This window comes from Pezoporus wallicus, unplaced genomic scaffold (assembly GCF_028554395.1).
Source record: "Pezoporus wallicus isolate ANWC-B61680 ecotype Strahan unplaced genomic scaffold, APGP_CSIRO_Pwel_v1 contig_227, whole genome shotgun sequence".
Taxonomy (NCBI): Eukaryota; Metazoa; Chordata; class Aves; order Psittaciformes; family Psittacidae; genus Pezoporus; species Pezoporus wallicus.
The window spans coordinates 3,535,372-3,592,061 of record NW_026635704.1 but is presented as its reverse complement, the minus strand read 5'-3'; the positions used below and the strand labels follow the sequence as shown (position 1 = coordinate 3,592,061).

At 38.7% G+C, this 56,690-nt stretch overlaps 1 long non-coding RNA gene across 1 annotated transcript; it reads left to right on the top strand.

Annotated features, from left to right (window-relative positions):
- The first annotated feature begins 14,154 nt into the window (after positions 1–14,154).
- LOC130592850 (uncharacterized) lies at positions 14,155–34,636 on the top strand. The gene is made up of 3 exons (XR_008970683.1): positions 14,155–14,333; positions 16,683–16,917; positions 34,166–34,636. It is a non-coding gene; the product is annotated as an uncharacterized LOC130592850 (long non-coding RNA).
- The last annotated feature ends 22,054 nt before the right edge of the window (positions 34,637–56,690 follow it).

Here is a 56,690-nt window from a genome sequence, read left to right as displayed (position 1 = left end):
GGAATTTCCTTCTCTATGGACTGTGGAATACCAGTTTAGTCATCCAGCAATTGTAATAAATACAGAATTGGAACACCTGATTTTTTCTTTGTTGTTGTTATTAATTACTCCTGATCCACTAAACACATTTCTCACTGGTTCTGTATGCTCGGCTGCAGAATCTCCTCCCTATTAGCTCAGATCTTATGGCACATAAGGTACCTGAGTGCTCCCAGTAAGTCCCAGAGAACTAATACTAGCTTCATGGGAAGACAGCCTGTCCAAGAGAAAACATACATGCTCTTTAGAGCCAAAAACTCCACCTTACTTCTTACTGTGAATGGTCTTTTTACTTCAGAAAGTTTCAGTTCTTTAGGGCATTTTATATCCCTTCTTTTTTCTGTTACAATGACGTACACGTATGTCCCATTACTTGTAATGTGGGAAAGGATCAGCTCCTGACCAAAAAGAGACAAGCTCATATACATAATTTTTTTAAATAAAATTAATGCAAGCTTGATACCAAGGTATTTTTTTCCCAGTTCTTTCCCTTCCCTCAGATTATACAGGCTACCTCTGGGCAAACCATGTATGTCACCACCTAGAAACATCAGTTCTGTGCTGAAGATTTTCAGATCCTTGCAGCTCAGTTATAAAAAATTCTGAATCTTTATACCAAAGTACATATTTATCTGTCCACTGGGGTCTACAGTTATTGTAACTGTATTACTTTGGCCTTTCATCCGCTAGGCCTGAGCAGAGTACCCTTACTAGTCTTGAGCAGCATTCTGCATTATCATTTTCTCCAGAGCAGCCTTAAGATGGCCTTCTTCTAACCCACCTACATCTGTAATTTTCTAGTAAAGCTGAAGTCACGTGAATGTGTGCAAGAATTAGGTGCTCTTCAGGTAACTGCCTGACCTCAATACCTGTCTAACTCATCTCAAAGAGAGCAAATCAGTCTAGGTATGGCTAGGCTTCACCACTTCATAACTACATGGCATTAGCAGTAGATGTATTCTCTAACTGCCTGGGCCTGTGAGAGCTGAATGCCTGCACACTTGCATGAAGTGGCAGTGCTAACAAACCTCCTGGATCTGAAATGAGATGCCTGAGGCTGCATTAGATGGATGATACTAAAAGCAACTGGTGTCACTTTGGGGATCCTCTTGGACAATCTGAAGCAAGAGTAATTTAAAAATGATACGTGGAATAGCAGAGTATCTGAGAAAGGTAGGACTCCTGTCTTTCAGGAGAAAGGTTTGCTCTAGTGTAGCAGATGTTGTAGAGCAGTATCTTAGGTGCTGCCTAGGAGCAAGTGAAACAAAGAGGGCTGGCACATACAATGTGCTTTCCCAGTGTTGTGAGAAAACAGCACCAGTGGAATAGAAAGCTGTGAAACATTGCTGGCTTGTCTCAGAAAGATCAGTTATTTTCTGCCTGCTCATGGAAGGCAGGTCTACCTGGGCACAGACGGGTGGTTTTTTTTTTTGTCATCTTCTGCATATGGGCTGTTAAATTGTAGATGAATTGTACAAGAAATGACAGGAAGTGGTCTTGGAAAAAAATATACTTCCGCTATATCCACTACACCAGACGTTGACACTGTTTTAATGCACATGCATCTGTTTTCAGGCAAGACACAGCACTGAGTTTTGTACAGGAAATGTTAATCTGATTAAAGGATGATGTTGACTTATTTGTCCTTTATTGTGGACCCAAAGCCACATTTAGGAAACGTCGTGATTCAGGCTGTTTGTCTCTTAGAACATGAATGTGTGGGTTAGTTTCTCTGATGTCTTTGCTTTGCATTCCCTCTTCATGTGCACTATTAAATTAAATGTTTTTAAAGAGTTTTAACAAGAACTACTTCTTGCTCTGTAGATCTTGACAGAACTACTGTCCTGCTGCTTCCTCTACAGTGATAGCAAAGCCACATCTGTACTCTGTCCCTATGGGGATACTCATCCTGTCTCCTTGTCTCTGTCTGGGAGGAAAGAGGGGCATTCATTCTTTGCTTTCCTGACTGACCTTGGAACAAAGAGTTCTGAGCTGAAGGAAGTGCAGATGAAACTCATCCACATCTATTACTCACTCCCAATGTGGAACTAATCCTGCCACGGCACTGTTCTTTCAAATTAACAACAAACAGATAAATGCTTATACTTGGAAATACAGTGGTAAGATGAGTAAAGGGGGGTACCAAGAGGCAGGTGTAATATCTGCAACTGAGTTCCAATCATATCAGACTAAAATTCATATCACATTGAATTGATAAAATTTTGTTTATCTAAATTTAGATCCCAAGTTGATCTTCACCATCGCAACATTTTTCCTCACACCTATGATTAAGTGCCGTTAGTCTCTGAGATCTTATAAAGTGTTATTCATTGTGGCCTCGAACAATTGTTTGGAGAGCTATAAGAGTAAATTATCTGGATTTTGATTGCTTAAATTCTGAACTTGAAATCAGAAGAGAGACTTCAAGGTAATTTTCATGTAATTGAAAAGAAAAAGAAAAAGATAAAGTTCACAACAGAAATACACAGCCAACTAAAGTTTTGCACTCTGGTGTATTGAAGTGTGCAATACAAGATTTATTCTCCTGTGTATATAAATCTGTTTCACATGCTCAAATAAATGCAGCTGTGTTTATTCCAGAGAGCAGAGTTCCAGATGCATACATGCAGAACTCCAGATATACATATGAGCACCTTATTACATTACAGTTTTCCATTACATTTTTCTAACACTTAGAATTTTATGCCACAGAGCCCTCTGGAACATGCACCAGTACATTCAGCACTTGCCTAAACAATACAATTTGAAATCCTAAAGGCCACCCAAGTTTGAACGGCTGTGATACCACCTCCATGTTTTGCCTGCAATAAAAGGAGACTTTCAGGCTGTAAGAATTTAAACTACAGGATCAGCACTTGAATAGTAGCATTCTTTCAGCAGTATGATATAACTTTGAATTCTTAGACCTTATAGTAACTTCAAACTATACTAAAAAATAGCAACTCTTGAAAAAAATTATATTTTTGCGAACAGGCAATGGCTGCTTGTAGGCATAATAACGAAGGCATGCGAAAAACACTGCCACTGATAGCTGCAGAGAGGCACTGAACTGAAAATATCTGATTTTTTTTAAAAAATAATAATAATATTTTCTTCTGGAAGTTCTATCACAGTAGGATAGATTTCACAGCCCCCCAGCGTTAAGTAGGAGCTCTCATTAATAAAAATGCAAAAGACCTTAAAAGCATAAAGCAATAAACTTGAAAATATAAACCACGCCATTCACTACATAACCTGCTTTTCAGACACCAGCAGCATTACCATACTCTTTGAGACACAGGCTGTAGCATTAATAACCACAGTACAAACTACAAATACAAAACTGTTTAATAAAACTGTAAAAAAATAGGTATGCTGTTTTCTATAAAGTGCAGACAGGAAGCCTATACCATTTAGATTACAGTTCTAGAGATTTTTCACCTACTTCCTTGCTTAGCAGATTATTTTCCCAATATGAAACATGCAAAGTCCATATACTTAGCAAATTGTGTCATGGAGCAAAACCTGAAGATCAAAGCCAAAAAAAAGAGTGTAAAATAAATAGAATAGGGGGAAGATTTGCTACCATTGTGCAAAATAGCTTATTTATATCAGTGAAAGACAACAGAAAAATATAATGGAAATAAAGTCACCAAAGAAAAAAAAATTAAGAGCCATTTAGACATTTGTTCTTTTAGTTCATCACTTTCTTGTGAACTTGTCAAACAACCTGTGCAAATCATGCTGACACGCTGCAAACAAGTATTTTTCCAGGAATAAAAATATATGTTCTCTTCACAATTCTTTTCTGATTCAGTTAGAATTTAGAAAGCCTGTTCTCTGTAAAGGATCACATGCTGTATTGTAATTGATTTTTAAACTGGATCAATTTGTCAAGTCAAAAGACACATCTTTATTGACAAGTAAGTCAGAGGCAAGTTGGAAATCTTTAAAACATAATTGCTAATTGATCTGATCACAGAAAGAAGGATTTTACTTTCTATAAAATGTCTCCATAATAGTTTAAGAGTTTCATAGTGCAGGCAACCTAGAAGAACAGTATCAAAAACCTTCCACAACATTTCCCTTCTGGCCTGAGAACTTCTGCATAAGGAATGTACATAAAGGGTACTTTTTAGGAGGTTACTGGCACCTGAAAGTGGCCCTTGAGGTACAGATGTAGCCTTGCTACCATGAGAGCTTATAGTTAACAGTTTAAAAATGAGGTGTGGAGGGAGAGAGTCCAGCATTGAACCTTTTCCGGTGCATACACTGAGGCACTGTACTGCATATGTATCCAGCAGAACCCTCATTCAGCTTGTAAAGTCTGATCCCATACCAGGCATACTTCATGGAAACAGTTTAAAAATAAGTTTTCCCAGTGAATAGCAGGTGGGACTACCCTACAAAATATTTTTGGCTTGGGGCACAAAGCTGCCGAAATACTTCACCCAAAAGAACAGTAAAAGAAGTATTGCTTGAAACATTGGTCATAGTCTGGCTGGTGTCTGGGCAGAGCCTGATAACTCTTAGGTTTTATGAAGGAATCTGCCTCTCTGTGTGTGTTTACATTGCCTATGTGACAACCAGCTGACACAGCCAGTTTCTATTCTAGGTGGTCTGGTCTCACAAGTTCAAGTACTTTTTTATCCAGAGACAGACTGAAGGGAATCCACTGTATACATTGAGTTGTAATGTGATTTTCAAGTACCTAATAAATGAAAATACTTTATGTTTGTGGCAACTGAAACTCTAGATCCTTAATTAGCAGATGACTGGATGGCTGACAGAGATCAAAGAATCAGTGATAATGAAGTCAGGAATAAGCAACCTGCACACCCTGGTGGAGTCAATAAAGGAAAGTGAGAGGGAATTTGGCAATTAGATTGATCAGAAAGCACTATAGCACAATACAAATAAAAAAATTAATGCCAGGTCAGCAATGAGGGTGTTTGAAATAGCCTAGATTTACACTAACCCATTTAAGCCCATTTCCCCTGCACATCAACTCAAAATAATACTGACCTCACCATATTTACCCTGGCAAGACTGTTAGGTCTCCAACTAAGGTATACTCAAACACTGGTGTAGCATTTCTACAAAATGAATGAAAAGTAGATAAATGCTCAAATTAGGAATTCTGTTAGTAAATGTTGTCTCTGTTTGCACACAAAATAGGACAAGGGAATTAAAAAGTGTGAAAATGCTTTTCCTAGTGCCCATCTGGGACTTGATCCCAAGTCCAGGGTCTTTGTTGCCTGAGAAGGAGGAAATGGGCAGCATATTCTCTGCATTTAAATTAATCCTTCAGGAAAAAGTGAAATAAAATAGTGACATGTCATACAGGAAATATAAACACTAAATGTAAAGCACATCAGCGTCAGGTGCTATACAGCAACATAAAATGTAATGGCACAGGGTGCTACTTTCTCTGGATTTTTCCTATGATCCACTGTCAAAGAGAAGCTTTTCCAAAAGCTAAATTAGAGCATCCTGATTAGGCTTCTCCTCTTAACCAAACTCTGAAGGTAACTGTAGAGTGAGACCATTCTTGTGAGCATAAGAAACTCATGTGAACTTTCTCTGCTTCCTATTTATAAACAGAATTTCTCATTCTCCTTTTTTGTTTTACCTGACCAAAATGTGCCCAAAAATCCATCCTGAATATATTTTGAAGACCTATTCCAAGAGAACTAAAAGTAACCATTTTTGTGAATGCAACAATGAATGTTAACACTCCAACAATTAAAAAGAAAGTTTGCTGCTCACATCCATTCTATCCCCTTCCTCAGAGGGTAACTTATCCTTTGAACTCAGTCAGCCCTCTGAGCACAAAACAATTAGTATAAGCACAGAAGCCAGGTAACCTCAATGACTGTAATGGTGTGCTAACTCTGTAAGTATTTTTAAACAACTAGCACACCCACAGTGTCCTGCCCCGTGCCTGCAATGTCTGTTACAGTGTAGGAAAAAAATAATCCTGCATAAAATGCAAATTCAGACAGAGCATTCGGCAGACCTTGTGCTTTTCCATTTCAGGGGAGAAGCCAAACACATTCCTTTGACCCTGTGACAAAGTTCATAATAATCCACAACAAGCCCAGGACAAGTGGAGGGTTCTGTTGTGTCACATACTAACATGTTACTTGTAAAGGTAAATGTACATTACCTTGTCAAAGCTAATATAGAAGGGATCCAAATTCCAGTGTTACATCTAATTTACAACATAATGACCTGAATATCTTAATGCCTTTCTCTGTTAAATTTCAGTGTCTCAAGCATTTCTTCTCTTGAACCATCATATAGTAGCTGTCCACTAAAATATGTGAAAAGCCGAAAAGGCTTCCAAACAGGAAAATGCATTCAGAAATCAACACATAAAACTAGTGTGGGTACCTTCTCCAGAAAATAAGTAAACTAGCATTTTCTCTATGTGAGTAAATAATTCTTTGTCGCTTCAAAAAGGTTATGCTTTGGAATAAGAACTCATCAATACACCTCACCAGGACTATATGTGCAATATACATACAGTAGACTGCTGCTGCTACTAGCTATGTAGTCCCTGTCAGAGGACCACAGAATGGTTGAGGTTGGAAGGGACCTCTGGAGATCATATCATACAAACACTTTACTCAAGCATGGACACCCACAGCCATGTCCTGATTGGTATCTTCAAGGTTGGAGATTCCACAACCTCCCTGGACAACCTGTGCCAGTTCTCAGTCTCTTCCACAGTATAAAAAAAGTGTTTCCTAATGTTCAGAGGGAACCTCCTATGTTTCAGCACGTGCCCATTGCCTCTGGTCCCATCAAATGAATGCTTTGTTATTGTATGAATGCTTTGGGTTTCTTGACAAAACTTAGCACTCATTTTATCTCCTATTTAATTTATATGGCAAAACCAGGTATTCTAATGCACTTGTATGTACCATAAATCTCAGAAGTATCATCAGACTCTTATCACTTATACAGCAAACTATCACTTCACCATATGACATCTAAAATTCAGTTGAGTTGACCATCAAAGTTTTGTTTGGTCTACAAGCCTGTACAGCCCTACATCACAGTGGCATTTAATTATTATTAATTAATTAATAGCACTTTTAAAGAAAATATCTTGGTCATGCCTCCTTCTCTAATTTCAAAGCAAAATGTTTTACTTAAAGCTCCTATTACAAGTTATACCTTCTTCCACATAAACTTGCATACAAATTGGTATTTACTGTGAATTAGGTAATGCAGTAGGGCTTTCAGTTTATTTTTCTTTCTTGTTTTCAGCAAACCTCTATAGCATTTATGGCAGGCAGAACTTTTAAGTTGACTTTTTATTTTAAGTAGAAATTGGATGACATCCAGGCTGCAGACTACCATGAAAACAGCAAAGAAAAAGAAAACACAACCAGGAAGAGACAAAGTCAGAAGGTTCTAGTCTCTTCTAGCTGAACAAATTAACTCTGATTAATCTCCCCAGGCACCTGGTACCAACAAGACCACACTGAAGGGAGATGAGGTTCCTGACAATAGATGGTAGGACTACACGCTGTCTGAAAAGGGAGGGCCCTGGGTGTGCAAGTGCCCTGTCACTGGAGTGCTCAAACAGTGCAAACACATTTGCCAAGTGGTAAGTTTTTCCAGTTGCTAAACGGACTTAAACAAGTTTGTTTTGTGTTAATGCTTACTCATAACACTACATAAGGGGAGCTTAGACTTTTATAATGTCATGCTTGGCTAGAGGCATCTTCTCATAGCCTGATTGCCATTAACCTCAGCATTTTTACAGCACTTTCAGTCATGCAATCCCTATTGCAATTAATGGCAGACGGGCTAAGTCATACAAATGTGAGGAAAAAGAGAAGACTCCGTTTAAAAGTCCAAGAAAATGTACCTCAAGGAACAGTAAGAGTAGAAGGAAAACAGCTTAGTGATATGAAAACATAAAAAATGAATACCTGGTGATGAATAGCAGACAACAACATCATGAACTCTGCACAGTGACTTTGATGGGCAACAGGTAAGGGTAGAAAAAGAAAGAAGATACTGAAGATACCTCCCTTTTCATGACCTGTTTAAGAAAAGAAGCAATGTAATAAATACCAAGGAAACAGAGTAGTGCAATTATTAAGCAGATATGAAGGAATGATGAGAAGATATGATTGAAAAGAAAGTGTGATTACATAGGGAGGTATTAAATGGAGAGTCAGTCTCCTCCCTTTGGATGGGAAAAGTATGTTAGATAAAACTCCATCAAATGTATCGCAGGAAGCTCACAAGCTGCCGGAATTATTGACATGAAAATGTTTAGTATATTCACAGTAAATTAGTTAATGATTAAATGGAAAATGCATTCTTGAAAGTCTTACTTAAAAAATACACAAAGAAACTTAAAGATCTCAGGACTGAGTTACTTTATACACCCTGAGCACTATCATGTAAGATGCGGGCTCACTACATACACACAATCACTGAAACAATTAATCTCATACCTATTTAGCTAATGAAAGAGAACAAGTAAGGGAACTTCAAAGTCCAGGCTTAAACTTTCAGTATACCTATCATTTCTTGTATTGTTTGCTTACTCTTGACTTTTCCTAAAACATGGATAATGAAAACACTCCCCTTGGTATGCATTCAAGTTTACTATCTTGTTGCCCATTTTGCCTGGCAGACCTCTCAGCACTGCCATGTTTACTTAGCAAAATATTTTTTTATTGGAAAACCTTATATCAAGGAATGTAAATATTTCTGTCAGTCTTATGATTTTATGCTAGGGGTTTTTGTTGGATTGTGTGGGGTTTTTTTTAAAAACAAAATCAAAATTTAAACCTTTGAGATCAACAAAAATCTTTCAAATCTGTCTCTATCTCAGTGAAATGTGCCTGTGCAGAAGCACAAACCATTTTTAATTGTTTTTAAATCAGGTTCCTTGTTCATTTTCTCTTACAGTGCAATAAAAAAAATATGGATAACTGGAAAACTTAATTACACACTGGCATTGCAAAATAAGATAGTGAAAGTGCTCACAAAAATGATCAGAAGGTAAAACATACATAGAATAAAAAGTCTAGTACTAGAAACTGAAAGTTAAAGACAACAAAATCAAAATTGAATAGTAACAATGCCACATATTTTCACATATCACAGCCAAATATACAGGACCATAGCTTGCAATTTCTTAAATAAAAGAGAGATTAAGTTTCAAGCACAAAAATATTTTGTGGGGGTTTGGAGGGGTACTTTTTTGAGATATCCCTTACTATTTTGTAATGAGAGAAGTTGTATATTGATCTGGTTTTTAGAACAAGAATTCAGAGGGTGGGAAATTTTGGAAATGAAGAATTAGAGTCTCCAGCAAGATATAGTTTTCAAAATCCTTTTGTATCACATATAAAGAATTAATTTATGCTGAGACAATAAGGTAAAAGTCTCCTCCATGTCTGTCAAAATTAAGAGAAAACACTGTGAAAGCTGTAAAGAAAAGTAACAGCATTTTGTTGGAGCTGTTTTAAATCCATCATCCACCTTCCCTGTGGCACATACATCACTAGTACATAGACATCCTACCTTGAATAGTGATATATTCACTATGGGAACCCATTATTAAACATAGGTTGCACATCACTGCCTGAGAGAGCTCTCCTCACCCTTATTAACAATGCAAAATATGGAGACATTATAATATGGTGAATTTTTTTTTATTTCAGTAGTAGCATACCACTTTTTCTGAAAAAAACATGTCAGGAAATAAGCTAGAAATTTATAATCCTCACACAATTTTTACCCAGGGGCAGAAAAATGGCAATATCAACCTTTAGAATCATAAAAGGTTAAAAATGCTAGTAAAAAGGCAATGGCCTGAAATGGCCCCATACTCCATGTTTTTCAGGTAAATAATAAATGAAGCATTTTACAAACCAATTGCCCTGAGTCTTGCTGCAATGGAGTTCATTTTCTTCATAACAGCTAATACAGTGCTGTGTTGGGATTTGTGATTTGGGACTGTGAGTGTTGTTAACACACCAGCATTTTGGCTATTTCTGAACAAGAACTTCTCTGCTCCTCACATCTTCAAAGAGGCTGGGGATGAGAAGCTGGAAGGGGACATAGCTGGGACAGCTGACCCAAACTGATGTCATAATGCTCAGCAACAAAAGGGAGAGGACTGGGATTTAGATAGGTTCGCCACCTTTTGTTCGGGAGCTGGCTGGGCAACAGTCTATACACAGGAATTGGCGGGACATTGTATTACATTGTATCACAAATCTCCTTTACTTATTAAACAATCTCTTCCCCAATGAGGTTTATTGCTTTTACTCTTCCTTTCCTCTTCCCTCATACCACTGGTGGTGGAGAGTGAGCAAGTGGGTCTGTGATTCTTAGCTGCTTATCAGGATTAACTCACAACAATGGTATTGTTTTGTAAAGGAGAAGAGTCCCTTTAAAAAGTTTTTTGCAACATGAGTCAATCTGGTTTGGTGCCAGGATGATTTTACTTTTGAAAGAGTTTATACCAAAAAGTGCCCGTGTGCCATATCCCAGATGACGAGACCTGGCTGACTGCCCATTCACATCTGTTCCGAATATGCACCCTCAGAAAGTAATGAAAATCCTATAACCACTGCCTCAATATTCAATTTTTTTATTTTTTTTTCACAGCAAACAACAAGCCTTTTCATGAAATGAGCAATGATTTTAGATCAGATGTGAGGCTTGTAGAAAGGGAAAAAGGATAACAATCGACAGATGACCTCATATGAGGATTTGTAAACTTCAATATAGTAGATCAAGGCAGAGGGAACAGGTAAAAGGAAAAGAAAACATAAACAAGTATTAAGGCAGTTCAAACTCTGGCTTTCACCTCCAGTTGGATATTTAGTTTCAGAGGGACTAAAAAGCATAAACAGACCTGCCCAGACAGAATGAGTTCTTAGTTATGAAATAAAACTTAGTTTTTCTGGGAGAAAAAAAGATAGAAAGTAATCATAACCCCCCTCTAGAATACCAGACTTTCTTGTGAGGACCAAGTAGAAAACCAAGAATGGAATCACCCAAGTTAGACCTGTTCAGAATTAATTTTTTTCTACACACTGAGTATCTACATCTCCTGTATCTTCAATTTATACTCTTTCTAAAAGGACTGACTTTTGCAAGTGATGAGTACTTTGAATTTAAATTTAAATCTGTTGCTTAATCATGCATTTAGCTGCTAATTTTAGACGTGTGGTTAGAAAATATCAGCCTTGGACCATATGATAAATAGCATCAGGATTTTGCAGTTCTGCTTTGTTCAATGGAAACACCAGAATGCTTTTCAGTTTTTAGGCCTCTAACTTTTAAAATGCACTCTTTTCTGCCCTGAGGTATACTGAAGACAAGGGTATTATCTGCAGTGCATTCCTCACCTTCTCAATTTTTCCTCTCCCATTCTTCACTCCATTTGGAGACACACTCTGCTCCCAGCACCTACCCTCGTTCTCTGTAAAACTTAGGTGTGATCATTCCTGATCCTACACTGCTATAGAACAGCAATAGCTACTAGTATTTTAATTACAGAATTGAGGACCATCACAAACCTTTCATCCACATGCAAGGTCTGCTTTTTATAAGCATGTTATAAACATGTATAAACTTTTCTAGAAAAGTAATAACTTCATTTTAGAGCAAACAAAACAGAAGTTCTAACAAAATAAACAAGCCTAGAGACAAGAATGAGAGAAATAACTGTGCCAGTCACCTCTCAAGTGCTGTGGGAATTTCTCCAAGTCTTAGTTAATGAGAGTTATATAAGATCCTACAGTTTTTCACCTTCATACCTTTGTTAGGAAACTGGAACAGTTGCTCTGAGATGTTGATGTTACAAGAGTTACCCAGACATTTTATTATACCCAACCTAGTTGATTAACAGGGATATCCCACACAAAATCAGACATACAAAGATGCAAAGCTTTACCAGAAGATCTAGACATTTCTACTGATCAAAACCCCCAAAACTTTCACAGACCTGAAGACAAGAGCAAAGGATTTAATTGCGTTTAAGATCAGATCTGTACTTCAGCAAAAATTCAGTGGTACAGCCTTTTAATAGCACAGCAGAAAATTATGTCTATTAAAAAAAAAAAAAACAACAGCAACAAAGCACCACATGATGTCCCAAGACAACCAAAGCTGTGATAAGCTCATCACTTGATCTTTACAATTATATAACACATTATTGAGCAGTTGTTCTCCATATTTTCATGTAAGTATTTCTATAGAGATACAAGTATATAGATGATGTGATAAAGTACTCACTTATGAATAGTGTTTATTCTAGTTTACTTTTTCTAAATCCAGGATTAAGCAAGGTACTTCAGTGGTATTTTGCTTTCTAACCTATAAAAGAAACTGTTCTTCTGAGAATTGTCTTTGTTCCAATGCTCATTTATGAATTTGCTTTATGAGGAATTATTGGACAACAGTCTCTAAGTCATCTTCTATAGGGTCTAGCTCCCCCAAAACAGCTAAGAAAATACTTGGATTTTCTATCATGTGTCTTTAACAAAAAGTGAGTGAAGAATGAGATACACTTGTTTTGGTACCTCAAGTGTTTGCATCTGACAAGACATATTTGCATTCTGACTGATAACTTTCATTCTTTCTAGATTTCAAATCTATTTTTCTATAATAACCAATATCACACTTATTACTTTAAAGTACCTATTTTTCTATTTGGGATTTCTGGAATATTTTCTAAGTAAAGCCCCATCTCAAAGTCCCAACAGTTGCACACTGTAGGAAAAACAGGCAGAGTCATAAAACAAGGTGTGCATTGTGGACTGTACTGATGCATTACCTATGACCATGGCTCATCTGGCTGCTAGGTTAACAGGTCACTGGCACGAAGCCACCAACCTTCAGAGAACAGCCTCTCCCATGGTATTTTGGTATTTCTCCTTCTGGATTTGTCCCAACAGGGAAGTGCTGGAGTGTATGAAAACTGGGAGTGGAGCTGGGAAGCTAACCAAATGATTTCCAACCTCAAATGTTTAGGTTAGGCGCTTTTGTGGTCTTAACCAGCCCACTCATCCCTAAATATTACAGCATCAGGAATGATGATTTAAAATTGCAGGAACGATACAACAGTGCCAGCCACTGTTGAGCGCATTCCATGCTTCTCGCAATCACTTCTGCACCAATGAGCACACTATGTGAATATTTTGGTCATAGTTATAGTAATAACATTTCACTTTTCCCTAGTTCTTTTTAAGCTTATCATTGTAGACTACCTAGTCTATTTGCTGTTCTTGTTCATGTCCTGTTTAGCTCGTTCTTCCTCAGCTACTGCAGGAACAAGCTAAATAGGATCTGCTAAATAGGCAGATGCCAACCCTGGAAAAAAAACCCAACCCTATATTCCAGCAAAAGAACACGGCACTATCCCATGCACAAGTACGGCTCAGGTCTCACTCCAAACAAAAGTAAACTAATGGTTTTGTGCCATATCCTGGGTTTGGATATACAAGATCCATCAGTATAAAAAGACAGTATTCATTCCTGAACAGGAAGGGGAAATCTCGCAGCATTTGTAAAACACATTTACTGCAGAGCTTTTACTGCTAAAATATATATACTTTACTTTAGGGTGGTTTTCAATCATGATGCTGAACAAAACAGTACCAAAAAACCCCACAGTCTGTTAGCTCAAACAGCAAGCTGATTTTTAATATCTATCTCATTGAAGCTGATGAGACTGTTGCTTCATTAATATCAGCAACACTCAACTGTCACCCCTGTCAGAGTGAACCCATAGCCACTGATACCACAAAAGATCACTGGCCTCCATCCTTCCCACCTGTTCAGATTGCCAGGACAGCTCAGGAACGCAATTTTTCTGTCATATTACTTACAGGTCACAGAATAGCATCTTCATTCACCAGTTTATTGTACTTTTTTGTACTGGGCACAGCTGCCCAGGCCCTGGCAGCAGGAGGCTATATGGCCAGCCCCTGTGAGGAGAGGCCAGGCTGTCCTGTGCTAGTTCCAGCCGGCTCCGGCCGGCTCCAGCGGACCCACGGCAGGGCACAGCGGAGCCCCTCAGACAAGATGGTGGCTTCTGGAACATGTATTCAACAAAAGGGCTAAACACTGCCTAGGAGCAATGAATAAGGGGGAAAAATGTGAGAAACAGCCCTGCACACACCAAAGGAGGAGGAAGAGGAGGTGCGCGTGGCACCCAAGCAGAGACTCCTGCAGCCAGGGAGAGACAGTCAGAGATCACCCCTCCATTTCCTGCGGCCTCCACACAGTTCTTTGAAATGGTTAGTGGATATTTTATACATCACGCCATGCCTGTGTGCATCTAATTGCACAGTTAAAAAACAAGAGCACAGTTTTAGCTGTGGGTGAAAGCTCTGGGGTAGGGAAAGTGACCCCATGGAAGGACACCAGCACCAGAGCACAGCTACATGGCTGCTACTGCAAGCATGCCTGCACAGCCCAGCCATATGCCCTGGGGCCCAAAAGGTTTAAAAGTATAATTCCTTTCATTGTATTTTACCATGGATGTTTTAAACTGCATTAAGAGGCATATACAAATGTTTGGAATCATTACACTATCAGACTTTCGATTTGCTGGGTCACTGAGGGAAACCTGAAAGCATTCAATAATGTCTCGATATTTAAGTGCATAATGGTAACGTAGAAGAAATAAATGTTTGTTTTATCAATACAATATAAAGTATGACCGTGAATCATGCAAATCAAATAACAAATCACAAAGCTCAAGCTAGTCTCATCAGCCCAGCAGCTGAACAAGCTTTCAGCCTAGGAGCATGCATCATTTAAATTTTTATCTAACACTGGGAAAAACAGAAAAAGAGACTGTGTTCAGCTAATATGACACTTTCTGTCAGAGGCAATGACAGAAACATCAAACAAATCTAATAAATCAAATAAATCTAACCAAATAAATGCTTAGTGGGAATGAGACTGACATCCACCAAAGACACACATAGCTCCCATGCAGCAGAAGGGCTACTGACTTACAAACATTTAACAGTGCTAAAAAATCTTCCTCCTACAAACTGCTCTGTTTCCACTAAAATTAAAGAGCACTTTGGTGAGACAGCCTCTCATAGCACTGAAACTGCTCCTAGAATTTAAAGGACAGCTGCTGAAGTGGCTTTGTTTACAAGTGTAGATTGAACGCAGCAACTATTTAACCAAGGAAATCGTGGTGATGAGGTAGTTGCTTCCAAGTAAATGCTTCCAAGATCTTTTTTGAAACCTGTTTTTGAAACTTCTGTATTTACATTGTTCACTCTTGCAACAGGATTCTTTTTAACATACACAGCAAAAGTTTCATGTCAGTTGAAATCTTAAAACTGAAGAAAATATTTTATTGATTTACTTTCCCCAAGAAGATTTGAAATACAGTCTTATTCAAATATTCAAACCAGAAATCATTCACAAAAATTCATTTTACCATTTTACCATTTTACCATTGTAACCGAAAACTCTCTTCTCCACCCCCCTCCCCAAATATGCCCATTACCTATACAGCTGTAGACACAAGGCTTAAGAACTGCAAATTGGGTAATTCATGGGGACTAGAGAGAAGCAAAAATATGTAACCTGCTAGCCATGGCTTAAAAGCATTGTGGCTTCAAGATAACGGTTTTGATACAGCTATATGGGTGATTTGCCTTTGTGGAAGTTTTTGAGAGTATAGAAATACAAATGCTAGGTTGCAGAATATTAAACCTTAGTAGATAATAACAAAAACCTTCAAATATTTATCACATCTATTTGATCTGTGAACCACACGGTTCTGCTATTATTTCCTATTAATTTTATATCCTACTTCCTGAATACTACTTCTTGAACCCTTTACAGAAAAATTAATAGTGCTAGATATTCTTATGTCAGTAGTAGTTCAAGTATCTTGTAAAGGAAACAAATCACAGGATAATCAGCCATGAAAATATACTTTAAATGTTATCTCTCTGTAGTATCCCTTGATGACTCAAAATAATCAAATAATCTCTTCTCTGTTTATTTTAATGGAATTTGGTGTGCCTTCCACAATCAGAAGTGAGCAAACATGTTCCTTCCTGCATTGTTTATTCTGCATTAAATATCTTATTCATGCAGCATATAACATCTGAAAGGGCATCCTGCTCTACAGTATTAGCTTCCTCATTGTAGAAAATCAGCAGTCTCTACAATGAAATGTTATACTGTGTTTTATTGAGCACATACAAAATTTCTTAATTCCCATTTTTATATGTTTTCTGCCTAAAATACGTACAAGTAAAACTGAGGGACTGCTGAGGAAGGAGGTCTTCCCAACTCTAAAATAAGATTTTGCTTACAGCAAATATCTATAATGCAACTATCCACTTCTCTGTGTGTCATTTGATCCAACAGGAAATAATGTGTGAGTATACAAAACAGAACTGTATATCAGCAATACTACATAATTTTTAGATGGCAGTCAAGACTAGAGCCTATATACTCTGCAGGGAGGTAAACAGTCTTTGCTAGAGGAATTATACTCCTTTTACTGTGTTATGAAAAACAGTGTTTTAGTACAGAATCTCTGTACATCTGAAGTATCCATTATTAAGGCTAAAATGTATTCCTGACAGATGTCATTTTTCTCTTAGGAAACAATGGGATAAAGGAGACAACAGTAAACTCTACTGTGTTTCAGAGGGATGGCTCCTTCTTAAAGCAGAAGTGTGAGCAGTGGAATAGAGCTAATACTCTATACCTTTAAAAGCTTGGCTAAGAAACCCAAAAAACTTCACAGATGCCAGATTATGCCTCTGCTAAACCACAAGGACTTCCCAGTAGAAAGTATACGCCTGAGAAAAAAAAACATTTAAAGCTTTATGGAAGGTAAGCTACTGTGAGAGTTTCACAATTCTTTGGGGACTCTGCTTTGAAAATAAAACTCATAATGTCAATACAGAAAAGCCTATTGCTTTTAAAACTTATTTGAAAACACTGTAAGTGAAAGAGCTCTTTGTTTTGCTTTCATATGTAACACAGGGATTTTTCAAGTATCTGTTTATGACTTTTACAGTCAACACTGTCTGAGCATGGCTGAAGAGAAGTAAACACAAAGTAATCAATGCACAATATTCCTTGCTTTATTCCCTACTTTTATTTTTACTTTTATATCTCTTTGGGAAAACTGGTCATATTTCACAGTCTAGATGGATAAGATCTATAGCGATTTGTGCTATATAGAAAGCTAAGCATCCTCTGAGAATACAGTTTCTTGCTGGCTAGTCCAGAAACAGTTTTATGCTTCCATATCATAAAAGAAAACTATTTGAAATTTCTGATTTAGTACCAGAAAAGCACAATCCACTTTAAAATATACAAAGTGAACTGTTACAGCCACATTCTTTTACTATGGCCACATTCTCAGTAGTCACTAGTATTACATAAGAGTTATAATTTCAAATTTACTAGACATAGTTTTTTCTGTCTCAGAGATCCTGTCTACTACGGTCTTCTGGATGTAAAGCTTACCCTTGTTAACAGCATGGTTAACTGAAGTAAAAAAATGAACAGAAGCAAAACAAAACAGAAAAAGAGTTTTTGAACAGCATTTTGCAACTAGATTTTTGATGTTTGTGTGTCAGACTACAGAACTTAAATTTTTAACCTAACCCTGTTTAGTATGAAATGCCATTGGTGTTTTTTCCTACTTAGTTTTTGCAAGCAAAGATCCATATTCTGTCTAGTTGGGCATCACAGATGGAGTATTATCATGTCATCCCATATAGAGATTTTTATTTCAGGCTGCCACTTTTCCACAGTCCTAGTAGTCCCCAAGTACTTTTCTGAACCTGTTAAAACATGGAAGAAGTAGGTACACAACTGCAAGAAGTGTCTGTGTCCTCACTCAAATGAAAAAGTGTGCTATAAGATTTTGATATAGTGTTGATTTATCTTCCATAAGACTTTGTTTCCCTTCAGAAGATGAAGGATAACCTCCTCCTTGCTTGCAGATGCTCATCTTTCATGACATTTATCAGAGCATAGATTTTGCCTTCCCAGCAGCAGGAGAGCCAGTCCTTTTTCTGAAAACCTCTGCCAAAGGCTTAACGTATGTTGAGCACTGCCAGCTTTTGAGATCTCTTCTGGAATGCGATCCAAGTTTGATTAGATCTAGAGACAGCTTTGCAACAGCCTCTTACAAAATCCATCCTCACAACTGCATGCCATGCTCACTCACACCTGAGAGAAAGCAAAAAGCCAAGGCCACCAGAGGAGTCATAACAGCTCCCTCACTTTCACATCTGAGCACCCCATGCTTCTTCAGTAAATGAGGCACAGAAAGACAGGAGCAGTTATGGGCAGATAGCCTCCCTCCTTTGCCTCTCTTTTTCTTTAGGAATTAAATAGGTCTTGAGTTCTTCGTTTAACATTCAGCCTGCCTCCAAAATAGGAGCTTCTGGGCAGGTTTATCCCAGCCTAGAATAAGACACAGGATCCCGAAGGGCCATTTCATTCCTCTAAACCCTTGTAGAGCATATTCCAAAAATACAAGAAATTGGACTGAGGTGTGTCTGAGAGCTCACACAACAGGTCAGGGCTGGCTAACTGGAAGGTTGCCAGGGAAAACGTAAATTTAGGATAATTACACTGACTGGAACAACTAGGAAACAATCCTAAAACAAACATAGGGTACAGTTTACCAGAGACATAAAAAACAGACAATGAGGAGGGGGACACTTGCTTCAAGAATTGTGTCTGTTCTTGACTTTATCAGCCCAGAATATGGTCCCCCCTTGGAGAATTGAGTCCCTTCCAGCAGCCGCTGACATCCTGCAAGATGTCCCAGGCTGAGAGGGGGCACACCTGGAAAACTAAGGCTTTTCATTTTTAGGATGTCTGAAGAAATACAGCAACCCCAGTAGGCAAGAGGGCAACCCTGGCAGTAAAATACAGCTCGGAGCTCAGACACATAACATTTGAGAGACAGAAGTCACTGAAAAGACAATAAAGTATAATCTTTCTTTTAAAAAATTTGGGCCCACATCAGAGCTTCTAGGAACTGATTTACAGTTTTGAGTCTTCAGATTGCTGAAGCATACACTGTTGAGTGATTCATTGTTGCACTATTCAGTGCAAGTAAAGGGAAGCTGTTGCATAAATGCTTGCATAACTTACTCTAGATGACAGCTGAAGTCCCAAAATATCTATTGTGGGAGGCAGATAACACAACCATAAAATATTCCAAAGAAACTATGGAAGAAGTGTAGACCTAGAACTCTGCAAATACATATAGTTCTAAATATACGAAATATTTTCAACTATATAAGTGTTTTACTTTTCCATTTCAGTTTTTCTTTGCTTTAAAAATGTTCTTAGTTCTAGAAACTAAAAATACCCTCATTTTCTTTATAGTAGTATTTAGCTTAATATAAAAATGTGAGACTTAACAAACACAGTGATCAATTTGGAGTCCTATTAGCAAATAGCTGACTTATTTGCAACATAACTTGTTAATACCAAGCGACTAAGTGTGACTTAATAGGTGCTAAAAATAGGTGTGAAAAATAAAATTAAGTTACCAAATAAACATTGAGAGAAACCTTAAACATTAAATACAGGAAATATGGGTTTGTTTCTGCATCTCATTTGGGAGGGAAGGAGTTGGGTTTATTCTGTTCTCAATCTCCGCAGACATTTCTTTTGCTACAGTGTCCTGGTACACACGGTTATATACCCCCATAAAGGTGCTAAATTATCTGTTTGAAATTGCTTTACACTTCACCTTCCCCTTTTCCTGTCACCTTCCTATTGCTTACACAGAATCTTCCTACAGAACCTGCTTATGGTGCTTTCTTGCTTTTGTTTCACACAAAGACAATCTGCAGCTTCTTTTGGGCTGGTGAAGGGAGGTGAAGCTAGCATACATACCGGCGTCAGCCTCAAAACAGTCAAAATGCAGATTTCAAACTGCCATTCTGACAGGAGACAAAACAGCACTTTATGACTTCTCTGGTGGCAAAACGAACTCAAGGTCTATGTAGTTTGCTGTACTTCCAGTTTTGCTGATTCAGCCATCTGCAAAGTAGACTCTAACCATATCAATGAGCCCAGTAAAAAGCAAGACTAGGAAAAGTCTGTTCTGTGTAGTTCAGAGTATGTGAAGCATTCAGAAAAACACTTGGATGCAAAGTGAGGCCTTCAACTGGAAAATCCAGTCCTTAGTGTATTATACATTATATCTCTCTTATTATTATAATATCTCAATTATATCTCTAGTCCTCAGATTCATTGATCAGCCAAGGACAACATGTCAATTGTGTCAGACATGTCATTTCATTAAAGAAATTCAGGCAGACAGCAAAGAAAATAGAAACTTATTAAAGCAACATCCACACAGAATGAAATGGTACAAGATATACAAGGCCACCTGGCATATGAATAAACAAGATAAATTTTGACATTATTTGAGCTATGGTAAGCTATACTGTCAGACACAGAAAAGGTAGCTGTTTAATATTAGTAGAGGAAAATCAATAGAAAAAACAGATCTGCTAGTGAAGATGTAGAAGATGAGTGGAACAGCCTACCCAGGGGCTCTACATCTGATAGCTTTACAATAAATTAAATTAATTTATCTTCATGACACCTTTATAAAGAAACATTCTTATTTCACAGATGAGTGACCAAGTCACAGAGGAAACATGTGGCTGAGTCAACTACCAAAATCATATTTCACAGTCCTTCAAAGCTAAATTTAAAAATACATTTTGAATGTATTTCAAAAAGTAGATAATAAGAAAGGTAGGGTTGGGGGGAGGAGGAAAGAGAAAGAATATAAAGTGTCAGTGACCAGAGACATGACTTTCACTGACCTTCCATCTTATTTCAGACTTAACTCATTGACATTTTTAACAATAGTTATAGTGTCTTTATCTACTCTAAAGAGGAATTCTAGTGCATATCTGTAGCAAGTGTCCAGAAGTAGTCCATTTTATTGAGAAAGCAGTCTATGCAAATTGATACATTTCTGTTAAAATCAGTCCTAACTTCTCTCTGTTCTCTTCAAATTACCGTAAAAGCCAGAAATATACTTGTACAATAGACCAGTTCCATAACAGCTCCTGTAAACTTTTGAGCAGGAGTATGTCTATATAAGTAGTGCAGCGTAACAGAAACAGATCTGTAATGTGAGATAGCTGGTGCTGAGTACTCAACACTACTCTATATATATTTCAGGGATTTTACATCAGATAAAACAACTAAGCAATTATTAATAGCTGGAACATGTTACATTCATTTCTGAAACATACCTTCTAGTTTAGCTGCATTCAAAAGCAATCCAGCTGGTTGATTTCAGATCACTCCACAGTGTAACCCATAACATAGTAAAGGGCCAGTCTTCTTGTTTGCCTGAAAAGTACATTTATGCTACAAAAGCCCTAATGTAGACCTCCTTTCTGTCTCACAAATTCATCACTGTGTCGTACACAAAACCATGAGTTCCAGATCTCCTTGTACAATTTGATGACTGGCTGAACAACACAAGCACACGGCTGAGAGCTGGGAACTTGGGAGTTCCGATCTCTGAGGTGTCATTGATTTTCGCTGCCCATGATTCAGATCAGGAGGACATGTTCAACTACAGCATACATGATTATGCAGATTGGCTTGAATACACCATCAGACTTGGTCTTTGCTTGGTGTGCAAATTATGCCTTAGGGAAGAGACTTGCCTTTAAAAAAAGAACAAAACAAAATAAAACAAGACAAAAAACGGCAAACAAAACACCCAAATAACAAAACTTGCCTGGAATGAGGATGCTGCAGGAACAAAAATCACAGTCTCATGACAGACACCTCTGTGGCCTTCCTCAGCTATGAAACATATTCACTGTATTCCAGCCACAGCTACAAATCATTAATTATCTGGGTGAAGGGCTCCTGCAGAGACTGGTTTGGTCCAGTTTGAAGGTAAAGTCAGCTAAGTATTCATTAAAGCTTCCAGGAATGCACTGAGTATCCTTAGCAATTTCCTTCTCATTGTGATGCAGACAATCTCCCATGCAATGCCTCTAAGGAGAAATCACAGTCATCGTTTCAAAGTTAACATCTTGGACTATTAAATATCTAATTTGGTTTATTATTTTAAAGACTTACCTTCTAGTCATTTACACAGGCCTTGCAGAGCACTGGGAGGCATTCCAAATTAGAAATGAAATTAGAATCTAAGCCTGTAAGAGAAATCTCAGTGCATTTCCCGATCAGCAGACATACCCTGTTCCAGTTCTGCTCCCATAGTCGAAAAGATCCAGGAAGGGAAAGGATCTGAGTATACTCTCTGATACTTTCTGTATCTCTGTATTCCAAAACAGCTGACTTCCAATAAGTTGTAGATTCAACAATAAATGGTCTTGACCAAAAATAGTTTGGTGTTCAATTACAAAGAGGTTTTTCCTATATTTAGGGTTCAGTTTTGCTGAATGCCTTGAACAAGATGAATAGGAAAGTGACACAGTTTCCCAGTGATTGATACAAACTTACTCAGGATAGTCAAAAACTGACTGTGATGGACTGCAGAAGCTCTCATTGTACTGAGAGGCTAGAGATAAAAAGGAAGGTGGAATTCAGTGTTGATAATTGCAAAGTATTGCACATGAGAAAAAGTATTTCTAAATAGATAAAGATGAAAGGTTCTAAATTATTACTATGACTCAGGAATAGAAATTTAGGAGTAAACTGAAAACCGCATCACCCTGCTCAGCACTGCTCAAGATCATTTAAGAGACTATTAGAAACGGAAACAGAAAACCTCCTTATGCCACTGAGAAAACAAGTGTATCCACTTCTTGAACACGAGTCACAATTGCTCTAAGGAAGCACATAATGTAAGTAAAATGTAAGTAAAAATAGAGAGAAAGCTTGGTGAATAGGATGTGAATGTGAATAGGAGAATTTTCATACAAAATGATATGAGGGCTCTTCAGCTTTGAAAAAAAAAGATTACTAAGGATTACAGGAAATAGCTCCTTAAAATTTCTACTGTCCCAGAAAATGTTTCTACCCCTGATAGGTGGACAATGATGAATCCTTAACATTCTTCAAAGCTCATTAAGCATGACTGGATAGTATGATTATGAGGCACTAATATTATAGGAAAGACATTTCACTAAACTGAGATCAAGGGATGCTCCAACATAACATGAGCTGAGATAAAATGTGACAAGGCCAACAGACTTGTGTCAGGATCTGATTGGAGAAAAACCCCATTGCTGGACCCTGTTTCAATTTGTGATCCCAAGAGTGAAATTAAAACACAAACGAAGTCAAGTACTGTAACCGGACAGTTTGTTTATTACAAATTGCAAAAAAGACAGTTAGTTATTATAAAAAAGGAAAATTGTTGTAATAAAGGGGATAGCGATATGACAGATTGGAGAAAAGGTAGAAAATGAAGCAAGAATTCAGGGCGCAGAGAGGGAGATAGTCACCACTGTGGATCCAGTGGTGTCCCAGGGATCGTTGTAGTCGTCGGTGGTGGTGGGAGTCCTTCAGGGTTCATAGACTCGTGGTATCAGAGCAGAGTGTCCTCCAGGAGTCCATCGGCGGTGGGTGTCCTCGTGAAAGTGTCCTTCTGGAGTCCCCTTGAAGGTACCCATTTTGGTGATGTTTTACTTCCCCTTTTATCATGAGTTGGGGATAGTACCTATGTTCTTCCTGGAGTACCAGTTTTTCTGGTCTTGTGGCCAGGTGCACATCTGCACACACACAGGTGTCTGCAGCAATTCTTGGGATAATGGACAGCAATTCCTCACACCGGTCCTCCAGGTAATGGATGGAAGACTCTTATCAGCTCTTTCTCATTCATCCCTCAGGCAATGGATGGTGGAGTCCCAATTCAGCTCCTCACTCCTTTCTTCTAAGCAATGGATGGAAGAGTCTTACCTCAACTCCTCCCACCCATCTCTGAGATAATGGGCAGTGGAGTCCTATCTCAACTTCTTGTACCAATCATTGAGACAATGGACAGTGGAGTCTGATTTCAGATCAGTCTCTCACAACTTGCAAGTCCTTCTCACCAGCACATATTTACACAAGCTTATAAAATGTCTTTGTCAGATAAAGAGGTCATTCCAAACTCTGTTTCCCATAACAGAATTGTCTTGTTTGGTGTGTTCTGTTATACCATCAGCTTCAAGGGGAGCAGATTTTTTCCTTCTAACACCCACCATTATCCTGATCGTTGCCAAGTTCTTGAAATTCTGCCTGTTCAGGTTCTGTACTTTAGCAAAGTAACGAGCACATTCACAGAGGTTAGTTTGGATTCAAATGTTAAATCATGGACAGTTCTAAAGGATGCAAAAAAAGTTCTTTCAACAGACAAATGAACATTAAATTTGCTAAAAATAAGAGGACTGAAATCCTAATGTTAAAATAAAAGTAACAAATGTTTTGTATGAAGTCAGGAGATGTTTTCATTATTGGTGTATATTTTATAGATGCAGACATTCGCCATAATTATCTTCACATATTACTTACACTATTTTGACTATCGTTACCTTTATTTCTTCCTAACAAAGAGTCTTTATAAGTTTTCAGAATATAGGAACAGGCCTTTGTACAGGCCAGGTACAGAGTCACAGGCATAAGAGGAAACTGGACGTTACTGAATGTTATCAGAGTAACACCCCTTGTTTCTGGGGCTTTATATGAGTAGAAAAAATCCATTTCAGGCAAGCTGCTGAAAGGACTGGGGCAACATCTTAAGCAATTCAGCTTTTCCCACAGACCATAGTCATTTCAGAGGCAGACCTCATAAAGAATATGTTAATAAAATACTACTTTTTATTTTGTGTTAAATTGAGGAACATTAAATTTGAAGACCAAAAGTATAAGCTTCAGAGTTTATGGTGGAACATGAACTAGTTGGAATAGTCTTTGGCCAAACACTAACTGACCATTCCTAGATATAACACAGAAGGCAGCAAGGTAATTCATTGTCTGGTAATCTTCAGATGTAAATAGAAAAGGAAATCTCACTGAAGAATTTCAAAAACATAAGGTTTGCTTCAGGACAGGATTGATAATTGGACATGGAAAGTGTGCAAAGAGAAAGCACTACAGTGAAAGTTTGGTTCTGGCCAGTTGCATCAGGGAGCATTAGATACATCAGTCCAGGTGAGCCATGACAGCTCCTGTGGGAGGAGGAGTGATCTGTTTCTCACAGAGGACAAGGTTCTGTTAGTCAGCAAGTAGCTTTCTATCCAAAATGACACTGTCAATTGGAAAATTTGAATTTGAAGATCAAAACCAAATTCACTTCTGGTTTTGAGGTTGCAACTGTCTTACTGTTACATACTGCATCAAGGGTAAATAAAGAACTTGGACATGCTGGGCACTCTGCTGGCATGCTGAATTATGTTTGTACTTTGCAAATATGAAATAGTATTTATGTTCCCAGAATACCTCAAACATTGGACAACAAACGATACTTTATGTTTATTAATATCACATTTGTTTTACCTTCCACACAAAGTCCATTTATCCAGTTCCATACCCAAGTAATTCTTTTCATGGATTATGTGCTTAATGCCAGAAACAAGGCTGTTTGTTACACAGTATCTGAAAAACTCCTGTTAGATAATCTACAAAAAACTTGTGACTAGAACTGAGTTAAAGTATAAGTACTCTGATGACAGGCATGGCACAGAATGCAGGTTAATGTGCTTTCCAGAATTGGGACTCAGTGGCAAAATGCAAATTAAATAAGGGGTTTGTTTGATTTTCTGATTTTAAAATATAGCAAAAGTGTTAAAGCTCACCATGGTTGAGTCAAAATGGGGTAGTGAAAATGTTATTAGAAAACTTATTTCTAGTATTCACGGAACATAGTAATTTAAACATAAAAAACTTCAGTGGTTGTGTGGTTTTTTCTGAAAAGCCAGATTATTACATATGGAACATGCAGGCACCATGAAATATTTCTGCTTCTTTATAACATATATACTGTTTGATAGCTTTTTCTGTAAAAGAAGTTCACTTTTTTAATGGCTCTCTTAAAAATATTTTTGTTTAAACAGTGGTATAATGAGTATTGCCTCATTTTTGCTATAGAACAGAAGTCCCAGGTTCAGGGGTCCAAAAATGACAGAACTATGATTCAGTGTGATGTTAAAGTCATAAAGAAATCCAACCTAATGCTGAGAATTTGACCATAAAATATTAACAAATTCAGGGTTAAATTTACCATGACAGGTCCAGTAACTCCACATTAAAAAAAAAAAAAAAAAAAAGGATTTAATTGGCTTTAGTTCGAAGCTGATCCACAACAGAGTCTTAAAAGGTTGCATATGATCTTATAATAACTTATTTAACTTTCCTTTCCCTGGGTTTTTTTGAGATAGGCTTTTTGGACAGCTAATTGTCTTCAGCAATTTGGCAAGCTGAATCATATACTGAATAATTCTGAATAATATACATAAAGCAAGTACAGAGCTGGACATAGCCTATATCTTGAAATATCGCAGAATCACAGAATCCCAAGGGTGGAAGGGACCTCAAAAGATCATCTAGTCCAACCCTCCTGCAAGAGCAGGGTAACCTAGAGTACATCACACAGGAACTTGTCCAGGCGGGCCTTGAGTATCTCCAACGTAGGAGACTCCACAACCCCCCTGTCCCAGTGCTCTGTCACTCTCACAGTAAAGAAATTTTTCCTGATGTTCACATGGAACCTCCTATGCTCCAGTTTACACCCATTGCCCCTTGTCCTACCACTGGACATCACTGAAAAAAACCTAGCTCCATCATCCTGACACTCACCCTTTACATATTTGTAAACATTGATGAGGTCACCCCTCAGTCTCCTCTTCTCCAAGCTAAAGAGTCCCAGCTCCCTCAGCCTCTCCTCATAAGGGAGATGTTCCATTCCCTTAATCATCTCTGTGGCTCTCCGCTGGACTCTTTCAAGCAATTCCCTGTCCTTCCTGAACTATGGGGCCCAGAACTGGACACAATATTCCAGATGCGGCCTCACCAAGGCAGAGCAGAGGGGGAGGAGAACCTCTCTTGACCTACTAACCACACCCTTTCTAATGCACCCTAGGATGCCATTGGCCTTCTTGGCCACAAGGGCACATTGCTGGCTCATGGCCATCCTCCTATCCACCAGGACCCCCAGGTCCCTTTCCCCTTCACTACTGTCCAGCAGGTCAGCCCCCAACCTGTACTGGTACATGGGGTTGTTCTTCCCCAGATGCAAGACTCTACACTTGCCCTTGTTGAATTTCATTGAGTTTCTCCCCTCCCAACTCTCCAGCCTGTCCAGGTCTCTCTGAATGGCAACACAGCCCTCTGGCGTGTCAGCCACTCCTCTCAGTTTAGTATCATCAGCAAACTTGCTGAGGGTACACTCAGTTCCCTCATCCAGGTCATTGATTAAACAGCACTGGTCCCAGCACCGACCCCTGAGGGACTCCACTAGTCACAGATCTCCAGCTAGATTCTGCCCCATTGACCACAACTCTCTGCCTTCTTCCTTCCAACCAGTTCTTGATCCACCTCACTACCTGATCATCAAGCCCACACTTCCTTAGCTTATCTATGAGGATGCTGTGGAAGACAGTATCAAATGCCTTACTGAAACCACATCTACCGCTCTACCATCATCCATCCACCTAGCTACTTGCTCATAGAAGGCTATAACGTTGGTCAAACATGACTTTGCCTTGCTAAAGTCATGTTGGCTGCTCTTAATGACCCCCTCATCCTTGATATGTCTAGAGATGGTGTCAAGAATAAGTCGTTCCATCACCTTTCCAGGGATGGAGGTAAGGCTGACTGGTCTATAATTACCCGGGTCCTCCTTCTTGCCCTTCTGACATTGTACATATGACAAAACAAAGCACCATGATGCACCCACTTCTCGGCTATGGGAAAGTAAGAACACTAAAAACGTGTGACAGGCATGTTGTAATCCACCCTGGGAATCTGAGTTGATATTCCAGTTACAAAGATGGCTCCAGGGCCAGTGTAAATGGAATATGTCATGCATACAGTTAGACAAGCTGAAATTCACAAGTGAGAGCTAGCAAGGCAGTAGGGAAACTGCCTAATAAAACTCATTTCTGAAAGGAACACATACAGCCTATCCATACCTGAAAGGTTTTATTCAGTTCAGTAACTGACAGTTACCGACATACAATGCTCCTGACAAATTTCATCTTCTGCACAAAGACAAAAGTGTTGTCTCCTGGAAGGCTCCTTTTTCACATTCAGGACATTTAAGATCATAGAGGGAGTACAGCTGCTTTTAATAATACTTCAGACACCCAGCAGGTCAGGGGAGAGAACAGCAACACCAAAAGCAATGAAAACTTATGGGGCAAGATAAGGACAGTTTAATAAGAAAAAGAAAGAGACAGGGAGAGAAATATTAGGCAAAGACAATCAATCACTCAAGACCTCCCACAACTAGACCAGTGCTCAGCCAGTCTCAAAACAATGGCTACCTCCCATAAAGCCTCCTCCTCTAAGATTTTATTGTTGAGCATTATGTTATATGGCATAGAACAGCGCTTTAGTCAGTTGGGGTCAGCTGTCCCAGGTATGTCCCCTCTCAACTACTTTCCCATCCCCAGCCTATTCCCTAGAGGAGCAAAGTGGGAAAAAGAAAAAGCCTTGATGCTGCATAATGCTCAGCAATAGTCAGAGCACTGGTGTGTTACCGCAGGTCCAAAACACACCACCATATGTGCTGCTATGAAGAAAATTAACTCCATCTCTCTCAGACCCAGACCAAGCATCTTCCTTTCATCCACTCCAAGAAACCCACTCTCTTCTACCTGAGGAAGTTAACTGTTACTTTTATAGATCAATGACCTGGTCTTACATTTCCTGCCATGAGCACTGGGATATATCACAAATGTGATACTTCAGATTTTAAACTGATGAGAGCACTTGCTCTCCACATTTTTTCTGGCAAGTTTAAAGTAGAAATGTTTTCATTTTTATTATAAGAAAAGGATGCAAGTGTATAAGTGCTTTGCTTCAAAGCATGCTTACAGGTATACTAGAAAATCACCAATATGTCATTTTTCACTTGTCCTGACCCTTTCCCTCAGTAGGCATAACAGTTTTTAAAAATGAAGATGTAATATACTGTACATACCATTACAAGATCAGGATATATTAATGCTGTGCCAGCAACATTCTATGGGAAGGTACTATTGCTCCCTCACAGAAGTAACAAGCCAGCATTTCTTGGAAAAGTTCTCTGTGAATACCACTGAAATGCTTTTTGGAAAGCTCTTCATTTGTTTCTGTTTTCTTAATTTGCATTGACTGTCTCCCTTTTGGGTTCATATACAACTTGCATAATAGCGTATCTATACAGTGTGAGAACAATTGCATCACAGCTCAGCCGTTCCAATAATGTTATCATACCTTTTCGCAACATGAATAGTGTAATATTTCATAGGGCTCATTTAAAAAGGGTATTGCTCAGGAATACCTATTACTTTTGAAGTTTACAGTCTCTCTCCAGTTTACCTTGCAATGGTAAGATGAGCCCTTGGTTCTGATGCAGGAAGGTGTATACACAATAATAATACTGCTATCTTCCTACAGACGATTTTAAGCAGAATGTAGTTTGGTAGTCACTTACAGGTAAACTGTCAGTGTTGAAGTCTTAAGGAGCATTCTGACTGTAAATGTCATAATCAATACAGTTTCCCTTTACTAAATCCCCAGAAGGTGGATGAGTCTATTTTACAGGTAAAGTCACTGCTCCAGTCAGTTTCTTCCTTACTCTCAAAGAAGCAAAGACAATTTAATTTCAGTCCACTAAGCCACCCTACAAAATCCAGGCTAAGAGATCATAATGGTGAAGGAGAAGATGGGTTTCCTCTGCAATCAATTGCATAGTCTCACAACATGTCTCTTTTTTTTATGCCTGGCTTTTCCTCACTTTTGTCTCTATCTTTTCTTCTGTTCTCTATATGATTATGTATATCTCTTATCAGCATGCCTGACATTCAACTCTAATTGTAGAACATGTATCTCATCTTCAAAGAAATGAGAGAGAGCACTAAGCAGGGTAGACAACATGTGACAATGATAACAATATGGAGATAATGCTGTCATATAAGGATTGAATTCAGAATTGCACTATCAATACTGTTAAAGTTAATCCTTCTACATAATGATTTATGCTTGGTTATATAAGCCTGATCCAAATAATTTCAAAACGAATAACTTTTTTACAATGAAACAATGAACAAGATTATTTAGCAAACCTGAATAACAACCCATCCATCCCTGCATAAAGTAGAGTTGATCTTTCTGGCTCTCAATAACACAACATTTTAGATGCATATGAAATGTCAATAGAATGTAACTTCAGAAACATCAAGATTTGAATAAAACAAACCTTTCCATTTCTCTAAACGCCAGGTGACACTTGTCTTAGTCTAAGCTCATAAATGTTTCAGGCCAGGCTTCTGGTTTTATTCTATATCACACAGTACATATCAAAGAACAGCTTCCTACCCTATTTGTGGCCTGGCCTCCTGGGTTCAGTGATGGTGTGAATATGCCAAAGCTTGCTCTGTATATTCTGCAGCTACAGCAAACTTTGTTGATTTCCTTGTGTAACAAGAGGAGAAGGTACATGGGGGATTTGAGTGACAGGTGAAACAGCATCAAAAGGAAGAAGGTTGGAAAGGGGTCTGACAGAACTGCATGGACTAATGTTTGTTCTTGAAGAAATGAACACCAAGAGAGAAACCGAGACGATATTCATGACTGGATGCAGGAGATACTTGATACTCCTAGATTGCTCCCAGAAAATGCCAAAAACAAGAGGTGAGAAACAAGTTCCTAGGAAGCAAAAACAGATCCAAAGGGTGATATGCACTGGCAGAATATGAGCACTAAAAATTTTAACGTGCAAAGTGCTTGGTGCTTTAAAAAATGTCCAGCAGTGTTTGCATCATTCAGAAATTAAGACCATGGTCTGCCTGAGAAAAAACTGGTTATTACCAGAGAAGAAACTGAGTCTAAGTATCTGTAGCGCAATAGCTGATAACCCAATATATCTGCAGTCACAGGCCTGTGAGCCTCATGCTCCATATGGTTGAACAGCTTATACTTCAATAAAGTGCCTGATGCTCTGACCACACCACCCAAGTCTTGGAAGGCAGACACAGGAACTGTGAGAAAGAAGACCTTGTGCCCACTGTAGGAGAGGATCTGGTTCGAGACCATCTTAAGAACCTGAACGTGCACAAGTCCATGGGACCTGATGAAATCCATCCTCAGGTCCTGAAGGAGCTGGCAAATGAAGTTGCTAAGCCACTGTCCATCATACTTGAAAAATCATGGCAGTCAGGTGAAGTTCCTGAAGACTGGAAAAAGGGAAATATAACCCCCATTTTCAAGAAGGGGAAAATGGATGACCCAGGGAATTACAGACCAGTCAGTCTCACCTCTGTGCCTGGCAAAATCTTGTAGTAGATTCTCCTGGAAGGCACGCTAAGGCACATGAAAATGAACAAGATGCCTGGTGACAGCCAGCATGGCTTCACTAAGGGGAAATCCTGCCTGACCAATCTGGTGGCCTTCTACGATGGGGCTACGGAACTGATGGACAGGGGTAGAGCAGTTGATGTCATCTACCTGGACTTTGCAAAGCGTTCGACACTGTCCCACATGACATCCTTGTCTCTAAATTGGAGAGACATCAATTTGATGGATGGACCACTTGGTGGATAAAGAACTGACTGGATGGCTGCACGCAAAGAGTTGTGGTCAATGGCTCAATGTCCAGCTGGAGACCAGTAATGAGTGGTGTCCCTCAGGGATCAGTGTTGGGACCGGTCTTGTTCAACATCTTTGTCACTGACATGGACAGTGGAATTGAGTGTGCCCTCAGCAAGTTTGCCGATGACACCAAGCTGTGCGGTTTGGCTGATACACTGGAGGGAAGGAATGCCATCCAGAGGGACTTTGACACACTTGTGAGGTGGGCTGATGCCAACCTTATGAAGTTTAACCATGAGAAGTGCAAGGTCCTACACCTGGGTCAGAGCAATCCCAGGAACAGCTACAGGTTGGGCAGAGAAGAGATTCAGAGCAGCCCTGCAGAGAAGGACCTGGGGATGTTGGTTGATGAGAAATTTAACATGAGCCAGCTTCAGTGTGCGCTAGCAGCCCAGAAAGCCAACCGTATCCTGGGCTTCATCAAAAAGAGAATGACCAGCAGGTCAAAGGAGGTGATCCTGCCCCTCTGCTCGGCTCTTGTGAGACCTCCCCTGGAGTATTGTGTGCAGTTCTGGTGTCCTCAATGTAAAAAGGACATGGAACTGTTGGAACAAGTCCAGAGGAGGGCCACAAGGATGATCAGGGGACTGGAGCACCTCCTGTATGAAGACAGGCTGAGAAAGTTGGGGCTGTTCAGCCTGGAGAAGAGAAGGCTGCGTGGAGACCTCATAGCAACCTTCCAGTATCTGAAGGGGGGCTATAGGGATGCTGGGGAGGGACTCTTCATTAGGGACTGTAGTGACAGGAGAAGGGGTAATGGGTTAAAACTTAAACAGGGGAAGTTTAGATTGGATATAAGGAAGAAATTTTTTACTGTAAGGGTGGTGAGGCACTGGAATGGGTTGCCCAGGGAGGTTGTGAGTGCTCCATCCGTGGTGGTGTTCAAGGCCAGTTTGGAGAGAGCCTTGGGTGACATGGTTTAGTGTGAGGTGTCCGGGCCCATGGCAGGGGTGTGGGAACTAAATGATCTTAAGGTTCTTTCCAACCCTAACTATTCTATGAGTCTATGATTCTGTTTGTCCTAGCTTGAGGAAACTACGGATTTCACTTGCTTTGGAATTGTGCTGAGCTATTATTCACCTTCATGGGATGATTACACCAACTAACTAGATGTACTGCCTGCAACTGTCTTATCACCAACGCCCTACTAACCTTCAGCCAACTCAGCACAGAACCTTCTTCTGTGTTAACTTTGGAGTGTAAAGAAACTCTTAGGAAATTAATCACATACCTAGTGCTTCTCTGTCCTTGAAAGTTATTGACATTTAAAAAAAGGCTTTAGAGTACTTGTATTCCAGTCAATGTTGTCAAGCTCTAAAACGCTACAGGCTCAAAAATGTAGTCCATAGCATACAGAATAGGAGGAACAGAAAATAAGAAAAACACCTAAGCTGGCCTTGCCTATACCTCTCTCAGCTTTTTTGCATATGCAAACATAAACATCACTGTTCAAGTCACAGCATTTAAACAAGGTACAAGATACATATCCAATGGACAGCAAAACCACCTACAATGTTTTCCACTTGAGAAGAAACAAATGATGCTAAGGTATTTTTTTATTTTTCCTGGGTTACTGCTTATAAGAGAGAAAAATGTCCTTTCTAAGTTCAAGAAAACTGCTTGAGTAAGGGCTATTCCTTTTGTAACATGAATCACATGTAGGATAATCAGCCACTCATATAGTGCCTATGACAGAAACCACTTTCTGGAGGAAAGTGTGCCCTTTTGAAGTTTACTGGCATTAGAAGGTTTGCTCTGTGTGTTGTGTTGTTTTTTTCTCTTGTTTTTTTTTTTTAATTTCTGGTAATTGCTTTAAAAGAACAAAGCTCTTTGTTTAAGGGTAGCTCAGGGAGATCATAATTGCTATAAGGTACAAGGCCATTTCCAAGTATTTCTGAATTGCTTCTCTTCTGCATTAAATATTTAATGTCTAATGTTTGGCCAAACTGTAGAAATTCCCTCTGGAACATGGGTGATGACTTCAGGAACAGAATGAAGACCTGTCAATTCAATTTTCAGTATGATTTTCTTTAGAAAACCACAGCTATTAAAGAGTGGGGTTTTTTTAAGAAAAGTCATAAAAATAATTCCAGGAGTGCATGAATGTGTACTCAGTGAAAAATATCAAGCAATTCATTACATGGCTTTGAATATTACAGATTGAGAGAAAGTGATAATCACGCCTCCCTCCTTTATGAAGCTTTTGGTTTTAAAGAACTGTTGTTAAAGTCACCTAGTTGGTCATATGTTCCCCTCCCCTTCATGCACCGAGTTCCTCCTGGATTTTATCAAACAGATTTCTTTCTGTTATCTCCAGTTACAGCCAAGAGTGATGTTATCTGGTGGTATCCAGCAGCAAGGCTGTAACCCAGCAGCCCAGGAGGAAAGTGTGTCAAGGTTTCTATTGACTAGTAAAATCCTGCTGCATCAGCCAAATAGCACCTGCCCCTTGCTCAGATATTCTCCCTCCAGATGTCCTGTTATCACCTAAGAGATCAGTGTGTTCCGGGACAGCTGACTAATACTTTTTCATTGTATTAAAACCTGACAGCACGTCAGGAACAAACCATTTCAAAGCCTAATGAAAACAAGCATGTGCTTCCTCCTACCCAACGATACACTCTGATGTGGATACAGCCGATCACAGAACATGTGCTAACATTACAAAAGCATTGTACAAATTTTACAATGTACATTGTACAAAATACAAAAAAACATGACATTGTTTTGAAACTCTGAAAATGGCTACTATTTGTTGGGCTATTTTGGCTTCAGCCGTGATGTATGGACACCATTGTGCTACTCACCCATGAACTCTAACTTATCTTCACTAGACAGCTAAATATACTAGGGACTGACTACAGTATTCGAAGAGCTGTAACACCACCTTATTGCAGATGCTCAAGAAAGCTTCAGACAGAGCATATAACCTGGTGTATACATACAGGTTATATATACAGTCAGTCATATAGCTGACTTCTTAAGGGCTACGAGAAAAAGAGATTAAAAGGAAAGAAGAAGAATATCTTATGCCAGTTAACACTACATTAAAATTTCAATATTTATAATAGTAATATTGGTCCAGATATGTTGCATGTTACCTGCCTTTAAAGTTAAATATAACATCATGCATATTACTGTCTATAGCATCATAAGTATATATGAAGAAATAGGCAGGAGGTTTAGTACTGCTATTTAGTGTTACTCAGAAACATTTAACTATTAAATATCTTGCTTTTCTGTGGTCATTGTCATGTTTCCTCTAATAGCTCATTAACATAGCCTTTGTCTTTAGTTTTAGAGTGTCCCTTTTTCACATGACTTTTCCTAATACAGCAGCTGCTCACAAGAAGGTTGATGTATGACGGTTCAGTTGTTTCTGAACCAGCTAGAAGGTAATTTTCCACCTTTCTCCTCCCTCCTCTTTCTTTTGGATATTCAGTCCAAGTTACCCAGGAGCAAGCTACATACTCAATGCGCTATTAAGAACAACCACAGGTGAGGATTAGCACACTCTGGAAGTGCACTGTTTACTTCAGAGGAGAAAGGCTCTCCCTAGAGAACCCACTCTCCAGGGCTGTCCCCAGACCCCAGGCTTTCATGGGCTCAGTGCAATCAAAGAAAGGAGCAAGCTGAGGATCCTAAATTAGAACCCAAATCCAGTTCTCAAATGGAATTCTGGGGATCCAGTAAATTTTAGTCTTTCTGAAATTTGATTTCCTCACACTGAAGCATGCCACATACAACTGCCAAGCCACAGGCTAGACCCAAACCAAATATTTTAAAAATGGTGAATGAAATAAGTAGCTTCTAAATTTAGATTTAAAAGTCCCCAATGTTGGCACATTCCTTACTTCCACTGGCAATGAATTTTTAAAGCAAGTGACTGTTCCATAATCTAAGTAACAGTTAATAGTCCAAAGTCTGCTGATCTCTACTAGGTAAGCATGCAGGTGTGAGTATGTGCACACGTGAAAACAAAAATAAAAGGATGAGGAACAAACAAATGAGTTTTCCGTATTTGGTGAGATCATCTATTAACGTATGGTCAAACCCCTGGGAACTGCATAAATACTCAAATATTATCATGACTTTGTAATCAGTCACACAGTCAGGAGTGGGACATGGGGTAGGTTAGTGCTTAGCTACACATTAAAGGAACCCCTCTGAGCTGACACACTTGTTTCTAACATACCTCCTTAACACTTGGTTTCAATAGCAGTTAAAAGAGTCCTGAATGTTTCTGAGAACAAAGTCTCTCAGACAGGTCACCCAAAAATTGTGTCACATGAAACTATTGAACACTTTTTGAAACTTGGACTGGCTGCTGGAAACCAGCATTCTTAATAGTACGCAAGCTAAAATAAATACTAAGAAACTAAAATGTAAAATTATTATAAAACAAGCCCACCTAAAAGTTCAGGCACAAAGTAAAAACATCTTTAAACAACCTACTTAAAATATAGTAAAACCTATTTTTAAATAAAATTTTAAAATCAGAAGACTGAGCCAGCAACAGGGTGAAAGCAGAAGCCAAACCACAATCTTGCTAGAAGATACCCTCGTATATAATGCCACACACTTTTTCCATCCTTGAACATAAGAAATTTGGACTGCACTTCTCCAGTTTTGGTACCTAGGTATTGAACATAATTGTTTTACCACATTGCTTAAACTCTCTGCCAGCAAGCCACGTCGCATGAGAATGGTTGAGTGAAATTCGAAACAATTAGGTACAAAGCATATTATATATGACACAAATGTCATGTTAACTTCTTAAAGCAAAAACATAATCTTCGTTATTTACATATGCCTTTCATGAGCAGCCAAGAAATTTACTTTGAAAGCTAAATCCAATTTCTTTATGCAGTGTTATCACCTACATAAAGGTTTTTCAGCAGGAATGGAACAATAGAATCCCTTTTGAACTGACAAATTATAGAAGTAGAAGATCTACATAAATCATTTTTTCGTCTAATCTTGAATGGCAGAGCACTTAGGTGTGCTGCTATAATCACAACACCAAGACTGCTATGAATGAGGATTACTCATCTGTCTGATCCAAGTCTTATCCAGACAGGAGCCTAAGGGAGGTGAAGTCTTTGTTTCTAATAAAACAATAGAACCTGTTACTGAAAAAAAAAAAAAAGTGCAATAACTTTGAAGTTCCTCTTGGCATTTTTTAAAAAATATGAACAGAGATGATCACTGTTAGCACATAAAGCATTATTGGAAAGTAAATCCTTTGTCCAATTTACAAAGTTTTTCAACTGTGAACTGAAACTATTAATAAACTTATCCTTCCTGCTCTTTAGATTTCCACCACAACTGCTATTCAGATTTATTCATGACTTCCTTTTATTAGAGACATGCCAGCTCTGCTATATTGTCCACCTGGAAAAATGCCTACTGTTCAGAACCACTGAAAAAATAGTCAGATATTAATCTTAATTACTTGCATTGCAGCCATCCAAACTGTTTTCATTCTTATGAAAGTTTTAGAACAATGTATTATTTTTAACAATTGATTTTAAACCACTTTCTTATAAAACTGATTTCTCAGACTTGAAGGTTTTCTCTTATTTGTACAAATGGATTCTTTTCAAATCTCTTTTTGCATAAAAGCTTGTGGTTCCAAAACTGTCTGGTGTCTCAGAACACAGAATTCCTTTCAGGGGAATCAGAGATACTTTTCCTATGTTGCACGGTTTTTAATTAGATTCTGCTGGGTAGTGGCACAAGTGAAACAAAACACCCAAAAAAAATCAAGCAAAAATGAGCAATAATAATTCACAGCATTTTGATTTACATGAAACAAAAATATGAGTAGTATACCCTGAAAAGACTGGTCAAATTGTTTTCAATTTGGGTTCCAAATGCCCGTATGTAGACATCTAAAGTAGTTTCATATAATATATAAGTCAAAAGGGAGAGAAGATAAAAGAAGAAAACCCAAGCACCCCTACTGAAAATTAGACAAGCTCTGTGTGAATATGTGAAGTAGTATTGTCTTTCTTGTCAATTCTGACCTTTTTCAGACTCCTACCCAAATGAATGTTCAGGGTAAGGTTTGCAGAGCTGATGGCATAGAATAAATGTGTTAGAACCAACCTCTTAGGATCCTGTTTTCATAGTGGTTTACCAAAACAAAAGGAGAAAATGTATAGTACATATAGTGCTTTGAATATTACTATATGCATATTACCACCACTATGATTTCCCTTGCATGTATTTAACGTTCAGTCCCAAGCCATAGTTAAGAATAACTACCAAAATGAAGTTTATATGGAGTAATGTTCTGTTGAGAACATTCTGTTGAGAATGTTCTGCTCATTACAGAGAAGAATCTGTGGGGAAGAAACACACAAACACATGTACTACTATCATGCTGTATGCAGTCCCATAAGATTAGCTGGCAGGCCAGACAACAGAGCCAACTGTATGCTGGGCTGCATCAAAAGAAGCATGACCAGAAGGCTGACGGAGGTCATTCTCCCCATCTACTCCGCTATCATGAGATCCCCACCTGTAGGACTGTGCTCAACTTCTGAGACTCCCAACAAAAGAAAGACATGGGCCTATTAAAGCAGGTCCAGAAGGGCATAAAAATGGTCGTGGCCTCTGTGCATGAGGTGCACAGAGGTGCTCCAGCCCTCTCCTACGAAGACAGACAGAGAGTTGAACTGGTTCAGCCTGGAGAAGGCAAGGGTCTGGGGAGACCCTGTATGAGCCTTCCAGTTCTAAAGGGGGCATTTAGGGATAGGACAGGGGATAATGGCTTTAAACTGAAAGACGGGAGATTCAGATTAGATATTAGGAAGAAATTCTTCACAGTATGAGGGTGATGAGGCTCTGGCACAAATTGCCCAGAGAAGCTGTGGCTGCCCAATCCCTGGCAGTGTTTAGGTCAGGTTGGATGGGGATTTGATTTGAGCAACCTGATCTAGTGGAAGGTGTCCCTGCCCATGGGACAGTTTAGATTGGATAGAAGAAGGAAGTTCTTTTCTGTAAGGATGGTGAGGCACTGGAATGGGCTGCCCAGGGAAGTTGTGAATGCTCCATCCCTGGCGGTGTTCAAGGCCAGGTTGGACAGAGCCTTAGGTGACATGGTTTAGTGTGAGGTGTCCCAGCCCATGGCAGGGGTGTGGGAACTAGATGATCTTAAGGTCTTTTCCAACCCTAACTATTCTATGATTCTATGATCTATGATTCTATTACTCTCTGAATTTGAAATTGATTTGCATTGGAGATATCTCCCACACAGGGTCCGATTCCTGTATCATAGACCATTACATAAAAGAGTATAAAATATTTCAAACCTTTGGGAAATAGTCTCTATGTACTGTTGTAGAAAGGAAATAGTTTGCTTTGACTTCCAGGTTGGATTTGTGTGGTGAAGGAGGAGGTATTAGATTATTGCTGGAACCATTTCTAGGTCATAGTGAAATAAAATGAGCTTCAGTAGCAGCCAGCAACAGTAACCAGGAATCTACAGTATGTTGTATGGGGATTTGCTAATATTTTGACATTTATCCAGAATATAGACATTTTCCTTGCCAGGTTCTCAAGCATGGGCCAATAATTCCTTATACACTCACAAGAAAAGCAAAACCTTCTCCCTATGTATAGCCAAAAGACGCTCGCACTTTGCTGCTTCAGATGAGCTTTTTGATAGCAGCACCAGGATACCTCAGACTGACAAGGTCATCTTTAAGTTCTTTCATTTGTAGAAGGGAATCAGGGGAGACTTCCAACAACTCTTTTGAAAATTATTAAATATTTTTCCAGATGCAAAGCTAGACGGAGACGGAAAAGAAATAAGAGATCAAGCTACATGTATGTCTATGGTGAATTACTATCGAAGGCTTGAACTAAGCAGCAGAGACTGATTTCTGCCTCTGAGAGGATAAGATGTAGAATAACACAGGTATTGTTGTTTTACCTCTATACGCATTACTTTTGAACAGACCCTAGCAAACCAAAGCTAATTCAAAAAGAAGTTATTCACCGAAATGTCATTAAAAAAAACGCACAGCATATTCCCATTAGCTCCATTGCCCCCCAGAATGGCATCTAAGTGCAAGAAATAATCACAGTACAATATCAGCTCTAAGAACAAAATTATTACAAATGAAAAATTTTAGAGTGTGCCCTACATCAGATAAAAATGTCATCCACATAGTGTGAACAGAAGTACTTCATATTTTGGAGAAGAGATGGAGCTTAGTATGTTGCTGATGCTGAAGTGGTACAGAGGACAGCACATAGACAGAAAGCAGTTAACTGATTGAAATAAACAATGTTAAAGGCAATTTTATTTCACTCTCCCTCCACCAGCATATTTGCACAAGTGAAAAGCATGTTGTTAGGATCAGAACTTCCAACTGCATTGTCCTGTCACCACTGGCTACCCATTCATTTCTGAATTACATCACAATTTGCAAAGTGTCCCAGCTCAGGTAACAGGGTCCATAAAAGAAAAAAAGGGAAAAAAAAAAAAGCAGCAGCAGCAATGTATTTCACCACAGAGTACTGTACAAATAAAACCACTGGTGGTGTTAGCATGAGAGCTGAGGAAAACAAAGTTCTGACACAACACACATGGTCCTCTACTCATACCTTGGGAGAAGATTTTGAAGCTCTTATTTGGACTTCCCTCCCATATGAAGACAGGCTGAGAAAGTTGGGGCTGTTCAGTCCGGAGGAGAGAAGGCTGCGTGGAGACCTCATAGCAGCCTTCCAGTATCTGAACGTGGCCTATAAGGATGCTGAGGAGGGACTCTTCATTAGGGACTGTAGTGATAAGACAAGAGATAACAGGTTAAAACTTAAACAGGGGAAGTTCAGGTTAGATATAAGGAAGAAGTTCTTTACTGTGAGGGTGGTGAGGCACTGGAATGGCTTGCCCAAAGAAGTGGTAAATGCTCTGTTCTTGGCAGTGTTCAAGGCCAGGTTGGACGAGGCCTTGGATAACATGGTCTAGTGTGAGGCATCCCTGCCCATGGTAGGGTGGCTGGAATTAGATGATCTTAAGGTCCTTTCAAACCCAAACTGTTCATGATTCTGTGATTCTATGACTGTCCTAATTCTAGCTAGTGACAAGTGTTACAGCATTTTGGGATACCTCCATGCATGAGCACACTGTAAAGCATTTACTTTTCTGCTCCATAATACCACTTTAACTTCTTTCAATCTCTGTGTTTCACAAACACGGCCCCTAATGGCCCATGAAAAAGTTCAAAGTGGGTCACAGACTGCTGTGGGGTGAGAACAGACTGTATTAATTGTCTGCAATGGGGAAACTCAGTTGCTACCAGCAATTAAAGGAGGCTAATAGTTCTTTGGCTGATGTAAATACTTGTAACCAGTAATTACAGCTTTTGCATATTCCCCAGACCTGAAGAAATTGAACTGCTGCCATTTTGTCTGAGAAGTGGTAACTGACAGCTTAATTGACTTTTTTAGATGGAGAATGGGAATTCAAGCTGCATGCTAACAGTAAAGTTACTAATTGTAAATCAACATTCTTTGTAATTGCAGAGAAGTTTTTAAAAAGCAATGTGTGCAGTGTGGATTGAAGTCCAGGGGTCTCATACTCAAGAGACTGGCAGCAAGACTCAAGGGAAAGAACTTCTTTTCAAACATTTGAGAGGCACTGCTCTGCCATATAACTTAGCACACAAAACAAGGGGAGTGATCAGGGCAGGGAAGAAGTGAGTGAAGAATAAAAACTTGAAAATTTCACACAGATTTAAGTGACATATATTAAAGGAATGGAAGAAGAAGGGAAAAATTATTACCTTTAATTTCTATTTCCTTCCCTCCTCAATTCTCTTGGCTGTCTATGCCTAAATATTTGTGAATATAGCTAAAAAAAACAACAAAAAATACCAAGTAAGTACTGTGCCCTTCCCCATTACTTAGGCAATTCAGTAATTCTTCCTACACAAACCTGTGTCAGTCCAACTTCTCAGGCAGCTTTTCTCTGTGCGACACTTGTTCCTGTTCTTATGCCATGAGCTTCAGCTTAAACCTCACCTTCTCCTTGCTTCTTTGCTATTGTTGGCTGAACTGATGGGATGAGAGAAGGCATTAGCAGAGCATCATGAGATGCTGGGGACAGACAGCCTTGGGGGTTTCTTCAGTCCCCAAGAAGAAGATAAAGTAAGATGAAAAAATAAGTGAAGAAGCTTGAGCTCTTCAAAAACTGAGAGCTCTGCTCTGTTCTTGTGCAGAAGGAACATTTCAAAACTCCACAAAGGAGTTTGGGTTAGAAGACACCTTAAAGATCATCTAGTCCAACCCCACTGTTATGGGAAGAGATATCTTTCATTAGATCAAGTTGCTCGGAGCCTTGTCCAAGCTGACTCTGAACACTTCATGCATGAGGCTTCACCACCCTCATTGTAAAAAAAATCTTTCTTATGTCCAATCTAGATCTACCCTTTAAAAAATAATTTCAAATTGTTGCCACTTGTCCTGTCAATACAAGCTCTGGTAAAGACTCTTTCTCTGTCTTTCTTATAAGCCCTCTGATCATTTTTGTGCCTCTCTTCTGGACCTGCCCTAACAGGTCCATGTCTTTCTTGTGCTGGGGACCTGAAAGCTGGACGCAGTACTCCAGGTGGGATCTCACCAGAGCGGAGTAAAGAGGGAGAATCACCTCCCTTAACCTTCTGGCCATGCTTCTTTTGATGCAGCTCAGGATACAGTGGGCTTTCTGGGCTACAAGTGCACATTTCCGGCTCACATTTAGTTTTTTCATTAAAAAATACCCCCAAGTCCCTCTCCTGTCTCAATCTCTCAATCCTTTCTCTCACAGCCCATTCATTGCTCACCCTGTATCTGTTTGGGATCGGCCTGACTGACACGAAGTACCTTGTACTTGGACTTGCTGAACTTAATAGGGTTCGCATGGGCCTACTCCTTAAGCCTATCAAGGTCCCTCTGGATGGCATTCCTTCCCTCCAGCACATCAACCGCACCACATAGCTTACTGTTATCAGCAAACTTGCTGAGGGTGCACTCAATCCCACTCTCTCTGATGTTAACGAAAATATTAAATAGTATTCATCCCAGTAACAATGAAGGGATCTTGCTTGAAGGGAAAATTCTCCAGCTCCTTCAGGACAATAAAATATGAAATTCTAATGAATGTGTCTCTTCTGTGACAAGCTTTTTCCTGCCAGAGCCCAGGGACCCTGCAGCAGGATATTAAGGAACAGAAAATTCCACTTCAGGTGACCCCTAGAGGATTTTTATAATACATATAACATCTAATAAAACTAAGAAGAAAAGATACCCTATATTAATTCCTATTTCAGTGAACATATTTCTTTCTTTCCTATTCCTGCCTACAAAAGCCATGTAATAGTGAATTTCTTGAAATAGTAGTTCAGGTTTGTCAGGCAATACAGTCTTGAATACAGCTGCAATATTAAACATAGAGCTATTTTTAGTACACAATTTCCTTCACTTTAGCTCTGAATATCATGCACATGAAATCTAAAAATCATATTATGCTGACTGTGCCCTTGGAACAGCTAAATTCATTTTGAGGGTCTTGTCCAAGACCTCCTGAAAGTTGTACTAATTAATGCTGTTAATCACTATGAAGCCTTGAGTTGGGTACTATCACGCATCTGATGAAGCTGGAAGTTGAAAACTGAATATACAAATGTATACTCCATGAGTGAAGTTACATAACAGGAACATAAAAGATAGATAAAAATGTGCTAAAGAGATGTAGCTGAGTATTTTCCAATTCTTTAATGCACAATATAAACTCAGGGTAGAAGTAGCAGCTTTGACATCCTGAAAGGGAACTGAATTGCACACTACATAGGAAGAAACCTGATTTTCTGTCATGATCTAACCAGAGATCTTTGACTACCATGGGAAGTTTTCTTAGTCTAAGAAATATACTTAGCTGGGAAGACACAGCATAGCCAAAGATTCAGTGCTGCCTTTCACATATCATGCAGAAGTCTGCAACCACCCTGGGAATGGAGGAAATCCCACAAGTTAAAAGCCTAATCAGAAAAGTACATTGATATTAACAGCTAATTAAGAAGCAGATTATTAGTGGATATGTGGAATTGGTAACTATCCTTATGTCTTTAAGGCTTCCTTCCTCTATTACATTTGAAGTTTACTATATAAACTGTTTCATTATTTGTTTTGATAGCACTAAAATGCCTTCTAAAATGGGAGATCAAAAAGACCATCATTTCCATACCACTAATGGTACGACTATGTAGGCTAAAAATGCGAACATGAACTAATCAAGGTGTGCAATATAAAAGATCAGAAAAGGTGATAATAGTAACAAAATTCTGATTATATTTCCCATCTTATTGAACACTGTAATGGTAGCCCCATCTTGCTCAGCATTATTGAAGATCAAGTGCTCTGATCTCCTCCATTTTGTTGTGGCAAGAAAGGAATATGGCTGGTGCACAGAGTGACTTTCAAGACAGGTGATTTATTATCACTAGCATTTATGTTCATTTAAACAACTTTTGGCAAGATGAGTCTTTGTTCCTTAATGGCAGCTGTGCCTAATGGAATCTCTGAGACTAAATGTTATGGCTTCAAAATTACACCATGTAGTTCTGGGACTGGTACTGGAATGTGCATTATTTCTTAGGTAATCTGATAATATACATAAAAAACAACAAGAGAAAATTAAACAGTCCTATAAAAATATAGGATGACAGGAAGTCCAGCTTTAATTCTTGTACAAGAAACTGCAACTCACAGTAACTTCCAAGCAATACTTGGAACAACAGCTGCAAAACAAGTTTCACATAGTGCCTGAAATTTGGTAGTATGAAAATCAATTAAATACCTGAAAGTTTCCTGTCACCAAAAAGAGTAACCTCACACAATGATGTTTAAATTTTCCTTTAAATATTTATGAAGTACCAGTGTGAGAACAGAACATTACCTGCAGAACAATGGTTGAAAAGGGACCTGATGCAAGAAACACAATGAAGGTTCCTGCCCAATGTTCACCAGTACTCTCCTCAGCCCTGAAAGTCCCTTGACGAGGCTGTCACACATGCACTCAGTGGTTCATGAAGATCTTGTACTCCATATATTCAAACCATATACTTGTTTCTGATATACTGTACTATATTTGAGTGATCAGTCTGCATTTCATGGCATGAAAGCCAGTGTCACTAGAAAATGGTGATGTTCCTTGCAAAGCTATGCAAGATTGTTAAAATAACTTGCAAAAGGATGTTTTGTTGCTGAAGACTTTTCCTTTGTACATACAGAAGAATAGGAGATTTGTAAATACTCTTTCCTCTTCATTTCTAATATCAGTGTCTATTTTTTCCCATTACTGTTTCACTTATTCTTCCTTTCCATCTCCCAGCTTCAATTCCTGGCAATGGAATGTAAATAAGTCTTGCTATGTAAAGGACCGTGAGGAAGTTCTGACCTATCTGTTTCCCACTCCAGCTGTCATGCCATCCTGTAGCCTGTCGAATTTGCAGAGAATTTGGCACAATCAGAAACTACCATTAAAATCACAAAATAGACCAGACAAATAGCTGTATTGCTCTATGGCAGCAAAGGCTCTCCTAGCTATCTCTACTAAGAAATTTCATTTTTCACCCATTCAGCTCTTTCTGCAGGCGAGAATTCAGTGACAATGGGTCAGATTTCCAAATGCATCCAGGCACCTAAAATCTGTCTAAGCAGGATAGTACCAGGACCCACTGGAACAAAGCAGCTGTGCTGGAGCCTAGTTATGTATCATAAACCTGAATATCCCCCAGTTCTGTTCCAAATATCTATTATCTCTTTTGGCAACATATTAAAATGTTTTTCTTCATAGTCTATCCCTTGAATGACATTGTGCCAATTCTAAAATCTACTGGCTGGGTAGCCAGTACCTACCAGGCCAAAACATCTTACCCACTGAAATACTCTGGTTTAAACCAGTTAGGTCTCGTTCCACTTAAAACAGCTCCCTGCATCTCCCCATGAGCTGTAAATTGGACCAGACTGATAACACGCTCGAGGTAATGTAAAGCTCAAGATCTGCCTAAGGCTGCAGCACCACAAATGAGTGGAAGTGCTGCAAATTCCATAGACGGGGCCCAAGAGGGTGAAGCTGTGACCATAACCAAGATGACAAGGACCATGCAAGTGTATGAAATATGTCTAGGGGATGACCGAGAGCCCTATTTTAGTCATGCTGATCTTAGACTGACAGCCAAACTACCAACAGAAACAGTGGAGAAATACATCAAGATTGATGATGATGAGGCTGCAATACAGAGGTATGCCCAAAGGTTTACCACAGAGAGATGGTAGTTGAACTCGTGGTCAAAGATGGGACTAGATTTTGTGTCAGAAAGAGAACCAAGGACAGAATTTTTCATCATCCCTTGAAAAGCAGATGATGGGGCTTCAAAAAAAAAAAACAGCATAAGAATCACTTTGTTCACACATATACGAGTAGAAAACCAGAGATTGTTTCTCCTTTACTCATTTGAATTTATTTTTCATTCATATCTTGCAGCAGTAATTTTCTGTTCAGCAAGCAGAAACTTTTCTGAGACATGCTGCTTTCCAACCTCACTCTGCGTGTACTCTGCTTCATCTACCTAAATTTACTCACTGGGAACAAAGACATCATTGTATTAGACCAGTGGTCCCTCTGTTCTAGAAAGCTCTTTCAAGTTGTAGTTAGCACCAGATGTTTCCTAAGGAAGCATCCTCATGGTCAAAATATTGAATATCCCCAATGAATGTTCCAATGCACTAAATGCAAGGAACACTACCAAGTATGTATGACATAGGTGTTTTTTGCATACCTTTTTACTATCCTTCCTAAAGATAGAACAATAGTATTTCACAGTGAATTGTAACACATTCTGTCCCTTGTCTGTTAAAATTTTGACAGATTTAACAAGGTGTTTAATTTAACTACTCACAAAAAAAAAAAAACAACCCAACTTAGTATGTTTTGCAGTGTAAAGCACTGCAGTGATTTGTCTAACGCTGAGAACCTAAAATAAATTGGTGAGTGCTCTAAATTCTTACAAGACTCAGTGGAGGCTGGAGTCTTTTCAGAACCCAAATTATTTGCCTTTCTCCTATGAAACTGCCACTGCTTTCATTAACAGTTTTGTCATAATTTAGTGGATCTTGACACCTCACTGTGAAAAATTACAATCATCTATAGCCATTTAAATAGTGGGTGAAGTCATGCCCATACAGATCAGACTGCAGGGTAAAGAGTTTAGGGTGGGGGTTTTTACATAGGAAATCAGAAAGTAAAACTTTTTCATGATGCATTTTTTCATTTTCTATTTGCTTGTTTCTGAATTCTATTTCTACTTGTTTAATCAGCCTGTTTCTGCCTTTTGAGACTCCCAAAAGCTTATTCCCTCAATCATAACACATATATGAGCTGTCTCCTGAGCCATATCTCTGTGCCAAATAACTGTTGAGGAGCTAGTATAAAGTCCTTGTTTCATTCAAAGCAGGTTTTAAATTTTAGCAAATGTTCTGAATTACATGAAAAATGTCTCTGAGTTTACTTCCTTTTACATATTAATCATTTCTTTGCATAAAGTATTTTCACTTTTCAGAAAGCCTGAGAAATTACAAAGCTAGCAACGAAGTCCAAGGAAGCAGATAGAACACATGCTAATTTTGAAACAGGAGGCAGGTCTTTCTTAATAATTTTATCATGCTGTCATCTCAGATTGGCCACCTCTGAGAAGCTGTCAACTTCACTGATACAAATGAAGTTGGAATAAGGGAAGATTGCCAAGCTCCGGCTGCTCCAAAGGACCACAAGCAACTGCAGCCACTACCAGTTCAAGGGGCAGTGTAGTGAGCGTGAGCTTCTACTATTCTGGGCACACCCCAGTGCTCTTCAAAACTCTGGGCCCCTGTAGAAAACTGTAGTTGAATATGTTGGTGGTATGCTGACTACAAAATTTTGTCTTGTGCAAGCAACCAAATTGTGGACCACTTCAAATGGTTTTAACTATTCTGTATGTACAATATTTATTTCTACTTTGAATTAGTCTACTCTCATCTTCCAGCTGCTGGTTGCCAGAGCATTTTCTCCCAGTATACAGATCCCCATGAGGGATGTGACAGAATGACAGTAATATTCTAGAGTATTCTAGAGTATCACAAAGGGTCTATTAATAAAATAAAGTCTCAATCGAAGTAACCCAGGCAAAGTATCATATAAAAAAATTACTGGCTAGTGCTGGTAGATTCACGCTAAAAGTGATGCAAACACAATGTCTGGGACAAAAGATGCCTGAAATTTTTAAAACTATATTTGCAGTTATTTATGAAACCTCCAAATACTGAAAAACTGATTACTCATCCATTTCCACACAGGCCTTGGCTTTCAGTAACATTTCTTAGACAAAAAAAAAAAAAAAAGAAGAAGAAAATTGGTATTACATACATGTGAAAATGCCCATAGAAAGTACATATCAGCATTACAATCATCAGGATGCAATTTGGCCACAATATAGTCGTAATGCTATTTTAGTGGCTATTCAAGCAACCATGACCAAGTCTTTAACGGATTTAATATTTGTTTAATGCAGACCTTCAGCACTGAAATGGACTGTTCAGTCTGTTCAAAAGGAAACACTACCACTTTCTGAATCTGCACTACAGAGTTTCTTCTTTTTTCTTACCTTTCCTTGCAGCAGCAAGGAAAATCCTTCCGTGTATTTACTGAGCAAACTAAGCAGCAGGATTTCTCACCAGAAAAGAAGTCAGCTGCAGGTAGAATGGACACTTCTTAAAGCTCTAGAAATTATTAAATTCTCTTTTTGTGTCAAGAAACGTTTTAAGCACTCGACTATAACTAAAATCAGAGCACTTAAATTGTTGGTTTTCTACCCAGATTAAAATTAGTCTCTCCCAAGCATGCCATATTAAGTACTTGCAGTTAGTGGATGTAGATTCACAGACTAACAATATTTAATTAGAGATACATTTCCTACTTACTGATTTACCAGTACTTCAGAGGACTTTTATATCTATTTTAGTTTCACTCTTCACTCATCATCATATTTTATGAATTAAGCTTCAAATGTAATTCTTAGAGAAAATAACTTATAGAATCAGATTCCAATAATGAATAACTAAATTTCAGAAACTTGCACAAAAAAAACTTCTCCTGGGGTGTTTAAGAATGGATAGAGAAAAACCCTTTTCACAGACCAGATATGAAGCAACTTCTCCATGAAATCTGCATAAATGAATAAATAAATATTATGAGGCTGCTTTTGGGAAGCAGAGGGTTTGAGAATGTGGCACAATGAGGGTTATTGACTAGCTTAGATATTATACACTAGCTTATGGTACGTCCATGCCTATCCCTGATGCTACCAGCTTGATTTACTCCTGGCTTTATCAACCCTAAAACCAGCACAAATGAACTTTGAAATGCACCTCACAAAAAAATTAGAACTGAAAGGTGGCATCAGAAAGCAAAGTGCTTATAAAGTAGATAAACTATCCCTAATTTAAATTTTTAGAGTACTTTAAATGAGGAGTGTGGAAAATTTATTTTTGTGTCAGGTTCCTGTAAGATCAGAAAAGCGGACCTGAATCACCCAGTGTGTGGCCATGTACTGCAGTAGCCCCTAAAGGCAGCTGCCCTGAAGAGCAAGCAGCTGAAGAAGCACACACAGTATGTTTAAATCACGCCTCTCAGCTTGGATGCTGCTTTCAGCTACTGCTGTGAAATAATCAAGAAACTGAGAAACAACTGAGGAATAACTAGGAAACTGTTGAACTCTTGAGTAGGAAATATTTTTCCCATCAGTGGTACTGTTAGCTCTCCTTTATTCCTGCAGGTCAAAATTTACTTCCTAGACATGTTTATACACCCCTTAGGCACTTCCTCCAGTACACGAAAGTCCTAGGAAGAGATTCAGTTCAAACCATTTTTCCTATTACCACTGACTCACAAAGCTTCAGGGGTTTTCCCACTGCCTTCTTATAATGGGCTGGGTTACAAACCCCAGAAATAGACCTTCTCCCTTGAAGACCCATTCACCCATGCAGGAACAGCCCGTGGCTGGTGCTGACTGACCTCGCCTCATCAAAAGCAGGGAAAGCAAGCTGAGGCTTTGACCCTTTAATTTGATTGATTTCCTTGGACTTGAGTCAGTTTGCTCTCGGTACGACAGAGCGGCCTTTCTCTGCTAATGTCATTCACAAACCCAAGTGTTCCTCGCAGTGGGGTGGCTGCGCAGGGCACTCGCACCCTCTTGTGGTCCCCAGAAGGGGCCCTGCAGGAGGCCATCCCGCTCTCCCAGGCATCCCACTCTCTCAGGCAGTGTCTTGCACAGCTGGACAGATGTTTGGAGCCCAGCCCAGCTAGCTGGAGTCTGGGGAAAGCAACGAAGGTGTCTGTTGATGAGTTCAAGGAACTTCGAAATAGCTACTGGTTGCTCTTTCAAAGGTCTGCAAAGAGACAAGGTGTTTCCCTAAAATGATGGAGACATCTTTTTGAAAGATTCAATCCAACCCAATAATCCTTCTTAGTCCCTAAAGTTTTAGAATTAAAAATCCATTTCCACGATCACAAACACAGGCAAACAACATTTCAGTGAAAAACTCAACGGTTATTAAATAGACAGATCCTCATCCATATCTTTAGCTGTCATACACTGACTGGCTAGGCAGACAAACAATAAGTTTTAAAGAAATGGATCCATAAATTAAATTTAATATACGCCTTCCTAATACAGCTCCATTTAAAACTAATTTTATTTGAAGTGGACTCTTATTTTAAAGTCAAAAGGAAACAAACTATTGAATGTCTAATGTAGAAATAATATCAGATTTCAAAGATAGGGAAAAAATTATTTCAACAAGTTTCTAACACTGTTATTTGTGGTTTAATAAATCATAATTTTAAAAACATATTTCCATTAATATATTTGACCATGAGGATTTTATGTTAACTTTATTACTTCCAGTTAACCTAGCTACTTAGCTACTCTCAACTATTTCAATTCATAGTTAAAATGGAAATTAATTTATAATGAAAAGCTAAGTGGTACAATTATGTTGTATCAGGGTTTATGTTGTATCATTTAGGTAATGTTAATCATTCAGTTGTCATAACTAGAGGATCAGCTTTTAAAAAATGCCACAGAAAAAGTAGGAGAAACCACAGAGATAATGTCCCAGCAAATTCTCCCTACTCCAAGTGACACATTTCTGCTATGAATCATACTCTATAGGAGTAAGACCTATATAAAAAGATGCCCTGGATTATTTCCTGCACAATTTCTCATGAAAATCCTGGTCCAGCTGGAAAAAAAAAAAATTAAAAAATTAAAAAATCAGTAGGGTCAAAAGCACCTGCCTCATTTTTATGTTTAATAGAAACATCTGAGTCTTCCTTGGGTCATTACTGCATTACTGCATTACTGTCACCCAGAGACAAATTCAACAGAAGTAGAGTGCTTCTGTAAATGACAGCTCATATAGATTGCCAATCACTTTTAATGGGATTCATAAGTAACCACTTTACATCGAAGTACATCCCAAGTATAGCACCATAAAAATCACTGTGTGTGACTTAAAAGTAGCTTTTTTTTAAATAAAAGATTTAGAAGTAAAATTCAAATGCTTTTATACATACTCATAAATATACACATATATATGTACATACATACATATATATAGTTCATGTATGTGTAAAGACAATGTAGTTTTGGAAATCTGAAGTAAAAGGAAAACAGAAAATGGAAAAAAAGAGCAAAAATGTTCTGGGCCCACAAATTGAATCTTTTAATTAAAGTTGTGTGAAAAACTAATTTATTCAGTTGGATGGAAAAACTTCAGATGAACCACAAAGTTGTGTGAAATGAAAACTCTCATCCTCCAAGACTTGTTCCCATTTGGAGGGGAAGAAATTCAGATTATTTTTTTTCCTCAGTTTACCTGCATTTGGGGTTAGAGAAAAGCTTGTTGAACTTTAATTTCAAAACTCACTATCCCAACGAGAAGACAAAACCCCAAAAGCCAGTCAGAGAGCAATGCCTTTTCACACATCTGGCTGATAAGGTTGCCTCCTGGGGCCCATTCTTCTTGCTTAACACAGAGCAGCTCTTGAGTTGCACTAAATCCACAGGCAGAGACCAATTCAGCTGCCATCTATTCTCCAGATCAGCCAGTGGGATGGTTGCAAAACACCACTATAGTCTCTTAGGTGTTTACTATGTAATCACTTCAGACAGAAAATCACAAGAGTTCCCCCAACACATAAAGAATTCCAAAAATTCTGGTCAAAATAACCCAAGAATAGCAACACATTTTGGTTAATGCTTCCACTGCAGAATGCACATTGATTCCCACTCAGCATGATCTCCTGTTACAATAACTGTATGCAGGTTAAAGTTTAATATTTTTATTAGCTGAAAAGTCTATTTATTTTGACTCGTTCTGTTACTAGTTGAACATTTCATGTAACTCCTCAAAGAGCCACAATTTTTCACATGACTATCATACCCCAAAAAGATTTCTACAGTCTCTGCAAGAGAATGACATATAGAAGTATTTAATGCAAACAAAACTGATTGCATTTTGTGATGTGATAGTGAAAGGCTCTGCACTAATATGAGGCTGTCATCCTCTAATGGCCACAGACTAGAAAGTGCTAAGAAGCTGACAACAGAATGGTCTTTACTGTCCCCTTAATTCACCCCAATCTTGTTTTAGGGAGCAAGATGTTGCTATTGAGTTAGAGAGTTGCAGTGGTGGGTATTCATCACCATGGACTTTACTGTAGGGCCACAGAGCCAGTTTTAAGCACAGAATTTCCAGGCAAGCCTCCATAAAGTGTCTGGTTCCACCAGAAGACTTGAAAAATTATGTCAAGGTAATTACATGTCCTTATATTTCCTTTATTGTGAGCAGGTACCGCTTTCAGCTTGCCTTTGATGCAGAAGAGTCAGAAAAAGGTTTGGGTTTTTGCAATATATTGCATTAGCACCAGTCTTGCCAAAAAGATGTCAATAGTCCAGAGACTTCTACAGAGTTATAAAGAGGTATTACTAATGCACCTCTCTGTGGCATCAAAGTATTTGTCTTTATGATCTAAATCACTTAAATCATTACAGCTAAATCAGAATATCTACTACACTGTAAAGCAGAAAATTATTAATCTTTTGGGATATTCTGTTTTCCACCACATCAAACCTGGGAACTTGTTGTGTTTTTCAAAGTTCTATATAAAATTAAGATTTGTATGTTTTTACCTTCTATACTTAGTAGTATCCCAAGCTGAATGTGGAGGGAAAAGAAATAAGATTGTTTATCCAATATTTGAATATTTTAATAAATAATAACCTTCTCCACTGTTTGAAAAAATATTTCTCATCCCCATTTTTCAAAAGGAAAAGAAATCAGACACAGACACTGGATTAAAAATTCTGCGTATGCAAATCTGTAAGAATTAAAAAAATAATAAATAAAAAGTATCAAAGAGGATAATCATTAAATTGTATTATGCCAGGAGGCAACTCTGCCAATATCCAAACTTTCACTTTTTCCAGCTAGGAATGCAAATATTTTTGCAGTCCCTATCCATAGTCACCTGTCTTTTCTGGTGCTGTGGTTTTATGATATTTGCACACTATCATTGATAAATTAAAAATAAGCAATAGACATCAAAAGCACCTAATAATTATTGTTTCATTTTAAATTGTAGAAGTACTTGGTCATAGCTGATATTAAACCGCATCAAGAATTAAAGAACAGGCTTGGGAAACACATCTCTGCAAAGCTGAAAATCAGTCTTAACTTTTATCACAGTTATGGAGGTCAGCAATTTCCCAATTTCAGAGGGCAGGGGAACTAACGCTCATAGATTCTAGCATCACTTAGCTATAGCCACACTTAATTGACCATATTAGTAACTGCACTTCTCAATGTGATTCTCTGAACCATGAAACTGTCCAAAAGCATTATCAAGCAAATGAAGCATTTTCATATGGCCTTTAGTTCCAGTAGGTGCCTATTTCCTCTGTGACCTCCCAGCTCTTGGTTTAAGAGCATCCCAAGACCGGCAGCACTGGCTGTTGTACAAAGCTGTACTGCCTGTGATAGTTCACATGGATAACGGCTACGGAGTAGGGCTGAGACTATCAAAGCAAATGACTTCTCACTCTTCTAAGCACTCACAAAATACAACCAGAAGATGCAAAAATACCTGCAGTCAGAAATCAGAGTCTGGTTAATGCATTTCCTATGACCGCTACAAGAGATGGTTGTTCTAAATAGTTGTTTGCCTCAGTTTGGTCTTGAGCACAGAGAAATTAAATCCATCACAAGGACAAAAGAAACACTTCAACCTGGACAAGAACACCAATAAGATGTTAATACATCCATATGCTGCTAGAACGAGGTTATGAATAATTAAGTGATAATACAGAAAGTCAAAGGTAGTAGAAGACAGAAGGAAAGTTTTCAGATATCTATGCTACGTAATATGTAGTGTAAGATATTGCAGCTTTTTAAAATGGATTTGTAAACATTTCTGCAGCTCTAATTTTGTTTATTTTTCTGAATAAGACTATTTATCTGTAGTGTCGAGTAAACAGGAACCCTATTACAAAATATAATGCCTGGTCAGCCATTTCTTGGCTCTATCAAAGTAAAATATCAGTGACAGCAAGGCATGACAGGGAAATAAGTTGTTAAAAGACAGAAACCCTTGGACCATGTCACGGAGCCATCCTGGAGCACAGAGTATTATTTCTTTTAGGCTAAAACTAAGGGGGGAAGATCCATTCAGGAGCACAGAAAACACACTCCTGCTGCTAAGTGAAAGGCAGACACAGCACACAGTCTTAGTTTAGTTCAGCTTTATCTTTTCCCTGCTTTGTTTGCTGCCATGGACCCAGGCATCAGCTCTAAGCCAGAGTGTCAGCTGCATCACTAGAGACTTTTCCCAACCCTCAGCTCAGAGACCTTCCATCTGTTTCAGAGCCCTTTGAACCTGGATATCTGAAGACATTCCTGACCGATTTTGGTTAAAACGCATTGGGGTTCTTCTTTTGAATATTGATGGCTGAGCAACAAACACAAAGAACAAATACTCAGGAATGCACAATGTTTACTGAAGTAATTCAGGTGTCTTCTACACACATTCAAAGTTCAAAGAGTTGTTGGTCGTTGCAGCAAGACCGGAAATAAGAGGGTGAACCTGAGAAAGGCAAAGTTTGGATGTCGTTTCTCAGCAAGAAGCCACATGCTGCATTTATTTGGCCATTTCCAGATAAAGTGGGTTGTCATGTTCTTACCCTGTTCAAATATAACCATTATAGTGGATTTTAAATAACATAATAGCTTATTTGGACATAGAAGCATATGAAGTATAAAGTTGCTATTCTTGAAATTGCCCTTTACCCTCGCATCTCAGTCCTGTATATGAAACAGTAGTGCTCTGTTTCTCAGTTGGCTTCAAATCATTGGTGCGTTTCCCATTTATAAAATACTTTTTATAGCCTAATTGGGAGCAGTTTAATTCTCAGATTCTCAACTCCTTACTACACCAGTTAAGAGTCCAATTGACTGTAACAATTAAGAAAGAGGCTCTTTTGGAGCCCCTACAATATGCCATGTAAATTCGTGTTCAGGGGCTTGAAAAAATAATTATTTAAATAAATATATAACTAAATATATTATAAATAAATAAATATATATATTTATTCACATGACAAGGGTCCCATGCACATTATGACATAATAGACTGTAGATGCTTAGAAGCAGTTATGGTTTATGGCCCCAAGGCCAATGAACATTTTACCCTGGAAAATGGTCCACAGCCTAGTGCATAATCTCAGTATCATATCACCAAAGGAACTTAGAGATCTGAGATGCTCATTGTTCAGTCATCTAATTCTGGCCCTTATGCATTTATTAGTGTTCATAAGTGTCCTACCTGATCTTGTTAATTATTAATTATCATACTTGTTCACCATTTCCCTTTGAAGACTGGACAAAATAACTGACTTCTATCTAGGACATATTTTCAAGGGGGTATCTATTCTAAACACCCCCTCTTAAAGCTGGGCAATCTGTTTTTCGATTGGTTCTGAAAAAAAAAACCACAGTAAAAAGCGGTGGAGCTTTTCCTATAAATGTAATTGCTATGCATCAGCTGTGGCTCTCCAGTGATACAGCGTGAGTTATAACTGGAAGAAAATTATAAAAGGGTTTGTCTGAGTTTTTTCAGACTAAGTCTGAAACAAGTTCTTCATTATCCCCTGCACCTTGGCACTTGGATAATTCTTACGAGATATGCTACAGATAGAACTTTTGCCACATGGTTGAACTCCCCAGCAGGGAGAGGCAGAACTTGTTCTGCAGAAATAATCAATATAGATAGCCTTTCTCTTCAAGGGCTTTTAGCACAAAAACAAAAAAAAGGCGCCTGTAGAGTTCAGGCATTTGAGCTTAATGAATCAAGATGATGAGAGGAATCAGTGGCAGGATTTGGTGGGGTTCTGCTGCTCCAGGGTGGCAGGACTGGGATTTTGGACTCCAGGCCCACCATTATTAATCAACTGGAAGTTTAAAGTGAAAAAACACCTTCATCTCTTGCTCCTCCAATTCTCCACATTCACTATCTGTGTTGTCTCACTAGAAACATAGAATCATAGAATCCTTAGGGTTGGAAAGGACCTTAAGATCATCTAGTTCCAACCCCTCTGCCGTGGGCAGGGACACCTTATGCCAAATCATATCACCCAAGGCCTCGTCCAACCTGGTCTTGAACACTGTCAGGGATGGAGCATTCACAACCTCCCTGG